General features: G+C 32.0%; 10 protein-coding genes, 2 long non-coding RNA genes and 1 pseudogene across 18 annotated transcripts; 7 read left to right on the forward strand and 6 right to left on the reverse strand.

The window, feature by feature from the left end:
- Window positions 1-7,905: 7,905 nt before the first annotated feature.
- Window positions 7,906-8,830, reverse strand: LOC106431000 (heavy metal-associated isoprenylated plant protein 22-like). Its single transcript, XM_013871798.3, has 3 exons — window positions 8,692-8,830; window positions 8,537-8,612; window positions 7,906-8,317 (listed from the first exon to the last, which is right to left on the reverse strand). Exons 1-3 carry the CDS (start codon window positions 8,776-8,778, stop codon window positions 8,022-8,024), a joined length of 459 nt encoding a protein of 152 aa, XP_013727252.2. The 5' UTR covers window positions 8,779-8,830; the 3' UTR covers window positions 7,906-8,021.
- A 3,531-nt stretch (window positions 8,831-12,361) lies between these two features.
- LOC125576511 (ethylene-responsive transcription factor ERF069-like) lies at window positions 12,362-13,284 on the forward strand. Its single transcript, XM_048736753.1, has one exon. The coding sequence runs from the start codon at window positions 12,689-12,691 to the stop codon at window positions 13,130-13,132; it is 444 nt and encodes a 147-aa protein (XP_048592710.1). The 5' UTR covers window positions 12,362-12,688; the 3' UTR covers window positions 13,133-13,284.
- A 4,380-nt stretch (window positions 13,285-17,664) lies between these two features.
- LOC106409978 (COP9 signalosome complex subunit 5a) lies at window positions 17,665-21,272 on the forward strand. Its single transcript, XM_013850505.3, has 6 exons — window positions 17,665-19,277; window positions 19,626-19,907; window positions 19,993-20,140; window positions 20,230-20,312; window positions 20,808-20,885; window positions 20,972-21,272. Exons 1-6 carry the CDS (start codon window positions 18,888-18,890, stop codon window positions 21,059-21,061), a joined length of 1,071 nt encoding a protein of 356 aa, XP_013705959.1. The 5' UTR covers window positions 17,665-18,887; the 3' UTR covers window positions 21,062-21,272.
- Window positions 21,273-21,933: 661 nt separating this feature from the next.
- On the reverse strand, window positions 21,934-24,599 carry LOC106406950 (probable RNA-binding protein ARP1). Of its 4 annotated transcripts, none has more exons than XM_048736754.1 (6): window positions 24,189-24,599; window positions 23,951-24,083; window positions 23,546-23,663; window positions 23,060-23,099; window positions 22,682-22,919; window positions 21,934-22,531 (listed from the first exon to the last, which is right to left on the reverse strand). In XM_048736754.1, exons 1-6 carry the CDS (start codon window positions 24,360-24,362, stop codon window positions 22,506-22,508), a joined length of 729 nt encoding a protein of 242 aa, XP_048592711.1. In that variant the 5' UTR covers window positions 24,363-24,599; the 3' UTR covers window positions 21,934-22,505. The 4 variants fall into 4 exon arrangements, with proteins under 4 accessions (XP_048592711.1, XP_013703163.1, XP_013703162.1 ...); XM_013847709.3 differs by having other exon boundaries at window positions 23,546-23,669; window positions 24,189-24,598; XM_013847708.3 differs by having other exon boundaries at window positions 21,934-22,511; window positions 24,189-24,593.
- On the forward strand, window positions 23,396-27,691 carry LOC125576512. Its single transcript, XR_007314907.1, has 2 exons — window positions 23,396-24,121; window positions 27,315-27,691. It is a non-coding gene; the product is annotated as an uncharacterized LOC125576512 (long non-coding RNA).
- A 2,245-nt stretch (window positions 27,692-29,936) lies between these two features.
- LOC111213418 (endoglucanase 3) lies at window positions 29,937-33,066 on the reverse strand. The gene is made up of 4 exons (XM_022715170.2): window positions 31,633-33,066; window positions 30,900-31,553; window positions 30,715-30,826; window positions 29,937-30,638 (listed from the first exon to the last, which is right to left on the reverse strand). The coding sequence occupies exons 1-4, from the start codon at window positions 31,891-31,893 to the stop codon at window positions 30,148-30,150; spliced, it is 1,518 nt and encodes a 505-aa protein (XP_022570891.2). The 5' UTR covers window positions 31,894-33,066; the 3' UTR covers window positions 29,937-30,147.
- A 6,561-nt stretch (window positions 33,067-39,627) lies between these two features.
- On the forward strand, window positions 39,628-41,339 carry LOC125576513. 3 transcript variants are annotated; one of them, XR_007314909.1, is made up of 3 exons: window positions 39,669-40,396; window positions 40,477-40,632; window positions 40,905-41,339. It is a non-coding gene; the product is annotated as an uncharacterized LOC125576513 (long non-coding RNA). The 3 variants fall into 3 exon arrangements; XR_007314910.1 differs by lacking the exon at window positions 40,905-41,339 and having other exon boundaries at window positions 39,676-40,011; window positions 40,143-40,396; window positions 40,477-40,852; XR_007314908.1 differs by lacking the exon at window positions 40,905-41,339 and having other exon boundaries at window positions 39,628-40,396; window positions 40,477-40,852.
- A 3,358-nt stretch (window positions 41,340-44,697) lies between these two features.
- Window positions 44,698-46,925, forward strand: LOC106401630 (TVP38/TMEM64 family membrane protein slr0305-like). The gene is made up of 7 exons (XM_013842170.3): window positions 44,698-45,270; window positions 45,380-45,432; window positions 45,520-45,612; window positions 45,697-45,920; window positions 46,026-46,092; window positions 46,375-46,485; window positions 46,654-46,925. The coding sequence occupies exons 1-7, from the start codon at window positions 44,913-44,915 to the stop codon at window positions 46,681-46,683; spliced, it is 936 nt and encodes a 311-aa protein (XP_013697624.1). The 5' UTR covers window positions 44,698-44,912; the 3' UTR covers window positions 46,684-46,925.
- On the reverse strand, window positions 46,883-47,957 carry LOC106401631 (cytochrome c). Its single transcript, XM_013842172.3, has 3 exons — window positions 47,624-47,957; window positions 47,280-47,413; window positions 46,883-47,191 (listed from the first exon to the last, which is right to left on the reverse strand). Exons 1-3 carry the CDS (start codon window positions 47,733-47,735, stop codon window positions 47,099-47,101), a joined length of 339 nt encoding a protein of 112 aa, XP_013697626.1. The 5' UTR covers window positions 47,736-47,957; the 3' UTR covers window positions 46,883-47,098.
- A 1,306-nt stretch (window positions 47,958-49,263) lies between these two features.
- Window positions 49,264-49,876, forward strand: LOC106399922 (ethylene-responsive transcription factor ERF019-like). The gene has a single exon (XM_013840365.3). The coding sequence runs from the start codon at window positions 49,341-49,343 to the stop codon at window positions 49,785-49,787; it is 447 nt and encodes a 148-aa protein (XP_013695819.1). The 5' UTR covers window positions 49,264-49,340; the 3' UTR covers window positions 49,788-49,876.
- A 1,513-nt stretch (window positions 49,877-51,389) lies between these two features.
- Window positions 51,390-55,001, reverse strand: LOC106397975 (annotated as a pseudogene).
- A 206-nt stretch (window positions 55,002-55,207) lies between these two features.
- LOC106397080 (NAC domain-containing protein 13) lies at window positions 55,208-57,296 on the forward strand. Of its 2 annotated transcripts, none has more exons than XM_013837631.3 (3): window positions 55,208-55,533; window positions 55,771-56,700; window positions 56,786-57,296. In XM_013837631.3, the coding sequence occupies exons 1-3, from the start codon at window positions 55,347-55,349 to the stop codon at window positions 57,184-57,186; spliced, it is 1,518 nt and encodes a 505-aa protein (XP_013693085.2). In that variant the 5' UTR covers window positions 55,208-55,346; the 3' UTR covers window positions 57,187-57,296.
- Window positions 57,243-58,439, reverse strand: LOC106397081 (ATP synthase subunit delta, chloroplastic). The gene has a single exon (XM_013837632.3). It carries the CDS (start codon window positions 58,044-58,046, stop codon window positions 57,363-57,365), a length of 684 nt encoding a protein of 227 aa, XP_013693086.2. The 5' UTR covers window positions 58,047-58,439; the 3' UTR covers window positions 57,243-57,362.
- Between the last annotated feature and the right edge of the window lie 2,509 nt (window positions 58,440-60,948).

Genomic DNA, 60,948 nt, shown 5'->3' on the forward strand with positions numbered 1-60,948 from the left:
AAAGAAATCAAGAAAAAATTTCATTAACAATACTTTTAATTAGTTGTTTAGCGAAAATAAAAGACTAAAAATGCAGTCACGGTTATTGTTATGATGTTATTATACAAATAGAAAAAATCATTAAAATAACTATTTAGAAGATTGTCTAACATAGATAATAACACATCAAAAAAATTATGACTTATATTCTAATACATAAAATTACCTTTTCACAGATTTTTTATTTTTTACTTAGAACGACAACATCAGTTTAGACAGTGCAAATCAAGTGAATAATATAATGTTGTATGGCTTAAATGTGGTTTTGTAAAAAACAATATATTGTAGAATATGAATAGATGAAGTAAATAACGGTGCCTAATAAAGCTTGAGAAGTTATAATATATATATATATATATATATATATATATATATATATGTATATATATTTAACATCTTACGAAAAATATAAAAAGTTATCAAAATAACATGCGGTGCAGAATGAATGGTAAAAATTTAGATAAACACATATTTATATATAATATGTAAAAAATATAGGTATGTATGACATACAATATTAATCATTTTGCATTATTTAAAAAAATATTTAAATGTATAGTAATAAATATTATCTTAACTAAACAACACACATTTGAAATACAATTTATGCATATATAAAGAAAATATTAATTGTTGAATATGTGTTTTTGCTTTTTTAGCAATACAAATATCAAAAATATTTTTTTGTAAAATAATATACCTACAACCACATCTTTTGACTATCTTCTCAATGCATTTCAGCACAATTATCTGTCTCTTTTTTCTATAATTTATCCGTATTTTTTATGAAAAGTAAGACAAAAAAAAAGTAAGTTTAATGGTAAGTATTTTCATTCCACGATGTATTTTTTCATCCCACTGCTTATTTCAAGGCTTTAATCTGATGTGATTTTACTAATTACTAGAGTCGGTGTCCGCGCTTCGCGCGGATAACATGTTTAATTAAAGTAAATTTATATTTTATTGCTAGTTTTTAGTTTAAGAAAGTGTAAGTTAATTTTTTTTTGTTGTAGAATTAACTATAGAGTTTTTGTTTTAATGTGATATGGTGATCAGTTTCTCTTTTCTAAACAACAGTAATTTTGAATAATATATTGTGTTGAGCAATCAATTTCCGTAGGAGAAAAAAGTATTTGAGTGTGTCTTTTTAATTGACGTTGGAAGCGGTAATGTAAATTTAAAAACAGTTGACTGATGTCGTTTGTTGTCTTGTTGTTCGATCCCATCTAATATATTAAAACAGAAGTCATGACTTTTTTTCATGTGTGATATTTTTAGTTTGGACAATTCCTAAAAAATATCATATTTTACATAAATTCATTATTATATCTTTTAATATTTTTATCTTTTGATTTGAAATACAAATGAATATATTTAAAATGTTCTAACAAAATCTTTTTAAAATCTTCTTAGAATCTTTTTAAATTTACTTTCAAAAATTAGTTAGTTTTAATTTAAATTATCATAAAATATAGTTAGAAATTAAAATTGAATATAGTTTTGGTTTATAAATGAAAATTTAAATAAATTGAAATTAATTAATTTCAAAAATACATTTACTAATAATTTTTAAAGATTTTGTTAGATATAAATATTTATTTCTATTTTAATTTTTTCAAATTTGTTTTCTAATAAAAATAAAATCATGATTTTTTGATGAGTGATATTTTTATTTGGACTATCATTTAAATTTTATATTAAATGTATATCACTAATGCTAATATATATAATATTTTTAACTACTTTAATCATAATATCTTTTATATCTTTTCATTTAAAAAAAAAAAATTAAAATTCTAACAAATCTCTTGAAAAAGATTATAATAAGATCTTAATTGTCATAAATTGAATATAAATATTTTCAACTAATTTTGTAATTAGTAAAGAAATGTTACTAAAAGAATAAAATTATATCATATTTTATCAACTTAATAATAATATCTATCATTTTAAAATAAAAACGTTATATTGAACAAAATATGATAAAATTATTTTAAATTAATAAGTTAACATATTTTATTTTCATAAATATAAAATATTTATGCTAAAATATAATATTTTGGTAGAACGGGTTAATATTAGTAAACTATATAATACATGTATAAAAATTTAACTTATCTTAAACTTTTTAATATACAGTAATTTATTATATAAAATTAATAAACATTAAAAATTACTTAAAAAATCTAGCGATTTGAATTACGGATCATGATTATAATAAATTAAATAAAAAATTGTTTTTATATATGTTGTTTTATGCATTAAAAATTTTAGTTTAGTAATCAAACACAAATTCAATAGGACAAATATATAATAAGCAACATATATATGTGATGATTTTAATTTACAGCATGAAAACTATAAAATTATTATATTTGGCATAATTATACAAACATTTAAATATGTGAGTAACACTAAAAATATATAATAATATGTAAAACAAATATGTATATATAAAAATGTGAAAATATATATCCGCACGGTTGTGCGGGTGGAAATCTAGTCTGGAGTTATGCCATCAGGCTTAGGATAGCAGTTTATTCCTCTTTTGAAAGCGTTATATGATATCAATGTTGTTGTCAAAGTAAAAACGGGATCTTGGTGTGATTGTGAGTGATAGTTTCCCTGTAATAGTGAAATATTTGTAAGCATTTAGTTTGACATAAACTTCATGTTTAGTTTATTATCTTCATGTAACCGTGAAATGATACTTGTGATGATTACGATTTGATTTTTCCTGGTAGGTATGCTATTTAACTCCTTAAAATTAGCCATTTCGTTGTCCCATGTAGTTAGACGTACCACTTTAGATCTACAAAAAATGATTGTATTATATATTGCTTGGTGAACAACAAATTTTATTTAATAAAATTAGGTTGGGCCAGTAGTATTTTGTTTGGGTCATGAGTGTTTGGTAAAGCTGGGCTGTGAAAATTAACTTAATTATTGGGCTGAAGCACGTGATCTGCTGCTCGATAAGAAAACACATGATCTGCTCTTCCCAAGTTATTTCATTATTGGCCAATCCGTGATGACATGTCAATATGATTGGTCAGGAATATTTCGTCTGACGTGGCACTCTTTAAACACTCTAAAAATAGCTCCTTTTATATAGTAGTGATATACATGGGTAGATCTAGTCATAACCAGGACCGGCTTAGATAGGGAAAAAACGTTGCGATTTTGGATCTAATCAATTTTCCTCTATTTTTTAAAAGATAAGAATTCGATTTTTTGTTAAAATACATTTATTTTCATATTAAAAATAAAAAAGGGGTCCAATATTTTTTTATATGAAATGAATTTTATTTTATCACAGTTTTTTTAATACTTTTTGTATTTTGAAAAAATATAAATATCTATCAGATTTGTTTTTTTAAATATTAGTTTGAATTTGTTTTTTTGCCCCAACGTCCATGACACCATTGATTAACTCCAGATTTTGTAGAGATAGTATATTTAGACATAAATCCTATATCTTATTTTAGTAATAATATATATAAGCATAATTTTCTTAAATTAAAATTTCTGTCCTCCAGAATCTTAAAACTGATCTGATTATACATACTCTAACTACGTGATACATTTTATTATTTTCATCAAACTCATCTTGAAACTTAAAAACCCGAATATTCTTCTTGTCACTGAAAACATTTATTATAACAAGATAAAATTAAAGTGATAACCCTAAAAAAATGGACGAGTCTTCTTCAACAGTACCCCTAATATCTGCAACTTAATTTAATTTAATTTTTTACCCCACAAACCTAATAATGAGTATAATCGTCTACAATAATGATTTCATCATCTACAATAAACATACCAAGTTTAAAAATAAAATACACATGACCATCATATATAGCTACTTTCATATTAGTTTTTGTTTAGAAATCTCCTAAAAACTTGAAATTTACATCTACAACACTGTATATAGTAGGGGTGGGCACAAATCGAGTATATGGTATTTTCGGTATATTTAGTACTCGGTTTAGCTTGTACAAGTATTAAAATTTTGGACTTATACTTGGTTTGTTAAAAACGAGTATTTATAGTTTCAAGTACTTGTGAAAAATTGATGGACTTGGTAGTTACTTGTCTTGTTTTATTATTTGTTACTTGTAAATTATTTACAAATTATTTGATAATTGTTGGTAAATTATTTGATAATTAGTTGAAATTTAAAAGTAAATAAATTTATTATATATAAATAATATGTCTTTGTCTTTATTTTGTCATTGTTTTTTTTTCTGTTTTTAGTCATTCTTAAATAGATTAAATTAAAAAAAAAATTCCAAAATTCTTATATAAATATATCATTTATGTTTGATTCACTTCTAAAAATTGAAATATGAACGAGTTGTTTTACTATAATTTAAGAAAATGTATCTTTGTTCAACTAAAAAATGAATAATAAACCAAATAATTAATTTTATTTTATGATTTTGTATTTGTATGTATTCGCAAGTAGTTTAAGTAGACTACTTGATACACATCTAGGTCAAAACAAGTATTCGACTTTAAAGATCAAATATCAACCAACCAAGTAGTAAACATAGACAAGTAACAAGTAATTATAGCCACTCATAAAATACATAAATTTTAATTAACTAATGAAATATATACTAAGTATTTAATAAATCAAATAATATATAACAAATAACTGAATAAGTAAAAGATAACAAGTAATAAACCAAATAACAAACCAAGTAGTTAAAAATTAAAATGAACTTGATACTTAACTTGTACTTGCGAGTAATAAAATCCGCTTACTTGTTACTCGACTTAATTGGAGCAAGTACTTGTTTTTTCAAACCAAATCGAGTCAAGTAGCGAGTACAAACCGAGTATCAAGCATTTGTGTCCAGCTCTAATATATAGAACTGTTAGCAAAAAATAAAGATACTATACCACTCATATATCCAAACTATTTGTAATAGATTCACTTTAGATTCGGGAGTTGCCACCTCCGATACTCCAGTGTTCATTTCACGTAAAACCTGATTACCAAAAAAGCATACTTGTACATTGTACAATATGATTTTGCTAAGTCCATAGCCGACATTTCATAAGCGCATATTAATTTTTGAAGTGGCCTCCAGATATCAATATTGTACCACGTTGTATCACATGATTTTGTTAAGTCCATAGCCGACATTTTATAAGGGCATATTAATTTTTGAAGTGAACTCCAGATATCAATATTGTACCATCTGTTTCCGGTGGATATACGCTGCTGTGATTAATTAGTGCTTCGAGTCGAATAATTTAGCTGTTCATGTCCTAAACACCATACACGTTGCAGTTAACACAGAAGCTCCTTGTAAACACTGGGCCTTATTTTTTGGTAAACTTAAACCCTGGGCCTTACTTGTTCGAAATATCTTATCGGTATCAGCACCAGCATCAGCATTAGCATCATCGAAACTTTGACAATGCCTCACAGTTTCCAAGTCTCTGGCTACCTTCTATCTCTACGCCACGCTTTTGCTATATGTTACACTCATCGCATGTCCATTTGTTTTGTGTCTTTTCACATTTTCACATGCCATAATAGATTTTCAAGAAAATGTTAGGGTCATTAATAGCTGGTCATGTCATCATCTTACATTAATGTACCTACATGTCCTCTGACATTTTTTTAAAATTACATATTATAGAAAAAAAATTTATTTTTAAAAAATTTATTTTTTACTTTTTCAATGCATGTTTTATTAATTAATTGCAAACTTCAAAAAACTTAATTACACTAATTAATTTTTTATTGGTTTAAAGTTATTAGAAAAAAATAAACATAAAAAATTATACAAATTTAATATATTTATTAAAATACGTGAAAAATATAGAATATGAATCTCTTAGAATATGAATCTTATTAAGTTTGTTTGTTGTTATAGCATATATATCTAGTTCTTGTGGTCAAACAACAATAAAATAATGGGAAAATTGTTTTTTTAGAACAAAAAAATGATAACTATGTCCATTTAGACTAATATTTATTTTGTGTCATTTTTGTCCATAACACCCTTTAATATTTTTGAAAATAAATTTAATAAATAGTTCTACAAACAAAAAAAGATTAGAAAAATAGTAATTTTTGATAAAATACCAATATGAACTTAGTGATATTTTTTTCAGTTCTAAAAATGTTTAAATCATAAATTTTAGATTATTTTCTAAATAAAGTAGAAATTGCATTTTACGAAGTAGAAAACAAAATCCACTTTTTTCATTGAATCTACAATGTTTAGAATACATGATCTACATAAATAAGAGTATTCTAAAAATATTTAGAATACACATTCCGCGCTTAACTTACCTATCTAAAATCTTAAGAAATCAAAATCTACACATTAATATAAATCTACAACACAGAGAAACCGACTTCTACCTAAAACATGTAGAAATCAAAATCTACATATTACTATAATTCTAAAAACCTGTTTTCTACAGATTAGTTGTATTATACGGATAAGAAATCATTTCCTAGAAATATGGAAACAAAATATTTGGGAATATTCACTTTCATATTTTGAAAAAAACAACTTTTTAATAAATAAATGAAAAAAAAATAAAAAATTACAACTTTAAAGGCATTATTGCCATTTTGAAAATAATTAACCTAATGTGACATAAAGTATATGAGATTAATCTAAAAGAACGTAGTTATCATTTTTTTGCTCTAAAAAATAATTTTCCCTAAAATTTATACACAAAAAAAATCCCTTACTGGGTGGTCGGCAGAAGCTATGCTCCAAAGTTTAATAAATTGTTCTTTTTATTTACTTTCTATTATATATCTATTGACTAACAAATATCTTTTATCTTATCCAAAGACATCATCAGCGACATATCTACCTCCACCGAGGAACAATACCATCAATTACGTAGAGATACAATAGATCACATGTGATAGATTATTTACCATCGGATCTTACACGTGTCAGAGTTGTGCAACAAAAGGGTATAGATGTGATATAATTGTTTTATGTTTGGCTTTTTACTTGCCAAAGATTTCCTCCGGCGTCATAGAATCTTTCAACTTTTTATTAATCAATCACTGCCTCCACAAAACTCGATTTACTGATACGTATCGAGTGAGTGCAATATATTGGTCTAAAGATATAGCTATTTAAATACACAGTAGGTTATATTTTAAAAAAAAATAATATATATATATAGCTATTTAAATACTTTTATACTACTATATTTTATTTGCTTATGATATTATCCCATACTGGCTAATCCTTAGATCACGGTATATTTTTTTTGGGATAAATAAGAATGTCACCGTTAATGATTCACAGTAGGTTAGGTTTCTAACTTTCCATTCTATATAGGTTTTTAGTTTTTGAGTTTCAAGAGATTAGTAGTCGTCAAAATAAACCGAATATAATATAACCTGGTCTAGCACATTTTCTGATTGACTATACTTCATTTATAGTTTTCCATCCATCTTATTTTTCAATTTCAAACAAATGACTCCTATTTTTAATCGTTTCTTCTATTTTTTTTTATTTCTATTTTAGCATTATACTGAAAAAACAATTTAGCTTAATTAAATTTTGGTTTCTGATTTTACTTCTGGCTTACACCATACCGCCCAGCTAGGTATATCCAAATTAATCAGCCAAAATAAGGTAACTTTTGGGAGGCGTATATAATGTTCAGTCTCAACCGAACGGTTCGGACATTAATCTTATTAGTTTTTGCATACCGTATGAAACTCATATAAAACAAGTAAAACTACTAATATTAAACAAACCAAAATTAGTTTATATATTTGAGAAAATGGCGAGATAGATAGTCGTCGTTAAATAACACATATATATAGCAGTCGACTATGAGTTTTAACCAAAAAACAAGTAGTTTACTATAAGTTGCTTTGCTTCTTATTATATAGAACACCAAGAAGATTACATTACAAACTTTATAAAAATAGAAAAAACGTTGCTAATGATAATTATGTAAAGCACTAAACTCATTCACATGACGATGCAGGCGTTAGGGTTCTCGTCGCTGAAAAGGGACATGAGCTTATCGTCTGTACCTCCCGGCTGCGCCTGAGCCTGCTCCGACTTCCTCACAAAACCCGCTGGTGCCCTCTTGTCGTAAGCTCCAGCTGCGTACGGATAAGCCACCATCGTGTAAGGAACGTACGGCCATAACTCAGCTTTCTTCTTCCCAGTGCTTTGCACTCTCTTCAATACTTTCTTGGGATCCACGTAGCCACTCACTGTCACTTTGTGCATCTTTCTATTCACTTCCACCGATTTTGCCCCTTCAGAAAAAAAAAGAGTGGTGTATATATTAGTTAGGCTAGATGCGTTTGGCTGATATAATTTGGAAAGTAATTACGTTTTTGAAATATGAAATGTCAAATTACGTAATCTTAGCTATTAGTACGGTAGAGTCAATGTTTTAGAGTTTTATTATACGTGTAGATATCTTATGTGATTTAAGGGTCGTGTTTTTACTAGGGGAGCTTTGAGGAATGAACCTTTTATGGAGGAAACAGCGTTCTTGATTTTGCGTTCGCATCCGTCACAGTCTATCTTCACCTTTATGTTCACTGTCTGCTCACATCAAATTGAAAAAGGTTAAGACAATCAATTATAAAGCAAATAAACCAAAGGGTTTATGGATATTAATTACCTGCATGACTTTATGCTTCTTCCGTTTTCTTATCGAGACATCGAAATTATTAGAGAAATAGTCGGAGAGAAAGTCGAGAGCTCCCATGTTTACTGTCACATGCGAAGAGAGTAATGCTTTGAATGAGAGTGGTCTCTCTAGATATATATATAGAGGGAAGTTTGGTATGGTTAATATTATGTTCCGAAACAAACAGACATTAGTTTATTTGTTGATGGAATTGAACATTAATTCTATGTCATTAGGTGTAACGATATAATTGTTTAAAGTTGGAGGTGTGTCCCTCTAGTGTATAGATAAATTGATGTGCTCATCCAAGATATTTCCTGGCGGACAATGAGGCCGTTTCTGATGTTCCTTTCATTCATCGGGTCGCTTTCTTATTTTCTTAATTGGTAGTTAATTCTTTGTGTTATATAAAATTATATAGTTTATAGAAGAAAATGACTCCTAGGTTTATTATCACGTCAAGTGTTACCTTGTAAACATGTAATGCAATGAGCTAAATCTACTAAGATTTTTTTAAAAAAATTTAAAGTACCTAATAATTACTTAATTAGTGCACTTTGACTTTATTTTTTTCTTAGGATCGATATTATTTTGGTGTACCACGCAAGATGCATTTGCGACCAACACGAATACAAAATAATTGAAACATTACATATTTATAGTAAATAAAATGGAGCCCACCTCCAGAGATTGGAAGTTAAAATACATATCTATGGAAACTTATCAACCGATGCAGGAGATGCATGCATCTTACATTTTTTTCCCTATTGTATCACGATTGCTTTCGTCATATAATAATTCATCCAAAGATCTTTGCATTTAAATATATATTTTTGTAACAAGGTGTAATTTTATGTTTTTCATTTTGACTTGTCATTTCATGGTTTCAGTTTATGCATACGAGCGAAAACCTTTTTCTTTGTTTTCCAAATACGTTTATTGGACTCTCCAAAACAAAATACATAGGCCCTCAAAAGATCGTCGAATAAGTGAACATGTACGAGTCTCTATATATACACATTTAGTCACATACAACGCTGTTGGCTTTAAGTAGAACTCCTTGCCCAATACAGCCTTTGATGTATAGCAAAAATACTCGTGTTGCTACCTCTCAATGTGCATATACGCATATACTTAACTTGAGACAACATGTACGTCTTAAGACTTTTAACACATTTCAGGCAGTGTAATTAATTGTCAAATATTAGTCGGCATACCTTTTCTCGTATTTACATTTCTGACTATCATCCATAGTATACTACCTTGTAATTAGGCTCCATATGAAGTGAAGGCGGTGCTTTTGATTTATTCATGTCCACATAGTTGATTAGTGTTTATACCAACAAAAATAATCAGTGGTCACATAATATTTTAATAGAGTTGATTGCGCTTAATAATAAACTTCTTTGGAAAAGTGGGTTTGGGGCAGATTAGGTTGAAATTGTGTTAAACGTCCCTTTTATCTGTTTGGTAATATCTTCTCTATATATTTTAGTGGTGCGAGGCAAGGCTTGTGGATTCGATCATACAAAATATTATTGGTCCAGTAACTTGTGGAGACGAATAATTAATAATTCAATCTTATCGTATCAGGCATACAATAAATTCAAAATACTTACTAAAATAATATGATATCAGTGCTGCAGGTAATTAATTTGACATACGAAAAGATATATTAATGCACGATCACTAGATGACAAAGGTCTTATTGAGACTTGTCACAAAACCACTCTTCCACATCTTATAAACATGAGTACATGACCTCTTGAAGGCCTACCCTCATGTGTTTTGCGTTAATTGGTTAATGATTTAATGTTTTCGGAACATAATTAATGGAGGTTCTTAGGTTGAGATTTTTAACGGAAAATAATAAACTATCTCTTAACTTTTAACTAAAAAAACTAAGAACTAGTTTTTAAATATTTTATTTAAGAGCCGATTTTTTTTTCTTAATTAAAAATTAAGAGACAATTTTTTATTTTTTGCTAAGAGTTCCACCGTAAGAACCCCTATTGATCATGCTTTTATACTCAGTTTATCAAGAAACCACTTTGTCAAAAACTCAAGGTTTACTGTTTGCAAAACGTGTACGTATTACGTTTTTTTGTTGGCCATATTCATAAAATACGTACACAAATAGGTTTTGAATATTTTAATTCAGTCCATGAAAAGGTCACTAGAGCTCTATGCATAAAAGTTTGATCAATAAGAGCATCATCAGAGCATCAACAAATTAACAGGGAGTATGTTGCCAAGGGTTTCTAACCACTTTAATAATAATAACTTTTATGTATTTTAGTTAAAAGTTAAATTTTAAATCACAAAATTTAATGTAATCCAATAAAAAAGTAACATGTGTGAAGAGGATATCATACTTTTTTGTTGAAGTTCTCTACACCCAATCGCTTGTTTATTTGACACAACATTTTATATTTTTAATAGGTAGAATATGTTCTACATACCTCCAATGGGATTGCCATCGGCATCTTTTGAGTCTCTCTATCACAATTTTATGCATTTATATTACTCTCTTCAATTCAATAGATAATGTCTTAGAAAGACTATTTTGTTTTAATTTACATGAAGTTTTGAGATTTTAATGTTAACTTTAATTTTATTGGAAAATATTCAATCAATTAGATTTTATTATTTTTTTATAATTGATTAACTGATTTTAAAATTATATTTTTAAAATATTTTTTTAAAGAAATGTAATTTTCTTAATCTTTGTGCACTACTACAAAACATCAAGTATTATGAAACGGAGGAAGTAATATTTTAAATAATATCTTTATTTGATCAATTTTTAATAACTAAAAAATAGTTACACTAATAGAAATATGACATCGAAGAGGATATATTTTTTTTCATATAGATCAGACACGGACAGACGGAGATGCTCTTCGGAGAATCGGCTCGTCTGCTTGATCTAGTATAAATGGATAGTCAACAAAAAAAAGAATAGAAAAATGATACGTATAGAATAGGTCTCTTTGGTTGTGTGCAGTGTTTTCTTACAAAGAATCGCTTCTCAACTATTCCTAATTTTCTTTCCTACTTTTTGATATTTTGTTATTTTTTGTTAAGAGATATCCTCACTAAAGATTAACACTAAGGGTGCTCTAATATCCTACTTCTTATCAGGGGTTCACAAGAATTAGCGGTCCATATGCATCTCTTTTATTTGCCATTATCAGAGAAAACATTACGAACTTATATACTAATATTGAGTTTTGGAACAATATAGCTTGTAGTCTTGTAGAAAAATTTGGACAACAAGTCATCAAATCATACACGCTCTAGTTTTGTGGATGGCTGAAGCCTATAAAGTTGTAACTTGTAAGCCCACAAGGCCAGTAAAACTCCACAAGGATGAGGTTTTTATATTGAGCCAAACCCAATTCAAAAATCCAATTTGGATTTAGTAAATCGAATTAAACCAAATTTTTATTTTTTAAACGAGAATCAAACCAAAAATTTAATGATCAAATAAAATCTAAAACTGAACTGCAAATGTTTTTAGATTTACAGACAAAAGCCTACAAAAGAAAAAGATATATAGACAAAAAAATGGGGTTATTTGTGAAATAACCAAAACAAAAATCAAAATTAGTTTTTTAGAGAGAAGCTAGAGAGATATAGGAAGAGAAAAGAAGAAAAAGAGTGTGATTTTGGTTAGTTTGTTAATTTTGGTTTTTTGTTGAGTTATTGGGTGCAATTTCTCAAAAATTTACCGTTAAAATTTCAAAAAAAAAAAAAAAATTCAACTCAATAAATAAAAATATTTTCATATCAACAAAAATCAATCATGCAATAAATTTCAATAACCGACTTAATAAAACTTGTTCAGAAAGCGAGTCAAGAATCTCCAACTCCAAGCCACATGATGATGAGGTTCTGACGTAATAATAAGAACAAGTCATTGTTTTAAAAATTTCAAAGACCGAAACACACCATAGCTCCGCCACATCTCCAGTTCAGTTTCCCGATGAAGCGAATCGTGAGGATATCATTCACCGACGTGGAGGCCACCGATTCTTCCAGCAGCGAAGACGATCAGACGAACACCGAATCACCGTCGCCACGAAAAGGGAAGAGGTTCGTCAAGGAGATCGTCATCGACCCATCCGATTCCGCCGAGGTGAGAAAGACGCGGTTTAAGATCAGGATTCCGGCGAGGCTTACGAAGAAGTTCCGAGGTGTGAGGCAGAGGCCGTGGGGGAAATGGGCGGCTGAGATCAGGTGCGGTAAAGCTCACGGTGGAATTCGCAACGGGGGACCTGTTCGTCTTTGGCTTGGGACATTCGAAACCGCCGAGGAAGCTGCTTTGGCTTACGACAAGGCCGCGATTCGGCTTATTGGGCCTCACGCGCCGATCAATTTCGGCCCAGAATCTCCGGCTGTGAAGCAAGATTCCGTTGCGGGGGACTGATGATTCTCTTTCTTTTCTTTTGTAAAAAGTGATCATTTTTACCTTTTAACAGCAAGTTCTCTCTTTGTACATGCAATATTTGAAGTTACTAATTTCTCATTCCAGATTCTTGGTTTAATTATCATATATATAATTGTACATTTGTGATCTTATTTTTGTGTTCTTTTTTGACTTATATGTGAGACCCTTTAGCTGTTGTTTCACCTTTTCCAAGTTTACGATCTCTGGTAGTGACTTTATTTTGATGTTTATGAGCGTTTTCTCTGCTCGGTCTTACTGGTTACTCTCACCAACTATAGTAAGGATTGATGCGTTTTAGACATATAAGAACATTTTTCTCTAGTGTTTCTTCCCAACTTGAATAACAAGAACTTCATTTTGGAAACTAGATATTGAGGATAGATTTCGAACATTCTGTTTACAGGCAATTTAGACACATGATCATGTGTTCTAGCTAATTGCGCGAGACTTTGATGGCAAACACAAGTAGGTAAATATCACATGGTAATGTTCTTCAAAACCGGTCGTGATTAAACCGTTCGGAACCTTGGTTTTCTAATTGCAACTACTCTATAATAAATGGGGAATATACTGTTTCAATATATAAAATTGAAACATCATGAGTTTCTAATTGCAACTACTCTAAGCAAAACCATAAGTAAACTCAATTCTAAGGTTTGATAAAATTCAAAAATCATGAGTTTCTCTAAAGTCCAATCATTTATTCGGTGGTAAAATGCGTTTCCTGCCAAAACCGCAAAATACGTTTTTCCGCCAAAACGTGTTTTCCCGCCAAATCTACAAAACAAGTTTTCCCGCCAAAACTGCAAAACTCAGTTTTCCGCAAAAAACGCAATTTCCCGCCAAAACTGAAAAATCAATTTTCCCGCAAAAACGCATTTTTCCGCCAAAACCGCAAAAATGCATTTTCCCGCCAAAACCGCAAAAACGTGTTTTCTCGCCAAAACCGCAAAAACGTGTTTTCCCGCCAAAACCGAAAAAACGCATTTTCCCGCCAAAACCGCAAAAACGCATTTTTCCGCCAAAACCGCAAAAACGCATTTTCCCGCCAAAACCGCAAAAAACATGTTTTCCCGCCAAAACCGCAAAAACGCATTTTCCCGCCAAAACTGGGAAAACTCACTTTCCCGCAGAAACCACAAAAAACATTTTATCATTTTGATCAACTTGGTCTTAACTTAAAAATAATTTATTATAAAGATATTGGGTCGATGGGTCAACCATTAACCCATCTAACCTATTTAATTTAATGGGTCATGGGTCAACCCAACTCATTTAATAAATATGTTGGGTTGACCCATGACCTATTAACAGTAAACCCATTTGGGTTTTGGGTTGGGTTGACCCATTTGACCCATTTTGACACCCCTAAGTGTATGTAGTGAATCATGGTTTTCTTTGGTCTAGGGTTTGGCAACATATGTTGTAGTATTGTATGTATTCTTAGGGTTAGATTTTGGAAAGCTTAAATCTTTTTTTGAAAAATTAATTTTTTACCTATACGTGTTTATTTTTGTGTATAGTAAACACTTTTAAAGTTTAATTTGATTTTATAAAGTGTTTAGTTAGTTAATTAAGTTTAGGGGTTATGTTTAGGGTCTAGACAACATACATTTCAGTCGTCTGGTGAAGAAATTAAAATAGACGACTTACATGTAAGTCGTCCAAATATTCCCGCCTAAATTGTTTTTTAAAATTATTTTCCCGCTTAAACAATTTAAACCCGACGACTTACTTGTAAGTCGTCTGGGAAGTCTTCTATTTTAGTTTTCCGCTAAAAATATTTTAATTTCCCGCTAAAAATATTAAAATCTTCTGGACGACTTACAAATAAGTTGTCTAGAAAGTCGTATGAATCAAAAATATTTAACCTAATTGGATTTTTTGTCTCCCTATATAAAGAAAAATTTATACATTCTCTCTCATCTTCTCAAATGGCTGCAACAAAAATGTAATGTTCATCATTCTAAAACTCTTCAACCTCTCTCTAATCTCTTTGACTTGAAAACACCAAACTTTATATGAATTTTTCAGCTTTGTCTCATGTCTTTCTTACTAATCTATCTTTTTTTGCAGGTTTTTAATCAGATGATAATCATCTTCTACTCATTTAAAAGTAGATCTATTAATTTTAGATATGTATTTTTGTGTGTTCTATAAAGGTAGATTTATCTAATCTTCCACTCATTTTCTCTGTTTTTAAGTCATTTGAACGTTTTTGGATATGAAGGTTTTTCAGATCTGGATTTGATATGCAGGTTTTTTCAGATCTGGAAGATTTCTGGACCGACTTACATGTTAGTCGTCTAAAATATAATGCACTAGACGACTTTCAGGAAGTCTTCCAGACGACTTCCATTTCAGTCGTCTGGACTTCTTGGAAGTCGTCTGGACTTCATGGAAGTCGCTGGACTTCATGGAAGTCTTCTGACGAAGTCACCCTTTCATAATAGATCTGAACGTTTTGGTAAGTTTTTATGTCTGATTTTTCTTTCTTGGTAACTTCTTGTTGTATAAAGTTCTTAATTTTTTCCCAAACTAAAACTCTCCAAACCCACTCTAATCTCTTTGACTTGAAAACACCAAACTTTATATGAATTTTTCAGTTTTGTCTCATGTCTTTCTTAATAATCTATTTTTTTTGCAGGTTTTTAATCAGATGGTACTCATCTTCCACTCATTTAAAGGTAGATCTATTAATTTTAGATATATATTTTATGTGTTCTATAAAGGTAGATTTATCTAATCTTCCACTCATTTTTTCTGTTTTTAAGCCATTTGAACGTTTTTGGATATGCAGGTTTTTCAGATCTGGATTTAATATGCAGGTTTTTCAGATCTGGAAGACTTCTGGGACGACTTACCTGTTAGTCGTCTAAAATATAATGCACTAGACGACTTCGAGGAAGTCTTCCAGACGACTTCCATTTTAGTCGTCTGGACTTCCTGAAAGTCGTCTGGACTTCCTGAAAGTCGTATGGACTTCCCGGAACTCGTTTGGAAGTCGTCTAGACTTCCTAGAAGTCGTTTGGACTTCCTGGAAGTATTATGACAAAGTCTTCTTCCATATCAAGTGGAGTCCTAGCTTGTCTTTATAGATGAATGATCTATAATAGTTTTGTTTGTGATATGTTTTGTGAATTACATGTCTACTCTTTTAATTGTGATTTTTTTTGTAAAATCAGTAATAATGTTTCCCAAGATGTAATACATTTGCTAACAATGTGTTTACACATTTACAAATCAATGAAATAATAGACTTCAGTAGCCATTTTCTTATCTTTGGATCTCTCATATGCAATAATAAACTCCAATGACCTTTTTCTCATCTTAATAAACAAGAATGTTGGTAGCTTCATATTGATACAACATTTTAAGAAGCATGTTAACCCTTCTTCCAACTCATAACAATATTCATCATTAGTGTCTATAACAATAATGCTTAAGAGATGGAAACAAACAATAGTAACTAGTCAAAGCATATCATATTTTTTATAAGTTTGTGTTGAAAAACTTAGTCAAATTTAGTAAAACTAAGGGAGAGAACATATTTGGAAAATATGAGTTTTACATATCTTGAAGTTACTTATCACTCTTAAAAATATGAGTTTTACATATCTTGAAGTTACTTATCACTCTTAAAAATACAAGTTATTCAAAAACTAGCGTAGAAGACTTAAAAACTAGCGGAGAAGACTTCCACAGAAGTCTTCTCAGACCAGTTAGAAACTTTAATTAACGTGAATGTTGGTAACCTCATAAATATCACCAATTAAGTTATAAATTTCATTCAGTAGCCCAAATATTCATTAATAAACATGAAGTAACAAGAAAATGTTAAAAAGTCTTTATAGTTTTAGAGAAAGTGCAAGTTTATTAAACATTGACCCAGACGACATCCACGGAGGTCATCTAGTAGACTTCCACAGAAGTCGTCCATTTAGGTCGACGCAGACGACTTCAATCTAAGTCTTCTAGACGATTAAAATATAAGTTGTCTGGTCAACGCAGAGGTTATTTTTGCAATTGACTTTGAAATTTTTTTATTTGAGACGACTGAAAAATAAGTTGTCTACTTTTGTTTGGTTAAAAAAAACTCCAAAAAGCTAGACGACTTACATTTAAATCGTCATAGGTTAGTTTTGCATTTGACTGGATTATTTCAGAAGTTTGACTTTTCTGGACGACTTACATTTCAGTCGTCTCGTGAAAATTAAATAATAATATTTTTTTTTTAAACTAGACGACTTACAATTAAGTCGTCATAGGTTAGTTTTGCAATTGAAAAATAAAACTTCAATATTTAATAATATAGACGACTTACAATTCAGTTGTCCGTCAGATGACTTACATGTAAGTCGTCCAAGATTTACGAGGTTTGACCATAATCTCGGAATAAAATCCTGGACGACTTATATGTAAGTCGTCGAGCAGACGACTGAATTGTAAGTTGTCTGGGTATAATTAAATATTGAAGTTTTTTTTTCAATTGCAAAACTAACCTATGACGACTTAATTGTAAGTCGGCTAGTTTTAATAAAATATTGATATTTCAATTTTCACCAGACGACTGAAATGTAAGTCGTTCACGAAAGTCAAATTTCTGAAATAATCCAGTCAAATGCAAAACTAACCTATGACGACTGAAATGTAAGTTGTCTAGAAAACGAGGGTACTTGTAATTTGAAAGCAGTCTTTACGTAATTGATATTCTATTTGAATGTCATTATAAAATGAGGCTACTTGTAACTTGTAAGTTGTAAATCTACACAAAAGAAACGCATGTAGCCTTTGCGCTTGATTAGTGCATCACATCATCATCATCATCTATACAATTACACACTGCAGAGTAAAAAGCAACAAGAAGACCAAAGCCGTTGTTGTTGACGGATCTCAAAATCCATTCAGAAATTAGAGTTAAAGTTTATACTAATATTGAAAAGTAATTTGTAAATGATTGTTTTTGATGATTTTCGTATGAAAATGTGCATGTTATTGATTTTATAAAAATATCAGAAGACTTGGATGTCCTTCTCCCTCTCCTTTACAGTTTCTTTATATCTCTTAGGGGAATCATAACGGTGGTACGATATTTGGCGGGTATTGTGTGCCTTCAAAAACGTCTTTATTGCTCTGATCTCTTTTACGTTTTGGTTGACCGAGTTAGATCAGCTTTGATCTTTATCTGAGTTTGGGATAGATTTCTATTCTTTATGGGCCTATCGTCTTCTTGTGGAACCTTTGAGTTTCTGGATAAGATCTTTGGACCAGGTTTAGACCAAGGTGAAATCCACTTTCAACAATAATTTCTCAAAGTTCAGCTTGTCTCAGATCGACAGCTAGATCGGGTATTGGTTCTGATATATTTGTGATCGGTAGTTTACGAGTTTCAAATATTTTCTTAAGAAGATAGCGATCTCTATTCTTACGTGTCGCATCAGATTAACTAACACTAAATTTATTCACAACAAATATTTTTATAAAAAATTATAATTAAATAACAAAACCAAAAATGTCAATGAATATCTATATAACTTTTGGAATAAATTGCCATAATATAAGAAACAAATCTAAATGATATAATATTTACTATATTTTAAAATAGAAAATTGTCTAAAAAAAGGATAGAATGTAATTGGATTGAGCCGAAGCATATAAGTTTTGCTGATACCACAAAGCCCCCAGAAAAGCCTTTCTTCACAGAATATCTTTAAGATTCTTCTGCCTCTTAACAATGGAGTCTTCGTCTACCATCGCAAGGAAGACATGGGAGCTCGAGAACAACATCCTCACCGTGAAACCACCGGCGGATTCATCCTCCGACAACATATTCCACTACGACGGAGCTGCTCACGCCAAGGTCCTGAAGGAGAAGCCATGGGCCACCGATCCTAACTACTTCAAGCGTGTCCAAATCTCAGCGCTCGCTCTTCTCAAGATGGTTGTGCATGCTCGCTCTGGTGGCACTATCGAGATCATGGGTCTTATGCAGGGGAAAACCGATGGCGATACTATCATCGTTATGGACGCTTTTGCTTTGCCTGTTGAAGGAACCGAGACTAGGGTTAATGCTCAGGCCGATGCGTATGAGTACATGGTTGAATATTCACAGACAAATAAGCTGGTATCTTTTCTCTCTTGGTTGTATTTAGCTGCTTGTTTGCTTGGTGCTTAAGTTAGGTTTAGGGTATTCTAGGGTTTTAGAGATGCCCACATAATTATTCTTGTTTAGTTATCCTTGAAGCGTCTTTATTTTATCCTTTTCTATTGTCAGGGCCGGAGATTATTTATGGTATAGATAAGTAGTAAGAATTTTAATAAGATTTTGTTTTAAACAATTTAGGGACCTATGTATATTAACTCTTTAAATATTTGGTAGTCCTGTGTGAATGTTTTCACTTGCGTATGTTAGGACAGGCTCAGTCTACAATTCATCTTGTTTTGTTGATTATTGTTGTAACTCGAATCATAGGCTGGGAGATTGGAGAATGTTGTTGGATGGTATCACTCTCATCCTGGGTATGGATGCTGGCTCTCGGGTATTGATGTTTCAACACAGATGCTTAACCAGCAGTATCAGGAGCCTTTCTTGGCTGTTGTTATTGATCCCACAAGGACTGTTTCGGCAGGTAAGGTTGAGATTGGGGCGTTCAGAACATATCCAGAGGGGCATAAGATCTCAGATGATCATGTTTCTGAGTATCAGACTATCCCTTTAAACAAGATCGAGGACTTTGGTGTTCATTGCAAACAGGTACTTGTCATATCCTCATTTAATCTTGGAGGGTTTCATCGTCCCTCTGAATCTTATATGTTTGATTCTTATTGTAATGTGGCAGTACTATTCATTGGACATCACTTATTTCAAGTCATCTCTTGATAGCCACCTTCTTGATCTCCTTTGGAACAAGTACTGGGTGAACACACTATCTTCTTCCCCATTGCTGGGCAATGGAGACTATGTTGCTGGACAAATATCAGACTTGGGTAAATAATTCTTGGATATGCAATAGCTACTTTTTCTTCAAAACATTTAGTTTAATAATTACTCGTTTCTTATCATTTTTCCAATGAAGCTGAGAAGCTTGACCAAGCCGAGAGTCAGCTGGTTCAATCCTGGTTTGGAGGAAAAAAGGCCAGTCTTCACAAGAAAAAAAAGGTTTGTTCTAAATGGTTGCTTTAAGCTCTCAATGTTTCTTGATTGTCTGAGATTTTGGACATGAACTTGAACTCTTCCACATGCCATTTGTTAAGCTTTTTTCTTATCTACAAGTTTGACATTTAGCTAAATCACGTGCTACTGCTTTATGTATCAATATCTAACTACTTGGATTGTAGTATGTAGAAAATCTTATCAGCCTATCAAGATTTAACACTATGTTGCTTAGATATAACCAGCACATCATTATGGTTCACCTTCTCTGGTTGTATGGTTTCACAATTGCGTGTTTATTTAGTCAAAATAGACAGAATTGGAAGTTTGAACAAGCATACAATCTGGTAGAATTTTGATGTCTCAATTCGTCGTCTAGTTGTTGCCAATATTCTGTGTTTGCTTCCTAGAGTTCTGTTGTCGGTTTTAATCTTGTTTACACCATCTGTTTGTGGAGATTTCAAAGCCCAATTATGTATGTGTGTTATGGATCACTTTCAGGACGAGCTTCCACTCGCTAAAATAACTCGGGATAGTGCAAAGATAACTATTGAGCAGGTTCATGGATTAATGTCACAGGTGAGTAAACACAATCTTGACGTACCCTTTTTGGTTCATGAGTCCATGAGATTTACTCTCAAGACCTTTTATTTATCAATGTGCAGGTTATTAAAGACATATTGTTCAATTCCCCACGTCAGTCTGACAAAACTCCCAGCGACCCGACTGATCCAGAGCCGATGATTACATCGTGAAGTTGGTGCTCTTTTTCTTTTGTCTTCCGCAAACGCAAAAGACTTTGCTTCAAACCCGGTTTTTGAGAGAAAATATGCACATTGTTTTCTGTATTATGTTTCTCCAGTGTATCTGATTTAGACAAGCGTTTTGTGTGTAATAAATGACGTTAATATGACCAGAGGTTCAGTTATTATTTTTTCTTTCTTCCTTGAGAACTATCTTAAAATTGGTATGCTAATTCTAGAAACATAGCATATATATCATGGATAATGTGTTATCCCTGGACAAGGATCTTATCTTCATCCCATCTAGCATGCTTGAGAGGACAGACTTGAGAGGTGGAACATGGATGAGCTACAATACTTTTTCTCAAGATGGCACACAACCATAGATGAGAAAACATCTACTCTTAAAAATTGTTCAGCCCTCCATTATCTTTGAAGTTCATCCAGACAACACTAGAAGTGGTGAAACTGATCGAACAAGAATAATTGTGAGCTAGTGTGGTGGTCACTGGAGAATGAATCTCTTGTTGATGTCATGTTCAAAACCAAAATGTGGATACGAGAACAGACATTAACACAAGGTGATACAACCGAATTAGATAAGAATGTGTTGTCGAGATATTATAATAGGTATTGTTTAGGTTTAAGCAAATTACATCCTTGGACTTATATTTCCAGTATTATTTATGAACAGAGACTAGAAAGCATGGCATTGTCCTTTAAGTGTGCCATATTCTAAGAGGTTGTAGAAACTAACAAATACTTTAAATATATAATGCATTTTATATAAGAAAGATGATCTTAAGATATTCCTCCCCTCCAAGGGGAAGAAGATTTGATGACCTAATTGAGTCCTAATGCTAAAAAGACTAACATGTTCATCATACAACAAAAAGGCTAGCTGATGTTTTCCTTAAAATGGGATCATTGATTCAGTTTTTCAAACAGCACATGGTTGTAGTGCTTGATTTTTATACATTAGTCCTAACAGACATTTTTTCTTTGCCTTGTTGATTAGCCATCCCTAGGCTAAACAACATGACAAACAAGCCGATACATGCATCAGCTTTGAGTTTGGCACATGATGAATGATTGACGATTCTGCTCCATAAGCATTATCACTGTATCGAGAGAGAACCCTTTTCTCTCAAGAAGATGCAATGCAAGAAAGTGAGAGATGTCAATACGACATGATCACCATCTGAAACTGGAGATCCCATTGGGGATCTGCTAATAAAAGCCACCTCAAATTCCATAAAATGGGTGGCTTTTAGGGCACAGGGAGAGAGAAAAAGTTGTTGTGATAGCCAGAGAGCACCTATTAAACCATAGATTACTCTTGACTTGAGAAGAAGAAGATGAAGATTATGATGACGATGTGAAGCTTGATGGCTACCAAAGACTCTAAGCTTCTTTCAACGGTAAGGAATGAGAGGTGGCTGAAGTGGAAATCCGGTTACACCTGTGGCACAGCAAAACACACTGTCAACAATATTAGTGTACAATGTATCTCTTTTTTGGCTTTGGTGTCATGGTGTGTAATCATACACGAGGTAAGACCTCAGTATGACAAAGTTGTTAATAACACATGAAAGTAAGGTTAGTCCTTAAAAATGCTTTGGGGATGTGTACCTTGTTGAACAGATATTGTGGCAGGAGAGTATTGGTGCGGGTTGTTATAAGAAGAGAAGTGATGATAAAACGGTTGTGGTTGAGTGAATTGAACCCCACCATGTCCTCCACCGCTACCACAAGGATAAAATGGAGCAGCTGATGCGGCTGCTGCGGTTAGTCCACCGCTTCCACCGTTTCCATTGCTATATAGTCCATATTGTCCCCCTGAATAGCAGTCGTACACGCCGTATAAGCTCTGTATGTAACACGTTAGATTAATGTTAGATATTATGTGATCATGAATAACTAAGTTAACTGATAGACTCGTTGACAGAAAAGATTCTTCGATTCGTTATACAACTACTCTCAATGTCAGAGAGATAAAAAGTTACGGACCGTAGGGAATGGAGAGAAATCTGACGAGTATGGAGAGTACCTGCGAGTATCAAATCAATGTTTTTTCTTACATAACAGAATTACACTTTAAGAGTGACAACATGTATGAATGCACGTGGCACGTAGTCATGGCACAAGAAAGTGCATGTGAGGAGAGAGAGTAAAAATGATTGGTGAAAGAGGGAATCAATCAGTTAGTTTTACAAGCTGTCGTTGACCACTTTCTCAGTCATTTTAGTCTATAGACATTATTATTAGCCAGTGAAAATTAGAAAGAGATATAGTTACAAATAATAATAATAGTGTCGGTCCACAATCAAAGTGGGAAACATTGAAGGACAGCCAGCTATGTTATGCAAACTGATTTGTTCGATTTAATTGAGATATATGAGCTGGATGGTATCATGTTATGTCTATGCATGCATGTACTATCTCATCATCATGATCATTACATGTAAGAAAGAGAGGAAAAGAAGAAGAGTATACCCAAAGAGATTGAGAGGGAGCTGGGGATAGTGAGAGAAAGTGGTTGGTGGATGTGGTGGTCCAAAACCAGTCTGCATTGTGTTCATCATCACTCTCATATTGTTAATTCTCCCTCCCCCTAACACTTTCATTAAACATCAAAATCACTTTTAAGATCAACACAAAAGCTATATCTATGGTCCATTAACATCAGTTACCAACTATATATATAATGTAATTCCAATACTTAATTGGCCACACAAATTTCTAACCAATTAAATCAACTTTGTATAGAAAGTTAGACACTCTAACCATATATTAACTTATAGTTATCCTTTTTCTTGATCTAACTTGCATAACATTATAAAGGCATACATACACATACACACACATTTTGAGAGAGAGATGGGATATATATGTATTAACCATGGTTAGGAGTGGAGGGTTTGGATCTTTGAAGACCAAGAGAGGCAAGGTTGCAATTTGCTCTTCTTCCGTCGATCACCGGAGTAGCGTCCACACAAGCCTTGCTCGCCGCATCTGCCTCCTTGAATGTCACCTGATCACACAACTGTACTAATTAGTTCCCCCTTTGAGGTATATATGTATATACCTAAATATTCCACTCTATATATATCTAGAAACAATGAGTTATTGTATATACGAATCCGTAGCCCTTAGATCTGCCCGAAGCCTTGTCGGTGATGACTACAGCTTCCAAAATCTCCCCAAACTGCTCGAAGTGCTTCTTCAACGTATCCTTGTGCGTCTCCCAAGCTAATCCTCCCACAAACACCTTTGTGTACGTCGTGTCTCCCAACCCTATTCCTCCCGTCATATCTTTTCTCCGATCAAATATCTATCTTTACGTTTCACTTGTGAGATTGTGAGGGACACAAAGATTCATAGAAGTAGGGCTATATAGATAGTAGGAAAGAGATTAGAGATCTACTTAACAGATTCAGAAGATAAGTTTTCTTTAGGGTTGATTGATATGTAATGAGAATGAGAAGAAAAGCGAAAATAATAGGAGTAATAATAATGATAAAGTGCCACTGGGAAAAAGATATTGGACTTGAATTATGTATAGATACAGTCTCTAACCTTTTGTCCGACTCTATTGATCGTGTCTCTCACGCAGCCACTACTCAAAGGTTATGTGGTGTTGACGCGCGTTAGATGGGCGTGATGATATAGGCATGGATTGTTCTTACTTATTGCATTTTATGAAGTACGTTCAATTATTTAAAGAGTAAAGGAAGGAAAACAGAATTTAAATTTTAAAATTTTAAAATGTTTTAGACCATCTCCAACCATTAGAAATCATGTAAAGTTCTAAAAAAAAAAATACTCATATTTTAATTGTGTAATTATATTTGATATTTTTTTAAAACATTAAAATGTTAATTGCATGATATGTGGATGAAAAATGTTTAGAAATAATTCTAAAACAAGAGTTTTTAGAATATTTTTTTCACTTTCTCTTAATTTTTTTTTTAAAATTTCTTTAATTTTAGTAGGAGAGTTCTGATTGAAGAACCTCCATGGGAGATGATCTTAGTGCCTTATTTTCTCATTGTATATCTGAACAACACATATTATATAGTTGGTCAAATTTAAGCTACGGTTGTAGTTGAATCTGCACTCGTGATTCACACTTAATCACTTGCAAGGGCTGACCTAAGACAAGAAGAGGTGTGTCATATGCCCACCCTAATTAGTTAATTTTCATTAATAATTAGTGTTTAAACTTATTGAAGTATCTCTAGGTTAAACATTAGTTATAAGAATGCCCCATACTAGAAACAATTAAAGATCGCATAGTCGTGTCTAGATTTCTAGAGGTTTTGGGTAATTATCTGTGGCTTTTAGATTTGAGGATTTTTCTGGTTAATTCTTTGTTTCTTTGCTCTTTCTTTTATTTATGCAAACATATGCTTTTAATTTAGATTTACAGTTGTCTCTTCTTCTATTTTTGCCAACCAGATAAAACTACAGTTCTTTTTGGATGCATTATTCATTTTTACATTATATGACTTTAAAACATAAGAAGATATTTTTTCACAAAATTTAAACTTCGTATATAGCATCCTTTTGAGTGAATCAGTAGTGATAAAAGTTGATTTCTATGCTGCGTGCATGTTAATTCAACTTATATATTTTACCTTTAGTTTTAAGAAATACTTTATAATTTAAGAAAATGAAGAAACTGAAAAATCCAACCATTCAATCTCAATATACTTGTTAGAAAGTAAAACACTAAATATTTAATTAACCAGTCCAAACCATCTAATAGAAATATGGTATTTCTTGTACAATTTAATTTTGGTAGCCTAGAGCAAATACCTCTAATCTACTAATTTAGAGTCATATATTTTATTTACTGTTGCAAATTATAGTAGGACCATTTAATTAAATAATTAATGTGAAATATTTGATTATTTATATTAAATTTTAATAATAAATAAATATAAATAATAAATAATATTAATTATAATTTTGAATTTTATTTTTAGTTATAACAAAATCCTACTAAAAAATTTAATACTTTTTTTTATAAAATAATGCATTATAATTTCTTAATTAGTAATGTAATCTTATTATAAATTAATGATTATTAGAATTTTATCATAAAACAAAACATATAAAATTCTATGATATTTTATAAATTTTATTATTATAGTATATATTATATTAAAATATACGTTCTCTATAAATTAAATATGAAAAACTTATATTAAATTGCTAGATTAACAGATTTTTAAAAAACAAATTGTTGCATTTAAGTAAATAATCATTCATCGTCAAAATGGGTTAAAATTCTTACACTATGTAATATTGAATACAAAAATTAAAATTATTAACATATGTTAAACTTTTATATCTACAACTATATAATATCATTTATTTATTTTGAACAACCCAATAATATATTTTATAAAAATAATTATATTCAAAATATAATAAGTATATAACTAACCTTTTAGTTCATGTATTATTATACAATTATGTTCCTAGAAAAAAATTAATTTTAATAATTAGTTAAAAATAATAATGACAAATCAATTTTACTTATAAATTTAATGTTTATTTTAAATATAACAAAATCTGTTGAGAAAATATTAAAAAACCTTACCAAAAATTCAAATATATTTTTACAAAATATTGAACTAATTTAGTGACAAAAAATATAATTTTCCTAACTAAAAATGATAATTGTGTAATTTTTCAAATTTATTTAACCAAGTATACAATTTTTAAAATAAATATTAACAACTCAAAATGGTAATATTCCAAATGCTAAAATTTGTTTTTTGAAATGTAACATAAAAAAATAAATTATGTTTGTAAAAATGAAAAGTAATATAATATTTTGAGTTCTTAATTTAATAATTAAAATGCAGGAAAATTAATTCAATAACATCCAAAAAATATATTAATAAGTAATAACAATAAACAAGAATATAAAATTCATAAAACAAGCATTATATATTAATAATGACAAATAAAAAGCTTAAAATAAGATTATAGAGTTATACAATATATAACACTGAATGTAAATCAGATATATTTAAAACTTTTATGATAATATCAAAGTTATATATTTATAAAATAAAAAATATCCATACAAACGTGGAGGTCAAATTTTAGTTTTAATTATGAAAGGGTGATATTGTGGAGTTTTTTTTTTTTTTTTTGTGGAGTTTTGCTGCTTACACTGTGTATGCCGCCACCTTATGATCATTTAATATTAGGTTCATTCATAATTGAGATCCAATTAACATTCTAGGTCCAAGAAGAGTTGTTGCATTTGTGTATCTTTGGAGCTTGAATCAGATAAATGGAAGGCAAAAATATGAACTTGGGAGCTTGGTGTGAAGCTGGTAGGAACATGGAGAGCACCAAGGAGGAATCAAGAGAAGCCAAAATATGAAGTACAGAGAAAAAGAGACTGGCATTTAGGTCGATGGGAAAATATCTATAAAGAGAACTCATAAAGAAATGGAAGAATCACTCGGGCAAGCATGCAACATATATTTTACATGACAAGATTTTTTGGTGAAATAATATCAGCATTAATAATCTTTTGGTCAAAGCACAGGATAAATATATTTTCACCTTCTTCATACGTTTAAATTGAATAAATCCCAAAAAGACATTTTCTAATTTGTTGGTAATCTGGTTTTGGGTTTAATCAATTAACAGGGCAAGATCAGCCCCCCCTGCTAACTCATTCTTGATCTTTTTATATGATGATGATCATTATATCAAACAAATATCCTACTATATATTAATTGAGAAGTTATTTTAGTGACTTTTGCTTACATGTCGATCATAGGTAAACTCTTACAAAATTGTTATAATTTGACTGGTCGATGATTTTTAATTTTTATTTATTTTATTTAGATCTAAAAAAAAGGGTAAGTCTATAACTAATTAATATCACTTGCCAAATAATTTACATAATATTACAAATAATTACTTATGGTACTAATTGTTTAAATTATAGAAAGAGAAATAAATTGATCATTTTCTATATTTATAAAATACATAAAATAATAAATGACAAACTTTTTATATAACTTAATATAGTGATTTTATATTCTTATTTAAAAGCATTATATTTTGTGTAAATTATCATAATAACTATTAAAATCTTCTAAAGTTCATATTACATGCTTTATAAACCATCTATAAAAACATTTATCAAATTATATATCTTGGCTTATTGTATATTTTAAATTATTATAAGAGTTTGTATGTCATCTATGAGAGCTTATAAATTAATTTATAAAATTTATTTTAAAATTTCATTCTACTATCCTACTATATATTAATTGAGAAGTGACTTAAGAGACTTTTTCTTATGTGTCGATCATATATGAAATCCTAAAAAATTATTATGAATTGATTGGTCGATATTATTTAATATAGATCAACTTTATATCTTTTAAAATACATAAAATAATCAACTTTATATCTTTTAAAATACATAAAATAGTAATCTGTTTATATAAATCAATATAATGATTTTGTATTCTTATTTAAAAGCATTAAATTTTACGTCAGTTTCAGGTTACGTTTGCAACGGATTATTCTCAATTGGTGAAGATGGTTTCAGAACCAGATTAATTGCCAGCTTTTGCAAATTACTTGGAGGATGTCAAGACCCTAAAAGAGAGCTTCACCAGATCAGAGATCATCTATATACCAAGGACGCAAAATACAAAGGCGGATAGACTAGCACGCAGTGCTAGAAAGCAACTATCTTTTATCGTTCACATGGATGCAGATAACCCGGTTTCGTTTACAGAGTTAGTACGAGTCTGTAATAGTTGACGACAAAAAAAATATATTATATTTTACATAAATTATCATAATAACTATTAACATCTTCTAAAGTTCATATTATATGCTTTATAAATCATCTATACAAACATTTATCAAATTATTGTATATTTTAAATTATCATAAGAGTTTGTAAGTTATCTATAAGAGCTTATAAATTACTTTATAAAATATTTTTTAAAATCTTATCATACTATCCTACTATATATTAATTGAGAAGTCGCTTAAGAGATTTTCGCTTTTGTGTTGATCATTTATGAAATTTTAAAAAATTGTTATAAATTGATTGGTCGATAATTTTTAATTTTTAATAATATTTAATAGAAAAAATAAGTCTATAAAAAGTTAATTTTACTTGCCAAAAATCTACATAATATTACAAATAATTATTTATGGTAACTATTTGTTGAAACTATAGAAAGAATAATAATGTTTGATAAATTTTTTGTATATTTGTAAACTACATAAAATAATAAAAAATTATTAATATTGATATAATGATTTTATATTCTTATATAAAGCATTATATTTGTATATAAAGTATTATAATAACTATTAATGTCTAATAAAATTCATACAAGCTTTATAACTCATTTATAAAATTATAAATACATTTATAAAATTATTTATCTTATCTCATAATATGTTTTAAATTATGATAAGAGGTTTTAAATCATTTATACAAGCTTATAAAATATTTCAAAAGTTTCAGTATTATATACCTTCAAAACTTAAGTAATTTTATTAAAAACTGAATCATAAATATTATATATAACTAATTTTAGTATAATTATCAATACAAAATATCAAAAAGTATTTAAAATAGTCTTTTTTTTTAAACAATCATTTTTAGAAAAATATTTAACAAAATTATAATAAATATATTGTTGCAAAACATTCGAATCCTTGAATCGCGGAAATCCACCTAGTTTAATATGTTTGCGTAGTCAACCTAAAATCAGATATCCGGGAATTATTGAAATCTTGAAGAAGATTAATTTACCAGGTAAATAAAACTCGTTTGCATCTGAGTTATAATCTGACCAATTCTTCAACTAGCGAAGAGCCAAAGATGAGCTTTCTAAATAGTCCGATTAGTCATGGAACTAAAAGCCCATTACAGTTTACATTCGAATAGCCAAACCCGTTCACTTCTTTTCGCGCGTAGGATTTAGACTAACCGATCTCTAACGACTTTTCAAATTGTAGAAAAAAAAAGGCAATGAACTAAGAGTGAGTGGCCATTCAAGCCAAAGAGACCAGACACCGTCTATTCAATGCGACTTTCCGACAAAATAGGCCAAGGGTCCGACAAATGCCGCATTTATGTAAGTAGCTGGTTCAGACCGGCTGTAATCATCTCTCTGGTCTGGATACTGGTCGTTTCGATCCGGTCCTCCCACGATAGCTCCAGCTAATATGTTAGGGTTAGGGTTTTGTGTGCGAAAAGACTGGAACCCGCCACTGCATCCCAGAGAATTTGAACGGACTGCTCGGCTCGGGAGAGAGGATCCTCTATGGTGGATTCTCTTGGGGAAACTCGATCCGAATCCAACCATGTAAGACATTTTCATCGGATTCACACCGAGGATGTAATCGACTTGACGCTTCGACAAGTTTATCAGAGCGTTGGGAGCGATGAAAGAGTTTCCGCAGTTGAACGTGTGTTTCGTGGACTTCATGTATTTAGCGTAGGTCGTAAGCAAGAATGTTATTGATGTCACGTATTGTAGATTGCTCTGAGGTAACTTGTACATCAAGCCACCTGAAAAAAATCAGTTTTTAGGGTTAAAATATTAAGTAAGAAATGTGCTATTGATTCTCATTAATGTTTAAGTTACCTTGAGTGTACTTTGTGGAAGATGAAGGAGAGTTAGGAAGGATCTTGCACATGAAATTTTCAGCTGCTTGCTTGTAGACCTCAAAGTTGTTGTCTTTGTTTAGTACTGCTCGCTGCGAAAGAAGATATGTTTGTGAATCATTGAGCCAAGTTATGTCAATAATTTCTAAGCATTGAGAGACATACTCGTGAGAGAAGAACATAAGCACCAGCATACTTATTATCCCAACTGAATATGTCAGGCTGGTCTCCACCTCCCAAGGATTTAATAAAGTTTAAGTAATACTGATTGTTGGTTGCTCTATGAAGCCATGCCGCTCCCCACAGAAGCTCGTCCTTGTAGCCAGAGTAGGAGCAGTAGAAAGGACAAACAGCAGAGGAAAGGGAATCACTGTAAGCGCCACGGTACTGAATAGCAAACTGCATTACCTTCTTGGCTGTTGCCAGGAGCAAGCGAGAGTACTTGGGATCAACTTTCCTGAAAACCATGGAGCTAGCTGCTAGAGCAGCAGCGGTTTCAGCTGCTACATCAGAGCCAGGGTTCGAGGGTGACACAGAGTAGACTGTGCGAGGAGTGTCCATATCTTCTGGACGTTCCCAGCACTTGTGATCACCGTTTGGGTCTCCTACTCCAACGTAAAGCTTCCCGGGTGTAGCCCTGGCACATTTAAGCAGATAGTCCGTGGCCCAACGGATGGCCACACGGGCGTTCTGGAGTTCTGGTCCCATCTTCTTACCGTACTCCAAAGAGCTCCAGGAGAGCATGGTGGTGGTGAAGGCCATTGGGAAATTGAACTTCACGTTGTCACCAGCATCATAGTACCCTCCAGTCAAATCCACCTGTAACTCATAGCTATTAATGTTATGCCCTTTTACTTCTAGTGATTATCGAATTATATATAGTTTTTGAGGGTCTTACATGAGCAGAGGAGCCATCAGACAGGCCAGAGTTGAACCTCCATGAGAGTTTTTGGTCACCAGGGAGGCGACCAGACCGCTGACCTTGGAAAAAGAGCAATGACTTTGAGAGTGCTTCTCTGTAATTGGGACCAGCATAGGTGTTTCCTAGTAAAATACCAGAGAGAAGGAAAACAAACAAGAAAGGGGAAGCCATTCTTGTAAAAGTGGCTTGGCTAAAGCAAAGCTCAGAGCACTTTTGAGGTATGGCTTGATGGTTCATGTGAATATAAGCATGTATATATAGCCAAAGAATGCAAATGGCGTTGATGAGATTGAGAGCGAGGATTATGGCTTTTTGGAAGTCAGCTTAACTGCTAAAGAAACTACTCTCAAGTTCCTTCCCCTTTTTCTAATTTTTATATTATTATTTTTTTGGTCTAATTTTTGTATTATTTTATAGAACTGACATTTTGAATTAATTACATTTAGTATGCAACTCATGACTTGATAATGTGTTATCTTTTTGTCATTGTAGGATTTAATTTTTAAAATTTCAGGATCGGTTATATAGATACTAATCTTTTACCATAGTAAAGGAGTATATATGTGTATGTTAGATTTTGGCGTTACATGTACAGTTAGAGATGGATAAATGTCTTGAATCTTGGATCTTGATATTAGGGTGGTTAGTTAGGTAAATTTTAGTTTAGTTAGGTTAGGGTCTTGATGATTGCGATTTAGAAGGAAGAAAAAAGAGATAAAAGAAGCGGGTGTGAGGCAGATGGTGCCAAGATAACGGCGCCGAGTCTAAGGGACTTGCATTTTAGAATATCTCATGTGTAACTAATACGTAAATGTCTAAGTGATTCCTTAATCTCTTGGTTATTGTCTTGCTAGTTTTTATATTATTATTATTATATGTGAAATAAAAGTATTCGTCTCTCTTGCGTATAAGACGGCTTAAAATCGTGATAGAGCTGAGGAGATTGGAGGTTAAGCAAACAAAACCACCTTTTTCTCTTAACCGACGACGAATCCCTACATAATATTTCTTGATAATGGTAGCAGAATCTCAATCAGGGAGATTCGCGGCTGAATCTATTGCACGTGTAACGTAGTTATCCATATGAGAGATCCCTATAACACTAAATCTCAATCAACCTACATGTAATTTCTCCACCTCGCGTACGAAAAAAAAATTTAACGACGTTGGAAGAGAAACACAGTATGTTTGCATTAATCGGTTAGTCATTAAGGACACAACCTTTTGAAGACTTATGTTGTCCAGGACCACCATATATAGTACATTAATTGAATTGATTTGTAACATAAGAAGATTACAATCATATAAATCTCTTGCAACGAAATGTGATAAAAAAAACTTCAAATAAAGTTAGGAGATTTTTTTGTTTGACTACTAAAGTTAGTAGATATTATTACATAAAAGTATTAACAAATTATATATATCAAGTGGAAGAGAAAATATTATTCGAATCTCTCTCTCCACAAGCCTAAAGATGAACTTCATGACGCTATGCTAACCGAATTCACATCTCCTTGTGTTCTTTAGTATGTACTGTACAGGCTTCTCTGTGTTTAAATGTGAGAGGTTAGATTTGTTGCGAAAACAAGAGTGCTTCTGCTACCTTATTTACTATTTACTAACCAACGGGGTTTGATCAGGGCATCTACCTTGAAGTCATGGCCCATTACTGACTTTGATTCACCCAAACGTCCGTAACACTGTAACAAGAGAAAGAACAGTAGCCTCAGAGGCATAGTCGGGCCCCAGAGGATAAACCAACCACCCAAACCGTCGATTGTGGCCTCCGATTGAAGAAGACATATATTAACTTCATTTTCTTATTAATAGTTATACATAAAAATAATAATAAAAAAATTAGTTAAAATAATATTTGATCTATATCTTTAGTTATGAGACTTTAAAGTTAAAAGCATCATGTTTGAATATGAAAACTTTTTAAAAATATGATATGCATTCAGACATAATTGATGATGATCTACACAATTATAGATTTTACGAAAATTAATACCAAAAAAAGTTAGAAAGATCTATTAAAATACTTTTTGAAAGGTGGAGAACTATTATCAAAACACATAAACTGTGTATCGCATATTATTGACTACTAGTATTGAGCCCATGCTATGCATGGGAATATTTTTGCTTATTAATAAAACTAAAATATAAGTATTTATAATATAAACAAAAATAACACGTAGTATTTAACTTTGATTTATCTGTATATATATAAGAAAATATCAACACACTTATCATTAATCAACCACAAATATACTATAATATGAAATAAGATTTGTTTAATATTTTTACATTGATCTTTTTTTTTTCTTGTAAACTGCCTTCATATTAAAAATGCAAAAAGAAAAGTGTAGAATAATAGGCCCAATTCCCAATTCTGTCTTGGCCCACTCCAGCCCAACAAGGATCCTACAGAAATCAAAGTAGGAAAAGACGTTAGTTTCTGTTTCTCTTGATGTCGGTCAAAGACTTTACAAAAGATAATATGGAATAGGAGGAGTAAGGTCGGTGATCATGTTATATATAAAGGAGATGGTTTTGTGGCTTTAGAATTATCCCAAAAAGAAAGCATCCGAAAGAAAAGCATAGAGACCTAGAGCTAAAGAGTGAGAGAGAAATCAAGAGAGTTACAAATTCATAAGTTCGAGTCTTGTGTTTTAGTTTTAACCAAGTTGTGATTTCTAAAAGTTCTTGTAAGGATATTCATTGATAGTAAATAAAGGGAATACAAGTCTTGGTATTGATTTCATCTCAAGTTTATAAGCACAAAGTAAGGTTTAAAACCTAACAAAAAGAAAAACATTACATGCCTGGGCCAGAGTATTATGGGTTAGACGCAATGTTAGACAGAAAATAAACATTAGCAGACAGGTATCGATGGAATCCATTAGCCCGAAGGCCCAAACAGTTGAAATAAGAAATTGTAATGCAGAACGTCATTTGTGGGGGAGAGGAGAATGATCACTTTTGACTGTCCGCCCTAGGTTACGATCGAAGAAACCATAACTGCATCATTGATCTTAATTATCTTGTTTGATATAAATATTAGCCTGAAGCTTTTCTGTTTTAGTTCTTTATGTTTTTTAGCTTTCAGTATTTTTTTCTCCTAATTTTTGATTTGCAATTTATAGTTGTTTTGACTAATGACACTAATCTCTACTAATAAAAGGGAGCTTTTGAGGCTCCATAGAGCGTCCACATCAGCAGAAAAAATTTCTCCCGAAAGATGACACGTGGCATAAAATGTAGTTTTACATTTTAATATATTACTTATTTTCGAAAATTGTAAAAAATATGTAAACATACAGCATAAAAAACTAATAAAAGGGAGCTTTTGAGGCTCCATAGAGCGTCCACATCAGCAGAAAAAATTTCTCCCGAAAGATGACACGTGGCATAAAATGTAGTTTTACATTTTAATATATTACTTATTTTCGAAAATTGTAAAAAATATGTAAACATACAGCATAAAAAAATGGAAAAACTACATTAAACATATGTAAGATTACTATTTTTCACTTTAAAAAAGACGGCTTATCTCCATAATGTAACATTCCCGTTTTATAAAAAAAACAAAAAAAATTATATATAATTTCGAAAATAATAAATATATGTAAAACATATAACATAAAAATGGAAATACTACATTAAACATATGTAAGATTACCATTTTACATTTAAAAATAACAATAATATGTAAACATACAACATAAAAAATGAAAAATTTACATTAAACATATGTAAGATTACCAAATAATGAATAATGTTTTAAAATAAAAATAATTTCTAATTTAAAATAAAAATAAAAACAAAAATGGTTATTTTCAAATAATGGATGTAATTTACATTATACTATCATTTAACCTAGATGATTTTGATATATCATTATTTTCTATTTCCAGAAAACAATAAATTGTTAAACATCAATATCATCTAGGTTAAGTATACGAACAACACAAATTCAAACATCACAAAAAATATTTACATAACCATTATAATACAATAATTTAATCAAAAAATATAATTAAAAAAATATTAAAAAGAATAGTTATATACTTAATATTTGAAAATAAAAGATATTTTTGCTAAAATTGTACTTACCTGGCCAAGGAGATCGACCATCTTTTTACGGATCGATCGAATGTTGAGCATGTGGTCGATCCGAAAATACTCTGCAGTTTAATAAAATCTCTAAAACATTTATTCCAACGTTCAAAAGATAGTTTTGCTAAATATGATAACTAGATAGCCAATAAAATTACAAAAAAAATATTTAAATAGTAAAAAATATGTTAATTTAATGTTTTAAAATTTAAAAATAAATTTTAATTATGATATGCACTTTAACATTTATATAAATATATATCATAGCCTAAATATAAATAATTTAACAACTTAAATTAGAAAAAATAAAAATCCCGGGCGTAGCCCGGGTTAATCCCTAGTCTCTACTAATAAAAGCGACCTTTTGAGGCTCCATAGAGCGTCCATATCAGCAAAAGAAACTTCTCTCGAAAGATGACACGTGGCATAAAATATAGTTTTACATTTTAATATTACAAATTTTTGAAAATTATAAATAATATGTAAACATACAACACAAAAAATAGAAAAACTACATTAAACATATGTAAGATTACCATTTTTCACTTAAAAAAAAGACGGCTTATCTCCATAATGTAACATTACCGTTTTATAAAAAAAAACAAAAAACATTATATACAATTTCAAAAATAATAAATATATGTAAACATACAACATAAAAAATAGAAATACTACATTAAACATATGTAAGATTACCATTTTACATTTTTATTTAAAAATAATAATATGTAAACATACAACATAAAAAATGGAAAAACTACATTAATTAAACATATGTAAGATTACCATTTTTCACTAAACAAAAGACGGCTTATCTCCATAATGTAATATTACTATTTTGTAAAAAAAACATTATATATAATTTCAAAAATAATAAATAATATGTAAACATACAACATAAAAAATGGAAATACTACATTAAACATATGTAAGATTACCATTTTACATTTAAAAATAACAATAATATGTAAACACACAACATAAAAAAAATAGAAAAACTACATTAAACATATGTAAGATTACAATTTTCACTAAAAACCGGCTTATCTCCATAATGTAACATTGCCATTATATAAAAAAAGAAAAAAAAAACATAAATATAACTATTTGACTATTTGTCCAAGTTCTTCTATTAAACATTGCCGCTTTACACTAAAAATGGAAAAATACATTAAGATTTAAACATCTATCTTAAAATATAAAATATATAAATTAACTAAATATAAAGTATAAGAAAGAGAAATACTCAATATATAGAAAAATAAATAATAAGTAAATATTATAAATATACAAATTATATATACAATAATAAGTAAATGCACAATTTATAAAAAATGGAAAGAGTATATTAAATATCAAACATCTATTTTAAAATGTAAAATACAGATATTAAGTAAATAGAAAGTATAAGAAAAAGAAATACACAACTTAAAAACAATGGAAAAAGTATATTAAGATTTAAGCATCCATCTTAAAATGTAAAATATAGATATTACGCAAATAGAAAGTATAAGAAAAAGAAATACACAATTTAAAAAATGGACAAAGTACATTAGTATTTAAACATCTATCTTAAAATGTAAATCTATCTTAAAATATAAAATTATTAGTAAATAGAAAGTATAAGAAATAGAAATACACAATATAAAAAAATAAGTAAATATATAATATAAGTAAATACCCAATTTAAAAATGGAAAATTACATTAAGTTTTAAAAATATATCTTAAAATTTAAAATATTGATATTACGTAAATAGAAAGTATAACAAATGAAAATATACAATTTTTTAAAAATGAAAAACGTACATTAAGATTTAAACATCTATATTAAAATGTAAAATAGAGATATTAAGTAAATAAAAAGTACAAGAAATAGAAATACATATACAGGAAAATAAATAATAAGTAAATAATAAATAAATAATGTAAATATATAATATATGAATTATATATATAATAATAAGTAAATACACAACAAAATTTAAAAAATGGAAAAAGTTCATTAAGCATTAATCATCTATCTTAAAATGTAAAATATATAATATAAGGAAATACACAATTTAAAAAAATGGAAAAAGTACATTAAGATTTAAATATCTATGTTAAAATATAAAATATAGATATTACGTAAAAAAATAAGAAATGGAAATAAACATTTTAAAAAATAGAAAAAATATATTAAGATTTAAACATCTATCTTAAAATGTACATCTATCTTAAAATGGTAATAAATTATATAAAAATGGAAATACCACATTAAAAAAAAAGTATAGTTTTACATCAAGAAAGTCCCTATAAAACTCATTATACCATCAACATCAACCTCACACTATCAAGGAAAGCTTCAAATCACTCGAGCAAAAAAATGGTTCCACCATTAACTCTTGCCGTCCCAAAAACTTTTAATGACCTTGAAGGAGAATTTTTATAAGAACGAACTTTTTATTAGGTGGATTCATTGTTGGGAACCCCGCAACTTCCAAAGGGCAAACTTATTCATGGGAATTGAATTGTTTTTCATAGACTCAAAGGTATTCTTACAAATTTAAATTAATCTAATCCATAATTTTATTGTTAATATTCATACTAACTCTTTCATGATCAAACCATTACAGTTAATATCCATTCAAGCGTTTATCCCGGAACACTTCCTTCCTCGCCGAATCAGGTATTAGTTCATGTTGGTTTAGTATTGTTTTTGGTTTATTAACCGGTTTAGGATGGTCCTATTGTAAATATAATTTAAGTTGATTTAGCATATATTATGCTTAAAATAACTTAAATTAAATAATAGTAATTATGCTTAGAGAGTTTTCAAATATAGTTTACAGAACATTATAGGTGATGAATTTAATTTATTAAATTCATTTATTACTTCAAACTAAGTTTTTTTTTAAACATACTGAGTTATAAATATCAATGATGGATTGATGAGTATAACATGAAGACAAAAATATAATTATTTGATTTTCAAGATAAGAAATTCAGCTTTTATTCAGTTACTCAATATATAACATTTTAAATTATTTTTTAAAACATACACATAATTTATATATATATATATATTAATCTTCCAAACTTAAACTATTATATTATATATGAATAATGTTTTTAAATAAAAGTAATTTCTGATTTAAAAAAAAATAAAAACAACAAATGGTTATTTTCAAATAATGGATGTAATTTACATTATACTATCATTTAACAAGTATTAGATACGTTTTGATATATCATTATTTTCTATTTCCAGAAAACAATAAATTGTTAAACATCAATATCATCTAGGTTAAGTATACGAACAAAACAAATTCAAACATCACAAAAAAATATTTACATAAACATTATAATACAATAATTTAATCAAAAAATACAATTCAAAAAGAGAATATTCAAAAGAATAGTTATATACTTAATATTTGAAAATCAAAGATATTTTTGCTAAAATTGTACTTACCTGGCCAAGGAGATCGACCATCTTTTTACGGATCGATCGATTGTTGAGCATATGATCGATCCGAAAATACTCTGCAGTTTAATTAAATATCTAAAACATTTATTCCAACACTCAACAGATAGCTTTGCTAAATATGATAATTAGATAGCCAACAAAATTACAAAAAAATATTTAAATAGTAAAAATATGTTAATTGAACGTGTTAAAATTTAAAACAAATTTTAATTATAACATGCATCTTAAGATTTATAAAAAATATATATCATAACCTAAATATAAATAATTTAACAACTTAAATTAGAAAAAAATATAAATCCCGGGCGTAGCCCGGGTTAATCCCTAGTATCTTTTTATATAAAGTATACTTTGAATCCCTCCTAGAGTGTCCACCTAGGATTACAGGTCACAAATTCGTATATCATGGAGCTGACACGTGTCCTTTTATTAATACTCTGCGTTTCATAATATTTCACAAACTAAACACATATGGGCTTCGTAATGTTGTTGTTTCCTGGGCTTCCTTCTTCTTATTGAACTTTAATAGGTCTCACATTACTAATGTCTACCGTTTTTCTCTTCTCTTCGTATTGATAATTACGCGTAGCCGATGAATTGCTTAGGAACTCCATAGCTTAGACCGTTCATCTCTAATACATGAAACCATTGTTTCCGGCGATGGCCTATTCAGACCTGGCGGAGGTGTCTTTCTATTGATTGCCAACTCACCGGCCAATAAATTCTGGGAACGTTACTAGAATTCAATCGTCGTCTTTTACGATCTGTAATTCAATGTGTCCCCATTATTACTATTGTGTGAATCATCCACTATAAATAGGTTATCTCATTCCATCGAAACTCATATCATTTATTCCTCACCGATTCTTTCTGGTTGCTCCGCTTATTTATTTTTAGATTGTATCCGAGAGGCAAGGGAGTGTCTGAGAGCGAGAGAGATAGAGAGAGGAGAGAATGAACGGTGGTGACGAGGTTGAAACTTTGTCGCCTTTGTATTGGAGACTCTCTCTCAGGTATTTGGTGATGCTGTACAAGGACTGCGGCGGAGAAAGATGTAACCAAGAACATCGATGGGTTAATCCAAAATATTGGTTGTGAGCTCTCTCTTTCTTACCCATTACTGTTCATCGGGTTAATGGTGGACGACTCAGGTCTAAAGTTTTGTTTTTCTTTTGTTTGGGATGATCATTATCATGACAATTCTAAATTGAAATACTCTTTAATCTTTCAGGCATGTCAGATGATCTATTGAAAATGCATATGTATCACCAATTTTGGAAAATGTCAGGACACGTGAAAATCTATTGGAAGTTTCCAACATGATCATTGTTGCCAAGCCAGATGTATTGAGGATGAAGCTCTTGAAACTTTTCTACGAAGATACATAGTAAGTTGTTCCTCACAACATAATAAATAGCATGACTCCCTTCACTCTCAAAGAACCTTATCGCCAAGCAATTCATTTTTTAGTTCTGTTGATTCCTTCCAAGATTGCATAAGAGGTTTCGTTGTAAAAACATTATGTAAGAATGTTTATCTAAGTTGTATTGAAATTTTTTTAAAACTGTAGTTGTTTAAGAATTTGATGTTTGCTTTTATTTCTGATGTGAATCTTTGGATGTCTTTCCTTTTGTATGTTTATACACATGTTTTCGACAGGTATAACGTACGTGACACACTGACATTAGACACATGTTCTTCGTTTCTGAGAGAATCCGGTTTCTAACACAGATTCAAAAACATCACTACCGTCAGAAACGGAACCACTCAGTGACAACGACATCTGATCTAAGATAGAGTTTCCGAATGCAGGGAGACAAAGTAGAGCGGCGGTTGTTGCAGGTGCCTTCAAAGGTGATGAAGCAGACACTGCAGAAGAAGAGAACTATGATTTCTTATATGCTTCCTAAAGTGACCACGTCCATTTTGTAATAAAAGTTTTGCTTTCCTTATTTTGTTCTTTCGAGCCTATGAGATTCAGTGAGTATAGAGACTTTGTTGACTCTAAGTGAAACTTCTGGACTGTTTGGAAGGTCTCAACTTCTGAAGACTCATTTATCACTCGCATCATTACGGAAGTAATTCTCTTCTATTTTTTTGCTACAACTAACATACTTTTTTTTTTTTGCTAAAATTTGGTGACAACTAACATACTTGCTGAGACAAAACGTTAATAACATCACAAACCAAGAATTGGTTTGAGACTTTGAGGTGTGAGAGATCTTCTTGAGTCTGAATGTTATGCTCAGCAACTTGGGATGTATATGTATTGCAGCGACAATAATGTGGATGATCCATTCATATGTTAAAATGAATTTTCAGATTATAGTTTCTTTAAAGTATTTGGGAGTTTGTTCTTGAATTAGTATGGTCGCTTTGTTTTAATTTGAAATAAAACATACATTTTTGGTTTAATTCAAGACCTAAACCAAACCAGTTCAAAACCAAAGGAATTGTTCAGACTAATTTATAAGTCTGGTTCAGTTTGAAATGTATTTACCTAATAAATTCGATGGTACAGTCAATGAAGTTCTTGCTTTATATACATATTCATCTCTTATAATTTACTTATGGATCCTCACAACAAAGGTCCAAATCTTCATGTTTGTTCCTAAAGTTGTTAAGTCATCCTAATGTTATTATACTCATGTCCGACATTTCCAAATCCTAACCATAGTTTAAATTGGTTAACAGTGAATTCAATTATTAATCGCTAAATTAAGTTCATAACCATAATTATATATAATAAAACCAGTGTAAAAAGTTATATTACAAAAGGAAATTAAAAATAAGATAATTACTAATTATACCTTGAAAACTAAACAACAATATTTGTTTTAAAAAGTCCTAACTTGTGACAAAAAAAATCCTAACTATTTTGGATGATATGGTTTATTTTATAATTTTAAAATATGTAAACCTTTAAACAGTAATGTGTTATGACTTAAGTTGATTAAAGATGATAGGTAAAGTTTACTTTGTACATAATTTAAAATAATAGTAGATTTCAAAGAGAATGTAAAAAGTAAACAGCAAATCTGAATAATACGAGTATTGTATTGAGAAACGTAAAAAAAGTACATAATAAAAGTGATCTTCAATATCTAGATAAACATACGATTTTTTAATAAAAATAACAAAACTGAATAATAAATACATTTTAAGATAATTTTCATAAATTTGGAATAAAATAGATATTGTTTTTCATACATCCCGTCCGTAGGGCGGGTCTATCCTAGTACTTAATGTATGATACTATAATTTTAAATTTTTTTTATTTTCGTAGATATAGAAGAAGAATCATAGGTAGTGTAGTGGGTTAAGAGAAACAGTTATATGGTTGTTGTTTTTTTTTCTTTTTCCAATTTTTTTTTTGTTTTAATTGATTTCTCCTTTTTTTGGCATCAATTGATTTCTCCTAAATTTCTTAAATATTTATTACATGCCAAGATATGATTCGGTAGATAATGGTTATAATTTTGAAGATAATTAGAAAAGTAATTTTCACCTATGATAAAAGATAAAATGGTTTATTTCTTCATTCTATCTTTCATTAGGTACTTTACCCAAATTTTCTCATAAAATAGAAGATAAAATTATGTTTTTCTTAGGTACTTTCATCTGGTTTTCACTAACATACTATTTATTTTGAAAAGTGAAAGCATTATATGCTTTTAGGATAATTTATATAGGTGATAAAGAAAAGATAGCAAATATATAAGGTAAGGTAAATTATTTATTCTGAGAAAAATTAGGAAGTGGGTTGTTGAATATTAATTTTGACAGCAGAAAAGAGGAGATAAGAAGAAAAATTCAATTTTTTAAATTTTTTTTTGATACATGTTTAATTATCGTTAGGCGGTTGCGCTTTAGTATATGAAGATTATACTATCAGACGCCATAATAGAAAAAAGTTAATTAAGGTTGAAACTGATAAATAATTATTTATGGTCTAACATGTCACAAATATATTAAATAGGGTAATTTTCTTTTCATATGATACAACTATGATTAAAAGATTTGAATGCATAAATTTAGTGAATGAAAAAAAAGGAAATAAATGAAAATGAACAAAATAATAGAAATACTTATTTCTTATTGTTTCTTGTTGGATTTGATAAAGAATAGTTTTGCTTTATAATTCCTAAAATTAAAAAGAATGAGAAAGAATATCTGAAAAAGAATATTCTTTATAAATGGTGTCAAATTTAAAAAATAAATAAAAATTAATTATTTTTATTTATTCTTTTGATCACCATTTAGAGCCTAAAAGTTATTAGGGAAAATTGTTTTTTTAGAGCAAAAATATGATAACTATGTCCCTTTAGATTAATCTCATATACTTTATGTCCTATTAGACTAATTATTTTCAAAATGACAATAATACCCTTAAAATTGTAATTTTTAAATATAATAAATAATGAATTCGTTTTTTTTTTGTTTTTTTTTAAATCGATTTTTTGAAAAAAATATGGAAGTGAATATTCCCAAATATTTTGTTTCCATATTTTTAGGAACTGATTTTTTATTCGTAGAATACATCTAATCTGTAGAAATCGGTTTCTACAGGTTTTTAGAATTATAGTAATGTGTAGATTTTGATTTCTACATGTTTTAGATTTACAGTAAATCTATAGAAGTCGGTTTCTACGTGTTTTAGATTTATACTAATGTGTAGATTTTGATTTCTAAAGATTTTAGATCGGTAGATTAAGCGTGGAATGTGTATTCTAAATATTTTTAGAATACTCTTATTTACGTAGATCACATATTCTAAACATTGTAGATTCAATGAAAAAAGTGGATTTCGTTTTCTACTTCGTAGAATGTCATTTCTACTTTATTTAGAATATAATCTAAAATTTATGATTTAAACTTTTTTAGAACTGAAAAAATACCACTACGTTCATATAGGTATTTTATCAATAGTTATTATTTTTCCAAAAAAAATTTGTTTATAAAACTATTTATTAAATTTATTACCAAAAATATTAAAGGGTATTATAGACAAAACTTGCACAAAATAGATATTAGTCTAAAAAGACATAGTTATCATTTTTTTGCTCTAAAAAAAAACAATTTTCCCAAGTTATTTGGCATGAACCTGGTAAACCATTGTTTGTAGAAGGTTAGTCCGTATATCTTTTGCAACAAAGCAATCATGCATGCTGTAAATCTGTTATATTATTTGTTTGCATGCTTCGTTTCATGTGCTGGTCTAACATTTTATATTTTTTTGAAACCAATTTAAAATTATATTTCCTATTGCATACAAGTGTTGAAAGATATCGAAATATTTATTTATATTTAATAAGAGCATCTCCAATCCCACTCCATATTTTACTTTAAAATTAAGAAAATAAAATGGGAAATGAAGTGATGAACAAAAAATAAAAGCATTACTCTATAAATGGTTGGAGATGCCCTAACAACATATAGTACAAACCATGAAAACTGTATTTTCATTTTTTTCTGGAAGAAATGAGACTTATTTCGCGACTCTGAGGAGAGACACACGTGGCAGTCTAGATCTCCAGAAGCCACATCCAAAGTCCAAACTACATCTCTCTCTTCACCGCGCCAACAACAGAGAGAGAAGAAACTCAGAAACATTTAGATGGAACACAGAAGAAGCTTCACTTCAATCTTCATCAAAGCTGCTTGAAGATGCGCAGCCTCACTTCCGGTCTCATCATCAGATCATCTTCTCTCCCATTCACACTCTACAAACGGTTTCACTTCCTCAAGCCATGTTCTTCCCTCAAACAGACCAACAAGAAGAAGCAGAAACAGTCTCTCCCTCCCTCCACCGCCCCTCCTCCCCAGACTCTCCGGTGGCTCTTCACTCCCAAATCCAGTGACGACGAAGACGCTAAATCCTCCACGGATGGGGATGCTGCTCTTAAGGGCACGATTCTTGCCGGAGTTTTGTTGATTGGTAGTGTTGGTGGATTCGCCGGAGTTGGATACGTCTACAGGGACCAGATCAATACCTTTCTCTCTCAGTTCTCTACTCTTATCGAAGGTTCTTCTTGATTCTATTACCCAGATTCCATGTTTTATGTTCAACTCAATGACATTTAGGACAAAGTTCCAGATCTTGTTCTTTTGTGTTGTGGAACCAATAAACACAGGTTATGGTCCTGCTGGGTATGCACTGTTCATTGCCGTGTATGCTGGGCTTGAGGCAAGCTTCTTGACACTCTCTTCAATGTTTTTATCTTAAGAAGTCTCAGTTTCAAAGCTCTTTTTTGTTTGACTTCTGGTTAGATAGATACTAGCCATTCCCGCTCTCCCGTTGACCATGTCAGCTGGTCTTCTCTTCGGTTCTCTTGTTGGCACTATCATAGTTTCTATCAGTGGAACAGTAAGTTATTCTCCCACGCGACAGAAAAACATTCACATGTTTAGTTGTCTAAATTTTTCTTTTGTTTTTTTAATTCTTTGTTAGATGGCTGCTAGTGTTGCTTTTCTGATTGCTAGATATTTTGCTAGAGAGCGTATCCTTAAGTTAGTTGAAGGCAACAAGAAGTTCCTCGCCATTGATAAAGCCATTGGTGAAAATGGGTTTAGGGTTGTTACTCTCCTTCGTCTTAGCCCTCTCCTTCCTTTCTCTCTTGGCAACTACCTCTACGGCTTGACGTCTGTCAAGTTTGTGCCTTATGTCTTTGGAAGGTCTGTGTTAGTCCTACTTTTTTTTCAAGATTTCATTTTGAGAAAACTTGATAAAGGTAAATTCTGAGTTTACATACTCACTAGTGTTTTTTTTTTTTTTTGCAGCTGGTTGGGAATGCTTCCAGGGTCTTGGGCTTATGTTAGTGCTGGGGCTTTTGGACGAGCTATCATTGTACGTTTTTTTTTTTGTATGTTCTGTTAGCATAAAACATGCCATTTTCTCAGTAGGATCCACCGAGCTTTTAGGTTGATGGGTGTATTGTAAAATAGGTCCATGTTGGCCAGCTTTATTCTATAGTAGAGCCAAATTGAAAGCTAGGTTAGAAAGGGATGGAGTTAAAAGGGGTTATAGTATAGATCATCAAGCTGTGTTTCGTAACGTCTTGAAACTGTTTATACGTTGTGATTCTCATAATCATCAAATGGGCAAATCTGGTATCTATGTTGTGTTCAGCAAGAAGAATCTAATGTTGGCTTGCCTGGAGGAAACGGCCAGCTTTTAACACTCGGGTTGGGTTTGTTGGTAACTGCATTGGCTGCAACATATGTGACACGTCTTGCAAAGGTAACCAACTGTTTTGCTCTTACTCTATTCTACTATATATTTTTCTCAAACTCTTGTAATATCAGACCAATTGGTTCTAAGCTTTGTGTAGCATAAGCACCAGAGAAGTCCCAGCGTCTGATCCCATATTTTGCTTACACACTTGGATCTAATTGTTGGGTGTTGCAGGATGCTATCAAGGACATTGATGATGAGTAGAGAGATAGGCAAACTAAAGAGGAACAGCACATCGACGCATCTGGATCCATTGGATAAACTCGAGGATTGGTAAAACCTTAGCAGAGAACTATGGAACCAAAAGTTGAATTTTTGGTTTTTAAGGATGATACTGATATTGTTCTATTCTTGTTCATAGTTGAGTGATATAATTTGAATTTTTGTTCTCTAAACAGCAATATGTGAGAAAAGAAAATGCTTATAGATAGATGCATTTATATAAATGAGCCTCGGAAAATGGAAGTACTCATGAGTACATTTGGTACTCACCAAAACGTATTTGAAGAAGACACAATTTCCAAAAGTGAAAAAAAAATTCAAAAGTTTTGGAGATTTTATTTGTCAAAAGAATAATAATTCATGATGTTCCCACACCACCATTGGTTGATAGATTTCACTAAGCAGTAGCTTCCTTCAAGTAGGCGATGAGATCAGCGCGATCTTGTGGCTTCTTGAGCCCAGGGAAGACCATCTTTGTTCCAGGAATGTACTGCAATGACAACACCGAATCAAAATGCAATCAATCTCAATGTTATACTCACAAATCAGAACGTGTATGATACTAATATTTAAGTTACCTTCTTGGGATTGAGCAAGTAATCGTACAAGGTCTTCTCTTCCCATTCAACAGCCTTGTTCTTGTTAGCCGCAGAGTAAGAGTAACCGGCTGTTGTTCCAGACTGCCTTCCAAACAGCCCGTTTAGGTTCGGTCCTATAACAGTTATTCACAAGTCAACGTGAGTACCAAATATCAACGGTTGTAGAAAAGAGACAAGACCACAACTTCGTTATTTGAGCTGTTTTCAGGACAAACATAAGACGACATCAAGGTTCTTGGATCAGATCTAATAAGCGTGCGGATTCGCAAAACGACAAGGACGAATCGGTTCCAGATCATAAAAATTGCAGAGATGAGATTAACCTTGTTTGTGACCGGCGCCTTTGTCGACGGTGTGACACTGAGCGCACTTGGTTCTGAAGATCTTCTCACCGGCCTTGGAGTTTCCTGGTGGTGCTTCATCGAACGACGCCATTTTCGCTGGGGAGAAAATTAAGACGGAACTCGCTTCTCTTTAGGGTTTGTTTCTGTTAGGACAACAACGCACGAGACGAGAGAGCTCTCTCTTAACCATCAAACTAATGGGCCGATAACTAAATGGGCTTTCCAGTGGGCTCCAGTTAATCATCCATGTAAAAGTATGGTATAAATTAACTGTAGAAAATAATCGGTCAAAAGAGATTACAGCTAATGGAAGCTGTGTGTGATCACTTTTTTTTTTTTTTTTTTTTTTTTTTTTTTTTTTTTTTTTTTTTTTTTTTGATAACTCTGGTATCTGGGCAGCCACATTCCCAACTATCCCCCCGAAAGGGGTCCAGCGCCCCAACGGAAGGGATGTTAAATCCGTTGTGGCCAAGACTCGAACCCGGGTGGCGGGCAGTACAGCTGTACCTCCTTTACCACCAAGCTACGAGCGCTTGGTTATGTGATCACTTCTTTTAAACGAGTCGGTGTCTAATACAAGAAAATATCCAAAATTTGGTAAGGGAGTAAAGACGAGAACCTAATCAACTAAGAGAATTGGTTGTGCGTCTCATTCTCAACCGAATGAACCACATTTATTACGTATTAAGTGGGTGATTCCGTGTATATTGTGTGTGTGAGAACTAAAGTCGACTATCACGTCTTCGTCCATCTTCAATACTATATTAAAGACACACACACAACCCGGCCTGCACATAACACGACAAAAGACAACTTTTTGCAACTGGTTTAGGGCTGTCTCCGTCTGTGTGTAACCCGTGGAACTGGATAATTGTTTTAGTCAAAATTCTCCGAAATGGAAAAACAAGGGATCCGATCCATCCATCCCCGTTTAGACGGTGCTAACGTCACTCGTGACGTATTTATAGACAGGCAAAGAATTTTGTTATATTTTTACTCCCACATGTTAATGAATCGGCAGACGACTTTCACGTTCTTCTTCGGGTGTTTTGACCGTCTTTTGTTGGCTTTTCAGTTTACATTGTTTTTTTCTGTAAAGTCTTAAGTTAGATTTGTTAGATGCATGAGTTACTGGGAAAATTTCAAACTCACCTAACTATCCGTTTTACTCCCTCTAATAACTATATACTGTTTTATAATTTCAGAAAATATTTCTACTAATTTTTTCAAAATGTATTAACCAATTTAACAAAACAATAAATCAGGATAAAAATGAAATACTTATTTTTAAAAATGTGTATGTACAAATTTGTATATAATATATAGTATCAAAACAATAAATTATCTAACTGAAAAGGTAAATAAAGTATAATTTACATAAATTATGAGATATGTACATGACAGAACAAGAAGTAAAATTCCAAATAAATTCCGAATTTACTATTAAACACCCCCAGTTTTTAAAAAGTTACAACTTTGGAACCAAATTTCCACCGCTATGTCAAACGGATACTACCACTAACACAGGTCATACTTTGACCGGTTGAATTATTCTTCGGAATAAAAAAACTATTATTAAATTTAAATTATATTGGTCAACCTAGATTATTATAATATTATTTTATTCATTTTGACTTTCTAATCTTCAACGTATAAATAGCCACCATAGATTCAAACTCAAACACACAAATACAAAATGGATTGCAGCGAAAGTCAATCAAAGTACAAAGGAATCCGTCGCAGGAAATGGGGGAAATGGGTATCGGAGATTAGAGTTCCGGGAACTCGAGACCGTCTCTGGCTAGGCTCATTCTCTACAGCAGAAGGCGCCGCCGTGGCGCACGACGTAGCTTTCTACTGTTTACACCAACCAAACTCACTCGAATCTCTCAACTTTCCTCACCTCCTTCCTCCTTATATCGCTTCCAATCATACATCGCCGAGGTCTATCCAGCAAGCTGCTTCCAATGCCGGAATGGCAGTTGACGCTGGGATTGTCAACAGTAACGGCGTGTCAGGGAACTCTGGGTGTGGAGATACGACGGCGTATTGTGGGAATGGGGGTGGAGTAGTGGAGCCGTTGAATATTTCGGTGTATGATTATCTGGACGGTCACGATCACGTTTGGTCTTCTTCTTTTTGATTTAAAGCTACTAAAACAGAGTGTTTGGAGCCTAAGTATGCAAACCAAATGGTTGTGAATATATACATACATGTGCATTTATGTTTCAATGTCGGGCCAATTCAAGAAACCTCTTTTGCTATTTTAAAAAAAGCCTTCAAGAAAATTATATAGTCATAAGGTTTACTGAACCAGACAAGACAAGAACCAGCAAACACAAAGTCTAAAATTGGTCTCTAGGGAGCTAATCATATTTAAAAAGAAACAATTTTTTTCTAGACTAATATATTTAAAATTTTGGTCTAATCGTTCAAAAAAAACGTTCTAAACAACGGCCTAATCAATAATCTCTTATAAATCGCCTAATTACTGCCTATTGATTTACTGAACACTATTTTTTTTTGTGTGTGGAACACTGAACAGTGAACACTAATCAAACATGCCTGATATTGTATTATTATTCGATACAAAAATACATAGTACGACGTCGGTTAGTCACTGATTCTCCCAGTCTCTTTTGTAAAGCCTCTGTTTTTTCCTGAACGTCCCTTCAAGATACAGCACCCAATTGCTTCTGGATGTCTGAACCTCTCCTCTTGGCCTGTGGTTGAGAAGAGTGTTCTCTCCATCCCGTCATGTAAATCACCTACACATGAATACGTATCCAACGATATACATTTAGGCCTCAAAGGTTGTCCACTGCAAGGATTATACACCTGTGGTGTTTAGCATGCTTTGGTTTAATGACTGTATTCTATTAGACGGACCTGAAAAGTAGCAGGTATAGTTCCGTCCTCTGTGGCGAACATGGAGTCATATATAGCTGCCGTGGCAAGAGCAGTTTCGCGATTCAATATCTGTTTTGTTTCAATGTCGGGCCAATTCAAGAAACTTTTTAAAAAGCCTTCAGGAAAATTATAGTTATAAGGTTTACTGAACCAGACAAGACGAGAACCAGCAAACACAAATTCTAAAATTGGTCTCTAGGGGACTAATCAGATTTAAAATGAAACTATTTTTCTAGACTAATAATAAGAATATATTTTAAAATTTGGTCTAATCGTTCAAAAAATCGTTCTAACTAATCAATAATCCCTTATAAATTGCCTAATTACCGTCTACTAGGTGTTTTGCCTTCTATGCGGGCTTAAACATTTTCATAATTTTTGAAAAGTTATTTGTACACTATATTCACTATACTAAAATAAATTTTAAAATAACTTAATATTATATTTTTAATTATATAATTAAAAATATTTGATTAATATTTAATTATGTAATTTATGTTTTTAACTGTTTACTAAAATATTTTTTTAGATAACAATACAATATATATATATATATAAATTACTTTTTTTAATTATATTTTTCGATTTTGGATAATTCAATATTTTATTTTTAATTATATAATTACAAATTTTATTTGATTAAAATTTTATTTTGCAAATAATAGTATAGACTGAACACTAATCTTTTTTTTTTGTGCGACACTTAACACTAATCAAACATGTGTCTGGTATCATTTCCATTATTATTCGATACAAAAATACATTGATGTGGTCACCGATTCTCTCAGTCTTTTTTGTAAAGTCTCTGTTTTTTTTTCTGAACGTCCCTTCAAGATTAAGCACCGAATTGCTTCTGGATGTCTGTGAAGGAGACAGTGGCTGAACCTCTCCTCTTGGCTTGTGGTTGAGAAGAGTGTTCTCTCCATCCCGTCATGTAAATCACCTACACAAGAATACGTTTCCAACGATATACATTTAGGCCTCAAATGTTGTCCACTGCAGGATTATGCACTTTTAATGTTTAGTATTGCGTTGTTTTAATCTACAGTATATACACTAAATTCTATCAACTTTTTGGTTATGTCATCTACACACCTGTGCCAAAGAAGTTAGGCGGGGACTAATGCCTCCTTCTCGCTCAATGTGAGCCAAAGTGCATGCTATTCTCAGCTCCCTAATAAAAAAAAAGGAAGGATAATAAGCATGGACAGAGATGAGAGAGGAGTTCAATATCAAGTCTTGATTGAGAGATGGAAGAAAGGACAAAGTTTAAAGTTTATCCACCAAGAATCGCTGGTAAAAATAAGCTATCAGGCTTCAGCGCCAGTTTGCACTGCAGTTATAACAATCCAAAGCAAACACAATGTTAACATCGCTCAGGGGGAAAAAGCAATTCACATACACCACCACCACCAACAAAAGCAACAAAACCTGTATCATGGATCCAGGAAGATCGTTTGTCCAGTGAAGCCCCAAGGAACTTATGATCAAATCAACCGAACTTCAAATCACAACATTTTTCCACATGTTAATGGTAGCAAATAGCCTAACAAGAAAAAATCACATCATTCAAAATACATATGGGAAGAAGATGTAAATCATCAGGAACTAACCGCGACCACCACGTAGTAAACGCTGAACAGCACCAAGAGATCCTACCAAACAAAATGCAGAGGGAAAACTCTTCTTACAATTCTTACAAAAATAGCAAAAAAAAAAACGTTATTAACGCGAAAAACATGAATCATTACTCTCACACCTACGGCATTTGCTAATGGCTCTCTACTTGTCTTAATGCGATCAGAGACAAAGAGTGTACCTCTAAGCGGTCAAGAAGATTCTCTGCAACAGCGTCAACAAAGATGTCGTTTTTTTATTGCCAGACAGCCACGCCGCTCGGTCACTTAAACATGCCTATTATAACAGCTTAACACATGTATAGTGAATTTGGAAATTCAGAAATTCAGTTTCATTTTAAGTCTTTCCAGAGAGAACAAGTAAATTATTAAGAAAATCATCACCGTCCATAATAAGATTCTCTTAAATAAACTGGACCAACCAAGCTAAGATAAAGACTCAGAAACCATAAGCTAAGTTTAGTAAATAAAAATTCAGTATGTGGTGACTCCAAGTGTAGAATATCTGCTTGATCCATCTCCCACAACATTCTAGTGATGATTTTAACATGCCAATCTTATCAACCATCCTTAACGTATTCTTTAACAGATTTGTTTAGAGATATACACCAAGCGTTAAACCAAACGCAAATAAGTTAAACAATCGAAAAAAGCTAAAACTATGATGATGATGATGATTCTCAAACGAAACAAAGAAAAAAACATTTAAAGAGGAAAAAATGTAGTAAAGATGAGAGATACCCTTTCATAATGTAAGATCATCATCAAAGTACAAAAACTCTCAATATATATGTTTATAAAGAAAAAAAAAAGAGTTCAAAAGGTAATCAATCATGCGTCAAACCAACATCTCAGAGTCAAGAGGTTCAGGTTGGTGCAAAACAAGACGAGCCGTTCTCTTTCTTACCTTGTGTTTACTTAATAGCAAATGACTTGTCCAAGAACCCATCAACCTTAGCTCTTTCCACGCAATATGAAAACTTCTCCGCCGCATCAGGGACATCCAAAGACAGATCCTCAAGCGACTCACCCACTCTTTTAAACCCTTTTGTCATCTGATAAATCGCCACTAGCCCCGACTCAAAACACACTTTTAGCAGCTTCCACACTCGTTCCTTCTTCTCTTTCTCTTCTATGATCCTCACCACTGACTTCTTCACAACCTCGTGGTGGAAAAACGACATCCCCAGCTCCTTCACACACCTACAAGCTTCTTTCAGGTCTCCACCAGAGACGTACTCTTCAAGAAGAACCTGAATCTTCTCCTTCACTTCGCTCACAGTGCACCCTGGCGACTTTATCTCTATTCCTCTTCCTCCCCAGCAACGTAGGATCCTTTCGCCTGAAAGACGTGTTTCCAGCAATGTCTTCGCCGTTTGAATCACATTCCCTTCTACACTTGAGCCTAGTTCTTCCAAGTCCCGTGGAGCTAACACCTCGTCAACCACAGCTCTGGCTAAGAACATGGCAAGGTCCTCAACGACCACTGGGTTGTCTAAAGCAGTGTGGTCTGCAGATTCTATCAGCATGGAGAATGCGTTTCTGACATCTTTAGGGAAGCCAAGAGAGCAGACAAGGACACAAGCCATCTCTTTCTCTCTTTTCTTTCTGTCCATTGCTAAAGTTATCAGATACTTGACAAAGATCGCACGTATCTGGCTAGAAGACGCACTCGGCTCTGTATCAAGACAATGCACAACCTCTGAAGTGTCACCAGACAGGAAGTACTCTCGGACAATCGACTTAGCCTTGTCTTTAAACACATTGGCGCTGGAGTTTTCAAGTAACTTCTCACCAGCTGAGAGCGATTTCAGAGAAGAAGCACATAACCATCCTTCAGAAGCAGCTTTCGAGATGAAAGACTGTAACACAATGTGTGCCTCTGGTATATCAAGAGATAAATCTTCAACTGAATCTATGATTCTACTAAACCCTTTCGTCACTTGAGTGGTGTTTATAAGACCAACCTTAACCGCTTCCTTTAACAAATCAAGCAGCTTCACTTGCGCCTTTTGCCTCTCCATGGCCATAATCAACGCTCTTTTGACAATCTCGTGGTGAAAGAAAGGAACTTTCAAGCCTTTGATGCATCTAAAAGCTTCCTTCTTGTCTCCACTCATCACATACTCTTTCAACAAGTCGTTAATCCTTCCTTTCACATCCTCAGCTGTCCAGTTATCAGCACCTCCCCATCTCTTCTCAACAACTTCCGCATGAAGCGGAGCCGCTAGATAACTCTTCTCAGCCTTCTTCAACACCTCCACACCTTTAGAGTCATCAGGCAAGAGGTTTATCTGCTTCTTCAGAAACGCAGGAGGGAGGATGTCGTCGACAATAGCACGAGCCACAAAGACAGCGAGAACATCAACAGCATTAGGAATATCTACGAAGAGATCATCAGCTGAAGCCACAAGTTTGTTGAAGCCTCTGTAAACTTCTGGAGGAAATAGTAACGGTACTCGGCCATTCCGAGTTCCTTGAGTTCATTAGCAATTGATAAAACATCGTTGGTGCTGAAGTACTCTTCGACGATTATAGTTGCCTTTTTCTTGTACTCACTTAAGTCTGCATCAAAGTTTGTTGAATCTGAATGTCCATTGCCCTGTCATTTCAGATACATTGATGCATGAGTTTTCCATAAAGTTGAACATCAACTAAAGTATTTATTTCTTTCTTTTTTTAGGATTTTTATTTACTTTATTACAAAAAAATGGAATCAGCTTCTTAAGTAATGACACAAGCCCTATGGTTTGGCCTTGTATCCGTAATTTGCTGCCCTCTTTACCCCAGCCACGTCTCCTCTGAGTCATTCACGCTCCTTCACTCTCTATTTAATGTTTAGGGATATATTTTTCGTTTTAACCAAATAAAAAAGCGTTATGGGCTTCTCTCCTTATACCAAGCCCATTAGTTATCACCGTCTAACGAATGGGCCTTCGTGCTTGAATCCCACGCAGTCGACTGGAAGGTTCCACCTGGCGCCTTAACAGCTAAACCCTCTTCTCCAAGTAAAACCCTAAAAGATAACGAAATAACTAAATAAATTACAGAAACGATCCTTAAAGTATGCAATCCTATTGGAACACTCTTTAAACTTCGATCTCTTCCCAGATTCTGAATTTGCACCAACACAAAAGTTAAGGTTTTTCTTTGTGATGGAGACTTCAAGGAGGGGTTCATGTCGGGCTGGAGACAGAGTCTTAGCTCCAGGGTTTAGGTTTCATCCAACCGACGAGGAACTGGTTGTTTACTACCTCAAGAGAAAGATCCGCCGCAAGAAACTGAGAGTCGCTGCAATTGGCGAGACTGATGTCTACAAGTTCGATCCGGAGGAGCTGCCCGGTACCTTTACAAGATCTTCTCCTTCCACCATTTTTTCATTTCATTTGCTTACAATTTTCAGAACTTTGCTCTGTTTCGCTCTGTTTTACTCTGTTTTCAATGAATTTACGAATTTACTTAGTTGAATTTACTTAATGGTTCTGTTTTTTTTAATACTTTTGAGATCTTTGTGTTGTTACCATGTTTAAAAGGTTAACTTTTGACTCGGGGAAGATGGACTTATGTTTTTTTTTGTAGGCAAAGCATTACATAATACTGGAGATCGTCAGTGGTTCTTCTTCAGCCCGAGAGACAGGAAACAACATGGAGGCAGGTCAAGCAGAGCAACTGACCGTGGATACTGGAAAGCAACAGGGGTAGATAGAGTCATCAAGTGCAGTTCTCGCCCCGTTGGAGAGAAGAAGACCCTTGTTTTCCACAGAGGCAGGGCTCCCAAGGGCGAGAGGACTGACTGGGTCATGCACGAGTACACCCTCCACAAAGAGGAACTCGAGAAGTGCGGAGATGTTAAGGATAATTATGTTCTTTACAAGATTTTTAAGAAGAGCGGGTCTGGTCCTAAGAACGGTGAGCATTATGGAGCTCCTTTTGTTGAAGAAGAGTGGGCTGAGGAGGATGACGAGGTTGATGAGGCTAATGCAGTTCATGTTCCTACAAATCAGCTCGTGGTTTCAGCTTGTTTGGGAAGTAATAACAATATATGGGCGGATGGTGGGCTTAACCAGTCTGAGTTGAATGAAAACGATATTCAAGAGCTGATGAGACAGGTTAGCGAAGAGGCTGGAGTGAACTCTCATGTTGCAAATAATAATCCGGTAGACTTGGCAGAAGATGAGTATTTGGAAATTGACGATCTTTTACTCCCTGGACCTGAACCAAGTTATGTGGACAAAGAAGGGTCTGCTGTGCTGAATGATAATGATTTCTTTGATGTTGATTCATACATTGGTGATTTTGATGCCACGAATCCTCAGTCAGAGCCTGTTGGTGTTGGTTTGAACAATGGGGTTGTACAAAGTCTTCCAGTGATTGACCAGGCGAATAGCAACCAGTTCCAGCAGCAAACATGGAAGAACCAAGATAGCAACTGGCCGCTCCGTAACAGCTATACCAGAAAGATAAGTAGTGAATCATGGAGGGATGATGAAGTTACTGTTTGCCGATATGGTGAGGCCCCTGGTACAGGTAAACCAATAACAGACTTCTGATGATCCCTTTGTTTAGACTTTTACTAATCATATTTTCTTGGCAGTTGATGCATCTGAGCTCATAAACCCTATTACTTCTGGTATAAGTATAACCAAGGGAGAAGAAGCCACAAAAGACGAGTCAAGTCAGTTTTCTTCTAGCGTATGGTCTTTCCTGGAGTCGATTCCTGCGAGTCCAGCATTTGCTTCAGAGAATCCAATCGTTAACCTCAACATAGTCAGGATATCAAGCCTCGGTGGCCGCTACCGGTTTGGTTCTAAAAGCACAAGTACTACTAATGTTGTTATAGCAGTCAATGATTCAGCAGCAGCAGAGAGTAAGAAGTCTGGAGGAAACAACAAGAAGAACAACCACAAGGGTTTCTTCTGCTTATCTGTCATTGGAGCTCTGTGTGCTCTATCTTGGGTCATGATGGGAGTTTCAGGAAGGTCTTTGTTGTGGTGAGAACCCTAAATCCAAAGACTACGAAGAAAGGCTCAGAGTCCAAGTTTCGTGCGAACAGTCAAATCTTTGTAATTGTTTTATTAGCTTTTAAATTCATAAACTGTTAAGTATCGGTTCGTTGTTTTCGTTTCGAACTTCACTGCATAACAAAGCTTTAAACCAAACCAAAAAAAACTTCAACCTTCAATTTGTAGCTGAGCGGTGATATCCTCAAGCCGCTTCTTCACACTCATATCAATAAGCTTAGAACCTGAACCACCGTACCTAATCGTGAACCCAGCGATCAAACTCTCGTCAATCACCGTTCTAACTCTCACATTCCTAGCTCCGGTGAGCCTCTGCACATGCTTCGCCACCTGAGCTAGATGCTGAGAATCGAGCTTCACCACGGACTTGACAACCACGAGCTCCGTCTTCGTCATCTTGTTGTACACAGCTTCGAACTCCTTGGCGATCTCCTTCACTAGATCAATCCGGTTCGAATCGATCAACACGTTCAAGAAGCTGGCCGTGTGTGGAAGCAGGGATAACGACTCGGCGATCAAGTCGATCACCTCTCGCTTCTTCCGAAGCTCCACCGTTGGGTTCACGAACAGGCCTAGAACGTTAGGGTCTGAGAAGGTCTTCTCCAGCTTCTCCAAGTCGCTGCAGGTTGGTTCTAGGGTGTTGTTCGCTTTCGCCACGTCAGCTAACGCCGTCGCGTAGATTTCGGAAACCGGCGATGACATTTTTACGCCGCCGCGGCCGTTGCGGCGACGAGGGAATCGGAGGGTGAGGGGGAGGGTAGGCTGTGTGGTTGCGTGAGATGAGAGATGGAGCTTGGGGCGGAGAGAAGTTGGGGTTGACTGGAGAGAAGCCATTGTCGTCGGTCAACAGATCTTTCTTCGGTGATGGTGTTGATGGCGACTTGGGGAACGATCGGTGAGACCATCTAACGGTCGACATTGATTTAGGAGTTTTAAAATTGACGGCTGATAGTGATAGTGGGATACGGCGTCGTATTGGTTTAACCCTAACGATCGCTAAAGGATTTCCAGTTTGTTCATCATAGTTCACTGAGAATTTGTAACTCTTTTTATATTATTCGTGTGAGGGATGCTATAATGTGTTCCATGTTATTTTGGTAGATGAAAAAGATGATTCTGTAGACACATACACTCACATGTCACACTGGTATTACTCTGTTATGTACTTGTGTATGTAATCGAGGGAATGTAAAAAGCTCTCAAATTGTATGTCTAAGAAAATGTTCGGCTTCAGTTGTTCAAAACAAAAAGAAGAAAATGTTCGGCTTCTTTAGGATAGTATATGTGAGCTTTATACGTTAGCTTGTAGCCCAACAGACTCTACACTTGTTGCAACCTGAGGAGGACATTATATATAAAGGCTTTATATGGAGGATTGGTCTGATGAGCTTCCTGGTCTGCACATAATTTGTTTTTGAGCTTCTTTGTATCAAATCCATGTTAATCAATCTCCATGGTGAATCAATATTTTCTGGTCATCAGGATTCTGTATTTTCTTTAGGAGATGGAAATGGAAATGGAAATGGAAATGGCAATGGCAATGAGGTGTAAGTTACCGGAAAGAAAAAATTAAAGTTTTGTTGGGTAATCCCATTTAACATCTAATCTGATTTGCTACTATTTAGTGAGCCCTTTAAAAGACAGAATTAAAAAATATGACTAAAAAATATCAAATTTTATAGTCTGATGTATGCTAAGGTTGAGCGATAAACCAAACCCAAAAATCTAAACCTAATCTGACCCAATAAAAATGAAACCAAACCCAATATAAATACCGAATGGATCTTTTTCTACGGTATTTTGGATTATGGGTTTTATCCGAACCGAATCTAAATGGATATCCGAAAAACTTATAAATTTATAGTCCTAAAAAGAACTTGTATCAAACTAGAACTCAGTTCCTATTATGTATCCAAATTACAGTAATATATTATTGAGTACTTTAACTAATTATATATTGCATGAATAATTAACTCAAATACTAATTCTAGTATATATTTTGAAATTTGGTTAATATTTATGTTTTTTATGCTTTTATAATTGCATTTGAAGTTCATTTACAAATAAGTTTTCTCTAAAATTTAACCAATGTTGTTTAAAAAAGTTTAAAACAAATTTACGGATTAATAAATTCGAGTATTTTTTAATGTATGTCAACTTTCTTTTTGATGACATAATTATTTTAGATGTTTCATACGATTATAGAGTTGATAGTTGCTACATTTAATTTGCTTACATTTCATTATGTATGATTCTCGTTCGTTTAAGGATTTGGTTTGTCATGAATCATGATACTTCTGATGTTATCACGTATAATTCAAGAACGAGTTTCCCAAAATAATTTTGAAGACAACCATATGGTTTGAGGAAACCACGTACATAAATTTATTAAAAAGATTAGAAATTTATTGAGTTTAATCAAGTACAAATTAAATTTTTAGAACTGATAACCCGATTAGTATCCAAAACCAAAACTATTATGGGTTCAAGTGGATCTTGGATATGTAATTAAACCCGAACTCGACTAAACCCGAACAATATCTGTCTTGAAATTTTATAATATCCGAATGGAGTTTGAAGTTCATGAACCTGAAAACTCGAAACCCAAATAAACTCAAGCTGGAATCCGATTAGGACCCCGATTTCCCAACCTTAATGTATGCTATCTTATTTTATAGTTTCACATAAAACCGAAAACTAAAATACAATTAGTTGAAAAAAAAGATAAATCCAAAATATATATACTAATAAAAAAGATTTTTTGAGGCTCCACAGAACATCAACATCAACATAAAATTATTATTCGAAAGAAACCACTTGACATCATTACTATTATTATCTTATTACATTAAATCACATTATTACCATTTAAATATATAAATATATAATATATGAAATATAAGTAAATATACATTTAAATATATAAATATATAATATACAATATGTAAGTAAATAGAAATTTAAATTTGTAAATATATATATACGAAAATAATAAGAATAAGTAAATACACAATTCAAAAATAGAAATACTACATTAAACATCTATCTTAAAATGTAAAAATTAAATATAAGTAAATATACATTTAAATATTTAAATATATAATACATGAAAAAATAATAATAAGTAAGTACATAATGTAAAAAAAAGGAAATACTACATTTAAAAAATTAATATACAATATAAAAAAAGTTAATATTACATTAAACAAAAAAATTATATAGTTTTACATCAAACAAATAATAAGTAAATATACAATTAAAAAATAGAAATACTACATTAAACATATATCTTAAAATTTTAAAATTAAATATACGTAAATATTACGTATATTTATTAGGCGTAAAATGTAATTTTATTTTCCATTACAATGTAATAATGCCACGTTTATTATATATAATAAAATGTATATTTATTGTGATGTTAAAATATAAAAATAAAAATAATAAAAATATTAAATTAAACATATATCTGAAATAATTTATAGTCTTAGACCTGCTAACATGAACACGAAAATATGTGTGTGAAAGTAAATTTGGAAGAGTACGCAAGTAAGGAAAATCAAATTATGATAAGAGCACAATGCATAGAATCTACATCAGTTGACATTTTATAATTCCAATGTACATAAACTCCATCAGAAAACATGCTTTAAACAAGTATTAAACGGACAAGCTAAAAGGTCAAAAGTTTCAAGAAAAAATTAATGTTTTCATTAAATTGAGTGAATCTTAGTAG

This window comes from Brassica napus, chromosome A7 (assembly GCF_020379485.1).
Source record: "Brassica napus cultivar Da-Ae chromosome A7, Da-Ae, whole genome shotgun sequence".
Classification (NCBI taxonomy): domain Eukaryota; kingdom Viridiplantae; phylum Streptophyta; class Magnoliopsida; order Brassicales; family Brassicaceae; genus Brassica; species Brassica napus.

What these genes read in the sequence shown, in the direction of transcription:
- LOC106401631 (XM_013842172.3), bottom strand. Translation starts at nt 47,735, where the DNA reads ATGGCGTCGTTCGATGAAGCACCACCAGGAAACTCCAAGGCCGGTGAG. An exon ending in AGGCGCCGGTCACAAACAAG is followed by an intron (nt 47,414 to 47,623) that starts GTTAATCTCATC and finishes TAACTGTTATAG; the next exon opens with GACCGAACCTAAACGGGCTG. An exon ending in ACTTGCTCAATCCCAAGAAG is followed by an intron (nt 47,192 to 47,279) that starts GTAACTTAAATA and finishes TTGTCATTGCAG; the next exon opens with TACATTCCTGGAACAAAGAT.
- LOC106406950 (XM_013847707.3), bottom strand. Translation starts at nt 24,362, where the DNA reads ATGACGGGAGGAATAGGGTTGGGAGACACGACGTACACAAAGGTGTTT. An exon ending in ATTTCTCTCCATTCCCTACG is followed by an intron (nt 22,920 to 23,059) that starts GTCCGTAACTTT and finishes TGTTACATACAG; the next exon opens with AGCTTATACGGCGTGTACGA. An exon ending in CACAATATCTGTTCAACAAG is followed by an intron (nt 22,512 to 22,681) that starts GTACACATCCCC and finishes GCTGTGCCACAG; the next exon opens with GTGTAACCGGATTTCCACTT.
- LOC106397080 (XM_013837631.3), top strand. Translation starts at nt 55,347, where the DNA reads ATGGAGACTTCAAGGAGGGGTTCATGTCGGGCTGGAGACAGAGTCTTA. An exon ending in CGATCCGGAGGAGCTGCCCG is followed by an intron (nt 55,534 to 55,770) that starts GTACCTTTACAA and finishes TTTTTTTTGTAG; the next exon opens with GCAAAGCATTACATAATACT. An exon ending in AGTTACTGTTTGCCGATATG is followed by an intron (nt 56,701 to 56,785) that starts GTGAGGCCCCTG and finishes TTTTCTTGGCAG; the next exon opens with TTGATGCATCTGAGCTCATA.
- LOC106399922 (XM_013840365.3), top strand. Translation starts at nt 49,341, where the DNA reads ATGGATTGCAGCGAAAGTCAATCAAAGTACAAAGGAATCCGTCGCAGG.
- LOC106401630 (XM_013842170.3), top strand. Translation starts at nt 44,913, where the DNA reads ATGCGCAGCCTCACTTCCGGTCTCATCATCAGATCATCTTCTCTCCCA. An exon ending in GTGCCTTATGTCTTTGGAAG is followed by an intron (nt 45,921 to 46,025) that starts GTCTGTGTTAGT and finishes TTTTTTTTGCAG; the next exon opens with CTGGTTGGGAATGCTTCCAG. An exon ending in ATGTGACACGTCTTGCAAAG is followed by an intron (nt 46,486 to 46,653) that starts GTAACCAACTGT and finishes TGGGTGTTGCAG; the next exon opens with GATGCTATCAAGGACATTGA.
- LOC106431000 (XM_013871798.3), bottom strand. Translation starts at nt 8,778, where the DNA reads ATGGGAGCTCTCGACTTTCTCTCCGACTATTTCTCTAATAATTTCGAT. An exon ending in AGAAGCATAAAGTCATGCAG is followed by an intron (nt 8,613 to 8,691) that starts GTAATTAATATC and finishes TGATGTGAGCAG; the next exon opens with ACAGTGAACATAAAGGTGAA. An exon ending in CGCTGTTTCCTCCATAAAAG is followed by an intron (nt 8,318 to 8,536) that starts GTTCATTCCTCA and finishes TTTTTTCTGAAG; the next exon opens with GGGCAAAATCGGTGGAAGTG.
- LOC111213418 (XM_022715170.2), bottom strand. Translation starts at nt 31,893, where the DNA reads ATGAACCATCAAGCCATACCTCAAAAGTGCTCTGAGCTTTGCTTTAGC. An exon ending in CTTATGTTCTTCTCTCACGA is followed by an intron (nt 30,827 to 30,899) that starts GTATGTCTCTCA and finishes CTTCTTTCGCAG; the next exon opens with CGAGCAGTACTAAACAAAGA. An exon ending in TTCCACAAAGTACACTCAAG is followed by an intron (nt 30,639 to 30,714) that starts GTAACTTAAACA and finishes GATTTTTTTCAG; the next exon opens with GTGGCTTGATGTACAAGTTA.
- LOC106409978 (XM_013850505.3), top strand. Translation starts at nt 18,888, where the DNA reads ATGGAGTCTTCGTCTACCATCGCAAGGAAGACATGGGAGCTCGAGAAC. An exon ending in ATTCACAGACAAATAAGCTG is followed by an intron (nt 19,278 to 19,625) that starts GTATCTTTTCTC and finishes CTCGAATCATAG; the next exon opens with GCTGGGAGATTGGAGAATGT. An exon ending in TTCATGGATTAATGTCACAG is followed by an intron (nt 20,886 to 20,971) that starts GTGAGTAAACAC and finishes ATCAATGTGCAG; the next exon opens with GTTATTAAAGACATATTGTT.
- LOC125576511 (XM_048736753.1), top strand. Translation starts at nt 12,689, where the DNA reads ATGAAGCGAATCGTGAGGATATCATTCACCGACGTGGAGGCCACCGAT.
- LOC106397081 (XM_013837632.3), bottom strand. Translation starts at nt 58,046, where the DNA reads ATGGCTTCTCTCCAGTCAACCCCAACTTCTCTCCGCCCCAAGCTCCAT.